Source organism: Siphateles boraxobius, unplaced genomic scaffold (genome assembly GCF_051911475.1).
Source record: "Siphateles boraxobius isolate OS27281-9 unplaced genomic scaffold, OSU_SipBor_1 13, whole genome shotgun sequence".
Lineage (NCBI taxonomy): Eukaryota > Metazoa > Chordata > Actinopteri > Cypriniformes > Leuciscidae > Siphateles > Siphateles boraxobius.
This window is the reverse complement of record NW_027508733.1, coordinates 21586724-21658263: the sequence shown is the minus strand read 5'-3', so window position 1 is coordinate 21658263 and position 71540 is coordinate 21586724. Positions and strand designations below refer to the sequence as shown.

The 71540-nt window shown below is 37.9% G+C and overlaps 7 protein-coding genes across 9 annotated transcripts in view; 3 read left to right on the top strand and 4 right to left on the bottom strand.

Annotated features, from left to right (window-relative positions):
* The window catches only part of LOC143736071 (uncharacterized), a 795401-nt gene extending 795000 nt beyond the window's left edge, over nt 1-401 (bottom strand). The window contains exon 1 of the mRNA XM_077226635.1: nt 1-401. This exon is cut by the window's left edge and continues 5760 nt beyond it. The gene's annotated coding sequence lies outside the window, so the exon portion shown is untranslated.
* Nucleotides 1-939, bottom strand: part of LOC143736073 (uncharacterized) — an 8265-nt gene extending 7326 nt beyond the window's left edge. The window contains exons 1-2 of the mRNA XM_077226637.1: nt 829-939; nt 537-572 (exon numbers count right to left, since the gene is read on the bottom strand). Of these exons, the coding sequence (XP_077082752.1) occupies nt 537-572; nt 829-910 (118 nt within the window). The 5' untranslated portion in view covers nt 911-939. The remainder of the gene's footprint in view (nt 1-536; nt 573-828) is intronic.
* Nucleotides 940-1398: 459 nt separating this feature from the next.
* Nucleotides 1399-5981, top strand: oaz1a (ornithine decarboxylase antizyme 1a). Its single transcript, XM_077226494.1, is given in 6 exon segments — nt 1399-1583; nt 3313-3358; nt 3360-3446; nt 4918-5093; nt 5183-5268; nt 5354-5981. Coding segments are annotated over 6 exon segments (645 nt in total). The 5' UTR covers nt 1399-1464; the 3' UTR covers nt 5485-5981.
* A 65-nt stretch (nt 5982-6046) lies between these two features.
* On the bottom strand, nt 6047-9664 carry LOC143736014 (inactive tyrosine-protein kinase PRAG1). Of its 2 annotated transcripts, none has more exons than XM_077226492.1 (4): nt 9393-9664; nt 9069-9220; nt 8149-8657; nt 6047-7731 (listed from the first exon to the last, which is right to left on the bottom strand). In XM_077226492.1, the coding sequence occupies exons 1-4, from the start codon at nt 9470-9472 to the stop codon at nt 6667-6669; spliced, it is 1806 nt and encodes a 601-aa protein (XP_077082607.1). In that variant the 5' UTR covers nt 9473-9664; the 3' UTR covers nt 6047-6666. The 2 variants fall into 2 exon arrangements, with proteins under 2 accessions (XP_077082607.1, XP_077082608.1); XM_077226493.1 differs by having other exon boundaries at nt 9069-9217; nt 9393-9603.
* Nucleotides 9665-17245: 7581 nt separating this feature from the next.
* org (oogenesis-related gene) lies at nt 17246-19382 on the top strand. Its single transcript, XM_077226491.1, has 6 exons — nt 17246-17435; nt 17552-17632; nt 18439-18670; nt 18750-18904; nt 18985-19089; nt 19179-19382. The coding sequence occupies exons 1-6, from the start codon at nt 17382-17384 to the stop codon at nt 19197-19199; spliced, it is 648 nt and encodes a 215-aa protein (XP_077082606.1). The 5' UTR covers nt 17246-17381; the 3' UTR covers nt 19200-19382.
* A 22261-nt stretch (nt 19383-41643) lies between these two features.
* lingo3a (leucine rich repeat and Ig domain containing 3a) lies at nt 41644-64538 on the top strand. 2 transcript variants are annotated; one of them, XM_077226488.1, is made up of 3 exons: nt 41644-42088; nt 43268-43292; nt 60928-64538. In XM_077226488.1, the coding sequence occupies exon 3, from the start codon at nt 60959-60961 to the stop codon at nt 62774-62776; it is 1818 nt and encodes a 605-aa protein (XP_077082603.1). In that variant the 5' UTR covers nt 41644-42088; nt 43268-43292; nt 60928-60958; the 3' UTR covers nt 62777-64538. The 2 variants fall into 2 exon arrangements, with proteins under 2 accessions (XP_077082603.1, XP_077082602.1); XM_077226487.1 differs by lacking the exon at nt 43268-43292.
* A 2172-nt stretch (nt 64539-66710) lies between these two features.
* Nucleotides 66711-69020, bottom strand: nfil3-4 (nuclear factor, interleukin 3 regulated, member 4). The gene has a single exon (XM_077226490.1). The coding sequence runs from the start codon at nt 68920-68922 to the stop codon at nt 68137-68139; it is 786 nt and encodes a 261-aa protein (XP_077082605.1). The 5' UTR covers nt 68923-69020; the 3' UTR covers nt 66711-68136.
* Between the last annotated feature and the right edge of the window lie 2520 nt (nt 69021-71540).

Below are 71540 nucleotides of genomic sequence, written 5' to 3'. Positions count from 1 at the left end.
CGCCGGATAGCCACAGGAGAGACGGCGTCAGGAGAAACACGGTTGAGATGTGTAGTCTGCTGAACTGTAGCTCGCTCAGGCTGAAGGCTTGTTCGACGGCGAAGGCTCAATAAATGGTCAGAGACGTGAAGTTTGTCGCTGAAGGAGTAAAATCTGCTATAATGGCGAATTCGGGGACTATTATAGACTGAGGTCACGCCCCCTTGGCGGGCCCTGACGTGTATGACGCAGAGTGATCTCATTGGTTGCACGTCAGAGGCGCCTGCGCCATTGGATGTGCAGTTGCCGCAGCGCAGCCTATGAGCGAGCCAGACGCTCATGTTCTAGCTGTGCAGCTGCAAATGCGCTTTACATAAAGGCTTCAGTAAATCGAGGAAAAGGAGTTTCCCCACTGCGTATAGCTACGCAATACGAAGTGACCGTTCGAAAGGGAACTCAGAAATGAAGTGTGATACTCTTAATACAGCGAATAAGACTGACATTCAAAAATCAAAATCAAATCGTGCATATTATGTTTTTAAAATCCCGATACATACTTGCTCTGATGATCCTTTCTGGATGTTTCTGTGGACCTGAAGATTAGAAAGTTTGAAGATCACAAAACGTCCATTAAGTTTTACATATCTTACACTTACATTTAAACTATTTAAACTTCTGTTATTGACACAAATTCCTAAAAACGTAAGTCTAGCAAAACATCAGGAAGATCGCTAGCAGCTGAAGAAATATAGGCCTACAAAACTATGACTGAGTGCAAATAAGTCTAAAAACAAACAATCAAAACAACAGCATTAGATATAGCTCGTAGTTAAACGCGCAGTTCTTACCAGGCAAAGTATGACTGCATGCAAAAACTGAGGTGTCTCAAGTTCTCCCGAGCCCTGATGGACAGGCACAGCTGAGACTTCATTATAAAATACAAGCATGTGATTTTGCATGGCCTATTTGCAATCTTGAATTGAATGTTGGTATTATTTGTGCTCATACATAAAAACACAAACGACCTCAAGAAACAATTTAATTGAGATTTTTCCATAAACATTATACATATTTTAGTTAATAATTAATTCGGTTATATATTAATTATAATGAATCTTAGTTATAGTGCATCTTGCACTGCTAGTAATGTTGAGTGCGTAACAATGAGAATTGTGCTTAATTATTGACAGATTATGTAACTCCGTTAGAAAGCCTGTAAATTAGCCTACATTCTATCCTATTCCAGTTTTACATACTGCACAAATGTGAGTTCATAAATCAGACATTAAGCCTATTATCGCGAATGTGACTACATTCTATTTGAATGTTTATTTCCAGTCGGGGCTTTTTTTGTTTGTTAGAACGCATGACGTAACGCATACGCCACGCCCATTCGTGTTCCGAGTATAAATACTGCGGGCCTACAACCTTAACACATTCAGTCGGAGCACGGACAGAGAAGAGTCGGGCCTTGACGTTGGCCGGATGGTTAAATCCAACCTCCAGACGATTCTGAATAGCCACTGTTTTGTCAGAGAAAAAGAGAGTAATATATCCAAGATGCCAGTGATCGAAATGACCCGTAATAAACCCGAGAATGAAAGGTAATGTGGTACTTTAATGTAGCTCGCTTGTTTGAGGCCTTGTTTTAGCTGTACAGCCTAGCGAGCTTTAAATTATATGACGAAATACACTGTAATGTTGTACTCCTTATTGTTTGTTTTTTGCTAGCAGAATGAGATTTAAGTCTATCCATCTGTCAAAACTATTTTCAGTAAAGTAAAAGAAAAAAGAATGATTGTTAAATGTCACGTGAGAAAGCCTCGCATTTCAGGTGGGATTTGGTCAGTCACTGGCTAGAATGATTGACAGGCCCGTTGCCAGGTAACAGATTTTCGCGTTCGTAGAACATTCGAGAAACGTCCAAATCACCCATTCAAACAGTGGTTATTTCCAATGTCTGATTAAATGCCTTTAGCTGTAACGTTAGATTCTGTCTCAGTTTGGCTTTCGAGCCAATCATAGATATCTTAAACCTCATTATCTAAAATCATAACATTTTATTTATGATTTCTTTTTATAGACACCAGTTTACGCATTTATTCAGGTGTTGCTCAGCTCAACATGTGATTGACTGGTTACGTTGAGTGTTCGAGAGGTGACTAACGTTGCAATGCTAACGTTAGCTAGCAATCAGGGAAATTGCTTTTGTGTCACTGCTAAGCGGATGTTGCTAACGTTAATCTTTAAACGTCGCCTCGCCCATCTCCCCTTGTTTGTTCGTTAATCTATCATGCCCAGGTTGCTGAACTGAATGGAGAACCATGATGTTTTTAAATGATTAAGTAATTCAGAAAACTTAATACCATTTTAAGTTTTCCTCTTAATCTAGTATTAAAAGTTTAATATGAAAATCTGTTTTGTGTAAATTTATGTATTTTATAAAAAAAGAGCAGGTATCAAGGAAAATGTGCCTTAATCCATTGGAAAATTATATTCTGCATTGTTATTTTTAGATGTTGGCATGTCTTAACTTGCAGGGCTGCATATATAGGGTTTTTGTTACCGGTTACTACATTTTGTATCCTTTTTGGTTGGACCATATTATCCATTTGTCTTAAATGCAGCAACGCTTCACAAATCCCAGGTCTTAAAGTAACCCCGTTTACTCAGTCTAAATGTCGGTGTTCATTCACCTGCTACAGGCTGTTGTGTAACCACCGCTCATCCCATCCCACACGACCCAGCATCTGTAACGGGCTTGGTTTGTCCCATGTGAGTGGAGAGTAAGGTGATCTGGCTTTATTAGGCAGTTTTCAGTGGGAAACTCAAAAGACAAGAGACAAAAGGCCCTCACATGTGGTACTGAATTGAAATGAGGTTGCTCTGGTTTCACAGATGCATCCATTCAGTTTTGGTCTGGTTATTAAAGATTTGCATTCACGCAAAACTGCAGCACATTCTTGGAATAAACCAAGCGATATCGTCTGCTGGTGCGCTGTGGATGCTAATATAGTTACATCTATAGCCTAGTGGGAAAGAATGAATAAAACTTTTTTTTCATTCAAGCTACCCCAATTTATAAAAAGGCATCATGCTGCTGCTTCCTCACCTAGTCAGACAGCTACGGTCTCTCTGCATTTATAAAAAAACATTTATACATTTTTATCAATGTTGAAACATACCCAGTGTATTGAACCTTTGGAATTGCCCTCATGCTCTACCAGTTGAGCTACTGGAACTTACTAGTCTATCGTTCATTAATTTTTACCCATTATATGCTGATGTCATCCTGTCTGTTAACAAGTATGTTGTTGTGTTTCCTGGTTACAGTTCCCATCGCTGCAGTAACCCGCGTCCGGGGCCTCTGTGGTGTTCCTGATGTCCCTCACCCACCCCTGAAGATCCCAGGTGGGCGAGGGAATGATCAGCGGGATCACAGTCTTTCAGCTAAGCTATTCTATTCTGTGAGTGCACAGGTTTGGGTCACATGAAAGCGAATGTGTGAATAAAATAAAATTGGAAATAAGTAATGTATACATTTTAGTTTTCAGACTCTAATTCTATACATTACTTAAGGCCTGTTCACATCAATAATGATTACTATAACGATGAAGATGTAGTTCTAAAGTATTTTAAATATAAACAGTTCACGCTACAACTATAACTGCATAGAGAAATAATATTATTGTAATTATCCATGAACAGTAAAAACAATTACAACCAATCAGAATCCATTCTGCTTGAGTATTTAAAGTGGCAGAAGACAACTGCAGAAAGTGCTAGGGCTGTGGCGTTAATGAACTAACTACGTGGGGTGGGGGGTTGTTTTGAAATAAAAAATAAATAAATAAAATAAACAAGGCTCAAACATCCATTTAGTAACAGACGTGTTTGAGCAATTTTTTCAAAGAAACCGACAGTTTACCTGTAAAGCATTGAAATGAATATTAGTAAATAATGGTAACGGTAAAATATAATAAAGTTAAATGTTTTAAAAAAAAAAAACATATAGCCTAACGCTCTGTGCTTTAAGAGGGATGCGGGACATGAGCAGGAAAGAGACAGTCATTCTCTTTTCTGATATCATTGTTTTGTACCTTTTGTAAAAGGTCTGAAGAGCAAATTTTATCTTCTACAAGGTGGAACTGTTAGAAAGAATTTGACGTGCAAATAAAAATGTAGGCTATCTGTCCTACTGTGTTTTTCTACTTTACCACAGTAAAAAATGCGACTATAATAGACCTAATTAAAAGCGAACCAAGGAAGAAACATTTATAATCCCCTTCGAAAATGGTTGAGACGTGAAGATTTGGGAAAAGAAACCAGATTCCATGTCCAGTGGAATCTCGAAAGGAATATTGTTAAATTCGCTGATAATCGGGTGACCAGATCGCAAACCAGAATACAAAGCCGACAAAGTTTAAATTTATGGTCTCAATCACAACTCCCATTCGTCATGAACCCAAATGTTTTCATGGCTGCGATTGTAACATTTCTTTTGTAAACCAAGCTTTGGACTTGTTATTCATGTTAAACCGCATTCACATATAAAAAATTTTTTGTCCCACCACCAGTGCTTCTCAGCTACCGGTGATGCGGTTGTCAAATCTTTATATCATCTGCTGGTTTGGACGCTTATAGTTATCTTTATAGTTATTGTTCTTGGTGTGAATTGGCCTTGAGTCTTTAGAATGCATTCTGCTTAAAGATAGTGTTAGCATGTATGCGGTTATCTCACTGTGCAAGGGTCGTATCTTATCTACAAATATGAATCTCATAACTTATGGAAAATGAGGTTGGACATTCCACCTCACCTGACTTGTCATGTTAATGATTTGAATGTCATCCATTGCTACAGTTTGTTAAATGACTGTACAGCAGTAATTGCCCATGAGTGCATGCATGCATATAACTGTATTTGTGTCCTCTTTGTAGGATGCTCAGTTACTGGTTCTCGAGGAAGCCCCCACGTTGAACAGCCGTGTACGGTTTTTGCTTTTTGAGCGCCGCTGCTCTGTGAGCAAGCACTTAGTTTGGAGGGGGGCACTGAAAGGGGCAAACCTTTACATCGAAATCCCCACTGGTGTCCTCCCGGAAGGGAGCAAAGATAGGTGAGTCAAATTAACGTTATCTTTGTTTTTTTTCTCTCCCCACTCAAAATTAATTTTGGCTCAAACTGGTTCTATTTCTTTGGCAACAGTTTTTCACTCTTGCTGGAGTTTGCAGAGGAGAAGTTACAGGTTGATCATGTTTTCATCTGCTTCCATAAGAACCGAGATGACAGAGGTAAGGATTATGGCTTTTATCTCCCTTCATGCTTTTTGTTTGAGTTATTTGGGCCTATTTTAACCCTTTCCGCTACCATCTCCAGCATCGCTGCTGCGGACATTCAGTTTCATGGGCTTTGAGATTGTGAGACCGGGTCATCCCCTCGTCCCAACCCGCCCCGACGCTTTATTCATGGCTTACAGCATAGAAAGAGACACGGATAGTGACGAATAAAGCTTATCAATCACATTTTGCTTCTAATAACTGTGCTGTATCTCACCCAACATGCTGTATCTCACCATTAAAAGAAACTGTATGAATATGTCAAATTGATTTTTCTTTTTTTCTTCCTCCTGTTAATTACTACATTGTATTTCTTGTAAGGGTTGTGCTGTATTTTCGGTCGTATTTGCACTAGTGTCTAAATGCATTTCTGCAGTGACCATTAGTTTAAGCGATTACCACGGGGCTTAACTTCCAGTGTAATTGGATTATTTGCTGATTCCCTTTCACCCATTCCCACACTGATCATTTTTAGAACATAATATTTATGGTTAAGATCTCAAGCAACAATGTATGTAGAATCATGTATTTTTTTTCATTGCTGATATTTGATTTCTTTACCAGTGCTTTCTTAATGTGTGCATGAAATTTGAGTTTAGTTATGACTTCAATAGGATTTGTCTGCATGTTTCCTACAGTGTGCAGAATAAAAAATGCTCACCCTACAACACCGACTTGGTTTTGCTACCTTTTTTCATTTCCACATGCATAATGTAAATTATTAGATCATGTATCACTGTGTTTTCAGAAACTTTATTTTCCTTCTAACCCCCAGTGTTTTGTAATGCTCATTTTTCCAGGTATTCTTAATAAGTAAACTCCACAAAATCAACCATCAATAAGCTGATTTTGTAATAGATTGTATATATTAGAGAGGCCTTTACTGTACATAGGATATAATCTGCCTCCTGTGATCGGTTTAATGTAACAAGTGTTTCACATGGTAGTTTTGTAGCCAGAAGTAAGTGAGAAATTATTGTAATGCATATGTACAAAGTGCCACATGACATTGGAGGGGTAAAATTAATTGTGGCCAAAATTAAGAATGTTGCGTAAAAGGGAACTAAATCAAGAGTGGCTTCAATTTAACAAAGTTTCAGAAAGAAATGGATATCTTGGCCATGAGTTAAGCGTTTGTTCTCATGTCATGTGTGGGCCTCTGAACAAATATGTTTTTTATTCATTTTATGATGGGAAGTATACAGCAGTACATGAATATGAATAACAAATATGCTACAAAGTTATATTATTAGGATTTTAAAACTGTTCATTTAGGTTATATAGCTAAATTAATCAACAGTTATATCTAAGTGTCTCTATCTGACAATTGTCATTAACATTTGAATTTTAATGTTAAGCAGGTTTAAAAAAGTCATGAAGGCCCATGCGTTCAGTAATGCTAAGCATAGTCTTGGGGTCAGTAAGGGATAGATATTGCAGGCAGAGATAATCTTCCCAGTCCAAGCCATATTGAGCCTGAAAGAGTCCCTTTTCAGCAAGCTTGAGGACTAAAAGAGATCGCTTAAGTAGCAGCCAATTAGAAAACACAGAGCTCTCCAGTTGGCTCTGCTGAAAAAGTCTCTTTCGTGGACCCCAAAGTAAGGCCTGGAGGACACCCACCACATCAGCCAATAGTAGCCCAGGTTTCTCAGATGTAAGCTGGGTGACCAGCCACAGCAATCCTGGAGTGTATGGAGTGTCTTGTGGCACCTTTGACACGGATGAGCAACCATCAGTGAGATGTAGGCAGTACCTCAGCAAAGTTCCCAACTGGAACTCTTGGGATGTTGCTTCTTGAAAAACTTTGTCCTCAAAATGGCTTTTCAGGACCAAACGAGGGGTGCCCCACTTCTCCCATGAAGTTTGACAAATCTCACTTTTGTGTATTAACTCTTCAGTCACCGTGATCCTGGGTGTACCTTTAGAAGTGTCTGTATTCATATCCCTTACCTTCTTCATTTTACTAGGGTATTCCCAAGTGTCAGCCCCCTTGCTCGTGATATGAGGCCACACTAAAGTCGCACTCTGTGGTTTCAGTTCCCTGTTAATTACTTTAAAATGTCCCAGCTGCTGTAGTCCTAGTACCAACTGGAGGACAAGAAGACAAAGCCTCCTCTCATAAACCTCAGGAAGGCTGGAGTGCAAAGAGTGTCCTTCCTCAACAAAGTCCTCCAGTGTTCCCAATGGAAAGTCTCTTACCACAGTCACACTAAAATCTTTCCTTAGAAGATCAGCTACTGTTTGCTGTTGGCACACCTCAGTGGTGTCCCCATGTGAAGGCTCTGAAGTTTTCTCAGCATGCTGCAAGGTGGAAGTTTGATCCGTAGCTGTGTTATGTGGGAAATGGACCACTCCTTGCTCAATGTTAGGATGCAGCATGGATATAGCACAATCTGATACCAAATCTTCTCTGTGAACCTGCCGAAACATTTAGGAGTCGTCTTCAAAATACTCATTTTCTTTTATACAGAAACATGCAACGTAGGATTCTCTACTCCTTTGCCCAAAAACTGTTGCATTGTGGCTAAATACTTGCCCTTAAAACTACATAGCACGCGTCAAACTGTTGGTGCTGTTTCTCAACACCTGGCATGATGAAGGAAGTGTGGTTTGAGGGTTTTGTACTGCAAGCTAGGGTTGCCTTATAAGGGTGCACATTCTGCTTGTGGTTCAGGGGCATGGCCTGGGAATCGTTAATGGCCTACTTAGATCTTTGGATTTAAAACCCTTGTGCACAAAATATACAACTGCGCATTGCTACAGTATCTAACTAGATCCCTTGTACATCTAATTTAGATTGGTCACCGTTTGTAATTACAGTGTTGATGTCCTTACCTTTGCCGAAAACAGCCTCCCAGGAATCTTCGAACAACGCACCAAGTAGAAAGCATCCCTCTCTGTCCACTGCTCGTCACACAATATAAAGTCATTAGGTTGAGAAGTCTTTGCCATCTCCATTTCCTGTTCATTTAGGAAGATGCTCGATTCAATGTTTTGCAATGTGTTCTTGAGAAACTGGAGATAACACTCTTGAATACCCATGGAAACTTGCTCATGGCTCTGGAAGCTTCTGAGGACTCTTTGAAGTTGCTCATCTGGTGTATCAAAGTTCACTCTGTGCAAGGACGGACCTTGATGTAGCTCCTCTTGTACCTCTTCCTCTTTTAGTGTAAGTGTGCCATGGAATGGTGCTATCATGTATAATGGATTTTCATAGAAGGTTCCTGTATGATCATGGTAAGATGGGTCCAGAGCCTCCGCTGGGAGGGATAGGGTTCTCTTCAGACTTTTTTTAGGTACTGGAGGAGGAGTTTGATCAGAGAAGAATCTTGCCTGGTGATTTTCTGAGCAACACAACAAGGTCAAAATTACTTCTAGCAGTAGAGCAAACACATGCATTCTCAGATGCGGTGCATGTCATGTGTTATGGAACAATGAAATGAATTTTGTGGAAACTCTCAGTTCCCACAGTGCCATGAGACAGACTCCCTCTGCGTGGTTTAGTTGTTTGTTTAGCGGCTTACTGTATTGGTTTCAGGTGTTACTTCCCTCAAAATACGTATGTAAAAGAAAAAAGTGTAAAAACAACAAAAACCATAACCAGAAATGAGGAAGGCTATGCATGTGAAACGTTACAGAATCAAGTTCTCATTTTACTAAGATCCTTATCATTGCTGCAAAACTAGCATTTTTGTATAAAACTTAACAAACACACCAGGTTCATCCAGACAATGCCAGACATCATAAGTGCTCACCATAGCGATGGTGTATTGGACAGTGGGCTGCATTACAGTAAGTAGGAGTGAACACTTCAGCAAATGGAGACACTGGTGTCTGTGGTCCAGACAAGAGTAGATCTCCCACCTTCAGATCTAGATCCTGGATGGAGCTTGAAGATGACTTGCTCCTAAAAATGCGCACATGCGAGTTAACAGAGATACAGAAACAACAGAACAAATTACTGGGCTAGACCTGCTTCATTTGTATTTCATTATACTAAGCATGGAGTAACTTTTGTGGTATGATGTTTCCTGTATTACAGCTAGCATGTGTCAAGTCATAACACTAGCATTTCTTACCTGCGCTGTTTGATGGGCAGTGCAGGTGGCGATGCCCCTCCTGACGCTCCCAGGAGAGTATAGTCTGTTGCTTGATCCATTGTAGTTTAGCGTGTGACAGTGAGAGCATCCGTGAATGTGCTTTACCCTCCTACAAATGTCAGTTCCTGTAGTTTTCTTCTAGTGCATTAGCACACACACAGTTATCTCACTCAGACATTGCCACAGCATATCTAGCATCTGAGGTTGGCAGCGGAAAAGCTGTGTGCGTTTTGTGCACATCTGTTCTCTGTACTTTCAAATAGGAAATTTTAAAATAAGGAACCAATTTTTGTAAGTTCTAGATAAGTACCTTTTACTGTCATGGCATGGGATGACATGTTTATTTGCATTGTGCTCATGCACTGAGCTTAGTTTGTGTCAAACATGAATCTAAGGATTACTTTTTTTTATCTTAGTGAGATTTTCTATAAATTGGAGGAATTTTTAAAATTTTGATATTTTAGTTGTGTTTTCTACATAACATTTAACTAAGCAACTTAAAGCACACCAGTTATAAACTCCTTGCAACAATGAAGTTGTTTGGAGACAAACACTGCAAGATACCAGTGATAGAGTGATCATCATACACTGTCATCTTTCAGTCACTAGAGGATGCTGTTGTACCTTTTTAAACAATAAGCAACCTCAAACAAGACTTGAGATCAGAAATCAGAAATTGTTATTTCCTTACTAAATAGTAGGTTAAAAACAGTGTGACAAAAGTATGACCGAATTCACAGTACTCATTAAAGAGTAGGCAAAAAGTGCCGGGATGACCTACTACTTTGAGTAAGATTCTTAAGTGTGCATACGATGACACTTTATTATCCGATAAGGCCACAGGAAAGGATTTGTGAATGGCAGTGAAGTGAGCAACAACTGTAGGTCACATGATAATGACAACATGACGAATGTAGGATGTCCAGATTACATTCATACTACACACACTCATATAGTATGTACTTTTTAAGCCGTCGCAAAGTCAGGAGAGTATGCGATTCTGGACGCAGCACTTGTGTGCCTGATTTTGGAATGGGCCTGATAAAGACTGGATTCAGTTCAGTTAAACTGAACTTCAGATGATTCAATTCAATTGGACTGCACCATTTACACAGCACTTTTAACAATGCCCAATATCCCAAAGTTGCTTTACTGAGTGGCAAAAGCAGGAGCGAAAACCTCCCCAAGTCTAAGTCTAATAAAAACTTAGTAGGAACCAAAACCCAACCCAGAAGGTAGAGCCAGATAAAAAAAGTTGTCAAGTTAAGTATCTATTGGAAAAAATGAACTTCTGAATTCTGAATAACAATAAGATTGTGGTTGGTCATATGCAATTGAATATTTTATACCCCTGCCCTGCTGGTAGGTGTTGTAACTACACCATCTGTATAAATGATCTTTTTCCATTCACAGCCATACAAAATTAGCCATGCATTCTGAAAACATTTTCTTTTTATCAAAATGACATATATATTGCTAGTATTTCCTTATATTATTATACTGTTTTTTTTAAGGGAATGGCTAATTAAACTTAAAAGTATAAAATGTATACATATTTTTTTCTGAAACAACTGCAAGCATTTCAGTTACATCAGTTTATTGCATGCATAAGAATAAGATGGCCTGAAAGTTTCTATGTTCAGGGGTGATATGTTTAAATTTCAAATTAAAAACAATGTATTAAACAGACCTTTAGGTGGCGCTGGATGGTTCAGCAAAAAAAAAAAAATGTATCAAACATGAAAAGCATTGTCAGACAGAATTTAAAGGCACAGTATGTAAGTTTCGCTGCTAGATGTGGCTTATTCAAAACAATAACAAAGGTGTAGTTTGATTGTGCCGTGAATGAGTGTTACCCCTTTTCCACCAAAAAAGAACTGGTTCCGAACTGGTGCTGGTTCAAAGTTGGTTCGGAGTTGGTTCAACTTGCGAACCTTCTCAGAACCGGTTTGTTTTTCCACTGACTAGAGCGCCCATGAATGACGTCGTTACGTCACTGTGTGCGTCGCTATACGTCTCAGCTAGAAACGCTTGCAAGTACAACATTACTTTGGGATTATCTCTAACTCGTGTAGGCTTTAAAAACAATTGAAATATGTAAGTCTTTTAATCTTTTCCTTTGATATGTAATCTTTTCTGATTAGTTATGTACCCCTGTCTCGTGTCTTTTTTTCTTTCCGTTTATTTGTTCTATATTGTGACTGTTTTCTTCTTTGCTTACATAATGTTTTCAATAAAAAAAATAGAAATAAATATAAGCTAGAAACCCTTGCGCCAACTTCAAGCATAACAATTACAATGGCGGACTACATCGTGTTTCTGCAAATGTTTCTCCTGGCTTTGCGATCCTATATTATGGTCAGAAAAGATGTATAGAACACATTTAAACCCGCCCCAGCCCCCGCCGTAAGCATGAGGTGGTAAAAGAACAGTTCTCTGGTTCTAGTCCAGCAAAGAGTTGGTGCCGGTTCTTTGGCTGTCGAAACACACCGGCTCCGAACCGGCTCTCAAAATGCTTTGGTGGAAAGGGGTATCTGGGATCTTGGAAGTTGTCGTCTTCACCTCCACAGTCGATGGAAAGCAATCCGACAGGACTCCGAGAGAAATCATGTTCATCTGTGAGCTAATGTATTAAAGTTTTATTAACATTACTGTGGTATAGAGCAAGGCGGGAGCAATCATGCTAAAAACAATAATGCTAAAATATGTTTGAGTGGGTTGAAAGTTATGTTAATGTTACTCTGTGCATTCGCTCGGTGGCTGTTATAAGACATTTGTTGCAATAGTGAAATGTAAACTTAAGTTCAATGTATTTTTTAAAAACAATTATTCATTCAACATATGTTATTTGTACACAACTGTTGCAGATCAGTCTACTCTACTCTTTCTGTCATAAAGAGTCAAATAGAATCCAGATGGATTTGCATGTTTAGATGTGCAAACTGAGTATTTCTTAGAAGTCCATCATGTCCATCCATGAATTGCAGATCAAAAGATGAATTGCAGTTCTAATTTAAGACATGAGTGCAGGGAAGAAGCTCTCATCAAAATATGAAATAAGGAAAGAGAGCGAGGGTGAGGAGGGGACAATAAGGATGCAAGCTCTGAAGAGACCCTGAAGTGGATCATCATTAAGCTCATATGCTGCTCTTAGTAAAGAGACTCTTCACATGCTGTGAGTCCTGGGGCTTCCTTATGCAGAGTTTGCCATAGATTTACGTCAGTAGCCTCATCATGTAGTCAGTAAACGCTCACAAAATGCAAGGAAACTGTCTCATGAACCCACTTGAAATAAATGGAATCTTATATGCCATACTCAAAGATGCCAAGTGGATTTTGAATACCATTTCCATATAACTAATTATTATTCCTTTTTGATAGTTCCATTAAACATGTTTTATTATGTTCTACATTGTAAAAAAAATGATTTGATCAGTAAGTTATGACAACATATTTTATTATGTTCTACATTTTAAAAAAACTGATTTGATCAGTAAGTTATGACAACATGTTTTTTTACATTGCTTTAACTCATCAAAATAAGTTAAGCAATTTTTTAAATCTTTTTTATAAGTTATACTTTTTTTTAAAAGTCAGTTTAATGTAATTTAAGTTGAAATTTAAACATCCATTTGAATGTACTTACAAATGTAAGGCTGAAACTTTTTTTTACAGTGTAAATGCAGTGGCTGGGAAAAGTATTTGGACTCTCAAGTCACACTTATATTGCATTAGACACAAAATATAAAATTATGCTATTTTTTTATTATAGCACTTTGTCTGTGCTCTTTATCCAGCTGGATTCAAAGTGATTTCGTTAGGCTAAGTTTGTCTTAATTTTGTATGATATATTTTCCATAAAATGTTTTGCTAAAAATGTGTGTTTGTGTTATATTTCTTTAAAAATAAATGTCAGTTGGATAGATTTTTTTAATGTAATTGGATTTTACAGGCTTTTTGAAGTCACTGTAGCCTATATGTCAGAAGACAGATGCTTTTGAAACCATTTGTATTTTCAAAAACTTTTATTTTCATCATAAGGTCATGGACAACATCTATCTGAACATGAGGAATTCATGCAGAAAATAAATAAATTCCCACACAACAACAAAACTTGTTCATTTACAATAGAAGGCGCTCGATTGTCATGTTATTGAGCATTGAGCAACACTGCTCTGGGTTTGTTCATTTGTGGTTTAAATTGAAGTCAAAAGACTTTCTTTCTTGTTTGCGAAGAATTCCCCAAAGGCTTCGCTTGCTTTTGCTGATCGGTGCTTGTTTTACTGGCTCACTGTTCTGAACCAGTTTCCTCTCGATCTCGATTCCTGTAACGCTGTGGCTTCTAAAGAAACGATGAGTGACAGAAGGCTGATGTGAAGGGGTGCTGGCATGTATCTGAATGGGGGATGTATCCAGCTTAGGGTGCCTATACGTATTGACCTCTTCATCGTGACCCCAACGTCTATGGCCCTGGGAGAAGAGCGCCTCTTCATTGGCCATTTGTGGGCTTTTGCTCAAAGTTACGAAGCCGTATGGGGTTGTGAACTTGGGAAGGTGAGGTAAGGAGAGAGCCGCTTGGCTAGCAGGGTCTGAGCAATGTTTGAGATCCGAGACAGTTTTTCTTACAGCAGATACGCTGAACCCAGAGGATGATGATGATGACGATGACACTGATGAAGAAAGAGAAAGCTTGGCATGATAGGATCCACTAATGTCGTCATAGCTCCCCCAGTCTACCTCTTCTTCGCCCTGTCCTTCTTTCTCATTCGCTCTGGATCTATAGCCATCCTCCAGGGCTAGTTTTGGAATGGTGAATTGTGGGATGCTGTCCGGGGTGACGACGATACTGCTTATGCTGTCTTTACTTCCGCGGTTTTCTAACCCCAGCGAACTTCCGAACGAGCAACTTCTCGCGGTGGCCCATTTGAGCGCGAGTTTTCCCCTGTGCGCGAAAGGGAATCCCGCGATTTCTGACTCGCTGTCGGCACTCGTGCAGTTTCCAGCACTGATTGTGCGCGTCATGTTCTTGTGCGTTGCTGGCATGCTGTGCTGTGTCTTGAAAATATTAAAATATATTGTTTATTACCAGTTTGTGGAAAGGTGTGACTGAAAGAGCAACCTCAGAGATTTATAGTCATCCAGACCCTTCAAATCGGCCCCCACTCTATTTGTTTTAGACGTGCGTAAATGTGACGAGGGAGGCGTGTGCGGAAACATGCCCAAATGTGGATCTCTCCCGCATTACGGGTCTGCTCCGTGACTGACGTTGACAGGAATGACCGAAACGAACCCCTCACGAACATGTAGTTTGTTACCATAGTTACTGCTATTGTTGTTAATAGTATTTAGCAGCTTGATAAACACAAATAAAATGGCATCAAGATTATGAAAACTCTTGGAAAAGAGATAGGCCTATATATTTCATTTATTTATCTAATAAAGCATATAGAGAATATAATTTATAACATATTATAGGCTAATATAATGCTAATATAGTTTAATTGCAATAATTAGCTATTATTCCATGGTACTGGAACAAATAATGATATATTTATCTGCAGTGGTGTAGTCGGGGCCATACGCATGTATACGCTGTATACTTACTCTTTGCCCGGGGCTGTTTGCGTATTACGACTTCTAATTATCAATATTTGCGTATACCCACTTCTTCCATAGTCCATAACTGTAATACTGACTTCCCATTTAACTGTGTGTCCAGTGCTGTTGTGTAAACTCGTGATTCTTTGTTGTAATTGGTGAAATAGGCCTAGTACTTGTATCCCACTGAGCAAATATACGTCAAAAAGATGTCATTTCGACATCTTTGTCTGTCAGTCAAGACGTCCCCTGAGGAGCCAGAATGAAAGTTTGTATTATGTCTTTTACTCTTTTTATGACGTCTTCTGAACTTCCAATATTGACGTCCAAGGGACCTCTGTACAAGGTTCAAAACTAGTTCATATGTGGTGTGGACATATTTTCAACGTCTTATAAGTTAGTCTCAGTTAGACATCATTTATACTGTTTCTGAACCAAATAAACACTCTCTGAATGCATTCAATTAAAACTCACCTTTATTTCTGTGTTTTCCATTTGTAGTTGAAAAGAAACTCTTTGTCTGAAAATCATGAAAACAAAAGAAACGTTACTCAAAACTACAGTGGATAACAATTAACTAATAACAAGCAACAATTTGGTTTAGTTGGGTCAGTGTTCACATAGAGCAGTGAGAATGTGGGAGGAGGGACTTATATTTTTATTTATAATTTAAGTGCAATTAACATTAAATGAATGCAGTAGTAAAGTGTTCAGGCCTACGTAAATAATATCTGCATAAAATCTTCAAAATTATGAAAATATCACATCATAGAGAGTCTAGTGTGGTGGACCTGGAACTGACTTCTGTCCAGGTTTTCACAACATCTCTTATGTTTCTCTGGCTGCATCCGAAAACTTTGGCAGCTTGCCTCGCTGCCTTATGACTCTGCAGGCGTTTGCCCATGAAAGTATACAAAATTGATTTCAAACAGCGTAACAGTTTAATGACCTACAGCAAAATAGAACGAGCTTTGGTAAGAATTAAACAAATAGTTAATTACTAAAGAAGTCATTTCTCACTAGAAATTACATCAGAAGTGGAAAACGTTGGTCAAAAACGTACATTTACACACAAATGACCAACTGCAACTTTCAGGCGCCATCTTTCTTTTTCTAGCTCAACTGTCACCGAATGTAGTGCACAGGATTGTGGGATATCAAAGGCAGTGAAGGATACATCTATGCTGCCTTCAAAAATCGATAAGATGAAGGTATCTCAGGAAGAGAAGCTAACATTGGATTCGGACGTGCCTTAATGCCTTCCTTCACAGTAAAAAAAAGTTTCTGCCTCAAATTTTTAGGTACTTGTTTGTTTAATTCATTTCATCTTAAATTACATTAAACTGATTTTGAAAGTTGAAAATTGCTTAAACTGGTCAAAATTGCTATTGATGAGTAAAAGCAATGTGAAAACATGTCATAAGTTTTTGATCATAATGTCTTATCTTCTCTCTCTCTATATATATATATATCAATATATATATATATATATATATACTTATATGATTGATTATATGATCAATCATATACAGTGTTGGAATGCGTCCTCCGAAGGCAGCATTTTTAAGCTCCAGCAAAGTCTTCTTAACTATAACTTTACATCAGATTAAGTTTAGAAAATATAAAATATATTATTGTGAAGTTGCGTGTTTTAGTGACCAATTTAAACAACTTAATAGAAATCAACATAAATTTACCCTTTAATTAGCAATAAAATTACAGACACAGAATAATATAAATCTAAAGTAAAATTAAACATTAGTTTGGCAAAACAACTAATTATAATGCCTACATTTTCCCATTGTGTATTGTATTTGTAGGCCTACTCCAAATACAAATAATACAATGGTATACACGTGTAAAAAAAAAAACATTTTAGGTTAAAATTTGTGTAAGGATATATTTTTAGGAATATTTTGCTGTTTATGATTCCTTGATCCACAATCATTGAGGCAATTTATTTAAAATATTTTACACTGGAATTAATTAATTTAAACGAAACGAGAAATGTACCTTATGTTTTGTATTTTTAATAATAACTTAAAAGTCTATATTATATTATAAAATCTTTGTTAATTAATTCTTTTTTTTCAAGGTAACATTTAGATTAAAAAAAAATGTGGCGATAGCATATTGCTTTTACTAAACAAACATACATGAGATAGTAATTGTGTGCTTTTTCGCGCAGTATTCTACACTACGCTATTTTCTAATTCGCACACAGTCAATATTTCCACGCATGCGGACACCCGCACAAACCGCAGTGGGCTGGATAAACGCACGTGTTTTAATTAGCACGTGCATGGTTGCTTGTAAATTGGCGGGGAATCGCTTTTAGACAGTCGGTGGATTAATTCAGAGAGCATCGAGATGACTAACCAGTGCAACTACACCGTTGAGCCAGAAAACACTGAGGGCCAAGAGGCAAGTTTACTCGATTACATTTCCCTCACTGAGACAAAACAGTTGTTTGTTTTGTTCAAACGAGGCGTTCGAGACAAATGAGTGTTTGTAAAAATTAAAACTTTTATTCCCAACAGAAGAAAGCTGTGTCGAAGAGAGGTGGAGTCGTTTCAGCCGTCCTCTGTCGGATTTCACAGTCTTGGCCAGTCAGTTTGACTGTAAGTGTAACTGTGGTAGATAAGTGTTTACAAGCTGCTGCACCCTGGTACTGAGTACCTGACTGGTCTAGTTAGTGGTCTGTTTACTCATTTCAAATGTCAGACTGGAAACAAACGATCTCAAACACGTTGGCACTCTATTTTCTTATACATTGTTTTATGTATTGCTGAAAAAACCCTAAAACTAGCTAAGATACTAAGTATCAGTGGACATTTCAGGTGTCTAGGCTGGGACACCATCTAAACCATTGAGCACCAGGTGTTAGCCAAGACCCACATAAAGCAACACAGACCAGTTTAAGCTGCGTTTACTTTAATTTCATTTAATTGGTTAACTTTATTTACTTGAATGGCTGAGTTATTACTAGCTGCATCCTGGCACTGAGTACCAGTGAGTAGTCAGTTTCCTCGTGACGTTTAAGGCTATAAAACAAACAACCATTTTAGATGCATGTTGATTTTATTTATTTATCAACACCGGTGCTAAACAAAAAAAACTAAAACCAGCCTAAACTGGTCTGCTGGTATTCGAGGAAACTTTTCAGGTGGCTGTGCTAGCTAAACCATTGAGCACCACACTGGCCCAGCATAAACCAGCTGAGACCAGAAAACCAGTTTAGGTTGGATTTATATATATAATTTTTAATTTGCTAATAATAAAAAAAAAAAATATATATATATATATATATAAATTAGTTGTAGTAAACAATTCTTTAAAAAAATTAATTAATGGTGTGGTTTTTGTTTTTAACTATTGCTCAGTTTTTAAATTCTGTAACTTGCTTTGATCCTGTATGCCGCTTAAGATGCGGGCTCTCCGTGGCTTCTGGTGGCTGTTTGGCTTCTCCACACCAGTGAAGGCCATCTCTCCAGCCGGTGAGGAAGAAGGCGGCGGCTCCCCTAAAGAAAGACCGTGCCGAACGGTCCGGAAGCGTCTCCACAGGGTCACACGGCTGCTGTTGACCATCCTGCCCCGGCGCATCCAGAGAGCTCTGGGTTATCCCGTCTGCACCAGCATTGGCTGTGCTGTGTCCCCGGGTAAGCTCATCCCTTTACTTCAGATGAAAAACCACTTTCAGATATGAAACTTGAAGTGCAGCTGGTGTTTCTGTTTTAGAGGTGCGTTGTTCCCCTACCAAGCCTTGTGGCAAAGGCTGCAAGAGAAAGCAGGATGACCTGGATGAGGAAGAGGAGGTAGATCAGCAGTCCTGGGTGGAGGCGCTCACTCAAGAACTGGCCGAGGAAGACCACGTAGTTGATCCAGATTATGAGGTTTGCTTTTTTCTTTTTCTCTTTTTTTTTTCCTTTTTTTTTCTGTCACTGCCAAATTTCAGGATACTAATCTCCTGCAGCCCAGTGGAGTTGAGACTGACAGTGAGGAATACCGATCACACAATGACACTGAGAGTGACTTGGAAATAGAGAAGGGTGTCGTGGTAATCAAAGACTTGGAGATGGTACAGTTCTCCTCACTTCTCACCACCTGTTTGCCGTTTTTAATTATTCTGAACGCTATATTCCAAGTCACCCGTGTTTCTTGTTTCAGGTAGTTCCTCCTGAGGCCTAATGATGGCAGTATGTACTAATACTAGTATGCAAATCAAGAATATTTCAACAGTTGCTGAATGTGTTCATTATGTTTGTTCTCTGGCTTTGTCTTTTTTTTTTTTTTGGCTTCCCAATTTGCAGTTTCAGTTAATTTTGTAAATTTGTGTGTTTTCAGTGTTAAATAAAAGTGTTTGTAATACTGCGTCTAATTTGGTTAAGTGTCCTACACAGTTGGCCAGTGGGTGGCAGATGCTCACTTAGTTTGACAGATACACCAACACGTTCTCTTATGAAAGTTGAAATAAAATATGGAATGGGTATGATAGAACTTTGTAGTTTTTTTTTTTTTTTTATGAATACTGAAAGCACTTACTTGAATTTTGTATACACTTGTTTTTCAGTGTGTGCATTTGTGGTCTTTTTAATTTGTGTATATACTCCATATGAAAATGCATTTAAAAATATTTACACAGGCAAAAAAACTATGTTGTGCCTTACTAAATAAGTGTAAAATATTTACACTCTCATTTATGCATACACTATGTATGTATATATAAAATGCTATTTTTATATACTCATGTTTCATGCCCAAAATTAATTAAAATATTAATTTATGTATGCACACATATATAATCTGTGCATACAGGTCCTTCTCAAAAAATTAGCATATTGTGATAAAGTTCATTATTTTCCATAATGTAATGATAAAAATTAAACTTTCATATATTTTAGATTCATTGCACACCAACTGAATTATTTCAGGTCTTTTATTGTTTTAATACTGATGATTTTGGCATACAGCTCATGAAAACCCAAAATTCCTGTCTAAAAAAATTAGCATATTTCATCCGACCAATAAAAGAAGTGTTTTTAAAACAAAAAAAGAGTCAACCTTTAAATAATTGTTCAGTTATGCACTCAATAGTCAATACTTGGTCGGGAATCCTTTTGCAGAAATGACTGCTTCAATGCGGCGTGGCATGGAGGCAATCAGCCTGTGGCACTGCTGAGGTGTTATGGAGGCCCAGGATGCTTCGATAGCGGCCTTAAGCTCATCCAGAGTGTTGGGTCTTGCGTCTCTCAACTTTCTCTTAACAATATCCCACAGATTCTCTATGGGGTTCAGGTCAGGAGAGTTGGCAGGCCAATTGAGCACAGTAATACCATGGTCAGTAAACCATTTACCAGTGGTTTTGGCACTGTGAGCAGGTGCCAGGTCGTGCTGAAAAATGAAATCTTCATCTCCATAAAGCTTTTCAGCAGATGGAAGCATGAAGTGCTCCAAAATCTCCTGATAGCTAGCTGCATTTACCCTGCCCTCGATAAAACACAGTGGACCAACACCAGCAGCTGACATGGCACCCCAGACCATCACTGACTGTGGGTACTTGACACTGGACTTCAGGCATTTTGGCATTTCCTTCTCCCCAGTCTTCCTCCAGACACTGGCACCTTGATTTCCGGATGACATGCAAAACTGAGCAACAGTCCAGTGCTGCTTCTCTGTAGCCCAGGTCAGGCGCTTCTGCCGCTGTTTCTGGTTCAAAAGTGGCTTGACCTGGGGAATGCGGCACCTGTAGCCCATTTCCTGCACACGCCTGTGCACGGTGGCTCTGGATGTTTCTACTCCAGACTCAGTCCACTGCTTCCGCAGGTCCCCCAAGGTCTGGAATCGGTCCTTCTCCACAATCTTCCTCAGGGTCCGGTCACCTCTTCTCGTTGTGCAGCGTTTTTTGCCACACTTTTTCCTTCGCACAGACTTCCCACTGAGGTGCCTTGATACAGCACTCTGGGAACAGCCTATTTGTTCAGAAATTTCTTTCTGTCTTACCCTCTTGCTTGAGGGTGTCAATGATGGCCTTCTGGACAGCAGTCAGGTCGGCAGTCTTACCCATTATTGCGGTTTTGAGTAATGAAACAGGCTGGGAGTTTTTAAAAGCCTCAGGAATCTTTTGCAGGTGTTTAGAATTAATTAGTTGATTCAGATGATTAGGTTAATAGCTCGTTTAGAGACCCTTTTCATGATATGCTAATTTTTTGAGATAGGAATTTTGGGTTTTCATGAGCTGTATGCCAAAATTATCAGTATTAAAACAATAAAAGACCTGAAATATTTCAGTTGGTGTGCAATGAATCTAAAATATATGAAAGTTTAATTTTTATCATTACATTATGGAAAATAATGAACTTTATCACAATATGCTAATTTTTTGAGAAGGACCTGTATAATATTTATAAGTTTTTATATATTCCATGAAGATAAAAATATGCAGAATGTGTATATATCAGTTATAGGCTATATAATGTGAAATATAGTATTTCATTTAATATTTAAAAATATGCACAGCCAGAATAGGGGCTGTCTGAATGGTTTGGACTTGGCATTTTTTTGATTTGCTTTAACAAAAAGAGCTAAAAAATTTTTCAAAGATAACCGGACACCATTTGTTGAATTGAATGTGCAATATGATGAAGGGATTTGCTCCAATCTGAAGCTTTTTTTCATGCAGTATTATTTTTCAACCTTTCAAGAATTTTTTGAAAGACACCTGCTTTCCCAGAAGAAAGCTATTTTGTGTATTGACCTGATAGGTTTAAAAAAAAAAGTATTTTGAAGGGTGCTGCTCATTTATGTTCGTCCTCATTTTCTTTCTGTACCTTCTCACGTCTCAGCTGCACTCCATTTCGGATGCGAAGGAAGAAAATGAGGATGAGGGAATCAAAGGAAATTTGTATATTGGAATATTTTTGATCACTCGAGTGTCACTTCAAAGCGTCATCAGCTGCGCTCAAGTGATCTGCCCTTATGTTGTAAAATGTTGGTTATTTAATAAATTAAAAACTAATAATAAAGCATGATGCCCTGTTGAAATATATGAGATTTATGGATTAAGTAGGTTGTGAAGATAAAGCATAAATTAAAATTGTGTCGTATGTGAAGGGGTAGGAGAATTCATATTGGCATCAGGTTTTTCGACGACGACAAAGACTTCCGCATAGGATACACCTGTGCATCCTGACTCATAGCTCCTCTGGAAGCTTCCTCACTCCTTCCTTACTCATCTCAGAACTGAAATGTCCTTCAAGATGGCTTTCCTTGATCAGTTTCCGGGTCACTGGCTAGAGGATGGAGGAGCGAAGGAAACGAGGAAGCATCAGTTTGAGTTTTGGGAAGCACCCATTGATTATTCCAGCCTCTACCTACGATTTATTAAAATTTCGTCATTGGTTAAGTTGGGAAAACAAACTTACAACCCCTTGAGGCTGATGTGAACGCGAGCGCTCGCTCCTGAAGGCACTAACACCTACACTGGTGCGCTTTTAGCCGAAGGTGAGCGCCTTTCTTGCTCCTCGAGAAGAGGGGGTGGATTGTTGCCAAGGACTCTTCACGGCCCTTTGCACAGCAAGAAGATCATTTTCAAGCTGCATATGGCAGAGGAAACGCACACCCTCCCCAAGTTCGCAAATGAGCACATTCAATTCAGTAGTGAGGTGGTGCGGAAGTGCGCACATATCCATGTGAAAGAACACAGCGAATCGGGCCAACCATCAAAACGGTTCTTTTTTTGTTGACCTAGCTAGGAGTTTTCCCCGTTGTTTTCTGACAGCTGTAAACAGGCGGTGAAGGAAAAACGTAATGCGATTGTTCTTGGAGGCTTTGAGAAGAACAGAGATTCTGAGGGGGTAAGAACGGGGAAAAGCCTTCACAAGTATACATCAGATCTATGGCCTGCTGGGATTTCTTAGCTGTCGGGCGTTTTTTTGAAGAGGAGACGGAAGAGTCTTGGGAGAATCGTGTTTTTAGTGTGCCTGAAATAGCGCTTGTGCACCAGGAGCTCTTCTTATCCCCCACTTCTCCTTTTTTCCTTTAATGTAGATGATGCTGTGTGTGAGTTCGAAACCAATGCGATACGGTCTTTTTGTGGGGTGCGATGCCTTATACTCGATTCACTTCCTTAAGCTATGCTTAGATGCTGACTTATTGACTGTGGATGCAATTTTATGGTGATATTGTGTCCCTTTCATGCCTTTGGTTTCCATTCTTGTCCTCGGGGTAACCTCAGGCGAGGCGTCGAGGTACATAGACGACCTGCTGCGTTTTGGCACACAAAACCACTTCCCTCTGCACATTCTGACACCGGCTCATTGTCACCTTTCTTGAATGACAACGGGTGTCGGCAAGAACACATTGTCTGACCTCAGCTAGATTAACTTGCACTCCCTTTGCTTGTAATGTGATTCCATTTATTTTATAAAGGGCTCTCAGTGCATTTTAATTGAATTAATTATATATACACAGTGTAAAAAGCTCAGTTAATTGTATTAATTGCAGTATTTGTTGAGAGAATCCTCCGAACGATTATACGTTATTGTGGCAGACAAAAACATGAAATAGACCGTTAGAAAAAGTGGCTTTAGAAGTTCAATATATTGTTAATTTTATTTCAATATCATTGAGCATTTCTGCTTACTGTACACAGCATTTGAGGTTGTCAGAGGCATATTTTGACTGTTCTCATACAGAATCCATCTATTATTATCATTTTTAAGTTTGCACCTTTTAAAGTAGAGGCACACCGTATATATTATCTTTATCAACCATTTGTATATATATTTAATATTTTAATTAATAAAATGGATTATTTTATATAAATATAATATGTTTATATATAACAGTATAAAATACATTTATGTATAATTTATAGTTGTAAATTATAATTTTAATGATTATATATACATAATAACAATATTATCTGTACATTTTATATATATATATATATATATATATATATATATATATATATATATATATATATATAAAATAATCTCACAAAATTACACATAATCTCACAAAAGGGAGTGCACCCCTCAAATTTCAGCAAACATTTTAGTATACCTTCTCAAGGGACAATACTATAGAAATGGATATATATGGATATATATAACTTGGATATATTTTAGAGTAGTCAATGTGCTGCTTATATAACAGTATATATTTACTGTCCTCTGAAAATAACTCAACATACAGCCATTATTCTCAAAATAGCTGGCAACAAAAGTGAGTACACCCTAAGTGAACATGTCAAAACTGTGTCAAAAGTGTCAATATGTTGTGTGAGCACCATTGTTATCTAGCACTGCCTTAATCCTCCTGGGGTTCACCAGATCTGCACAGGTTTTTTCTGGGATCTTCTTCCTCTGCTTATAATAACATCGCGGAGCTGCTGGATGTTAGACACACAGTGCTTCTCCACCTCCCGCTTGAGGACGCCCCACAGGTGCTCAATAGGGTTCAGGTCTGGAGACACACTTTGCCACTCCATCACCATGTTTGGGGTCGTTATCATGCAGTACGGTCCAGTTTCTGAAGGGAGGGCATCATGTTCTGCTTCATAATGTTGCAGTACATGCGTTTCCCTCAATGAAGCTCAGCTCCCCAGTACCAGCAGCACTCATGCAGCCCCAGACCATGATGCTACCACCACCATGCTTGACTGTAGGCAAGACACAATGTTCTCGGTACTCCTCACCAGGACATCGCCACACATGCTGGACACCATCTGAGCTAAACAAGTTCATCTTAGTCTCATCAGGCCACAGGACATGTTCCAGAAGTTCATGCTCTTGGACAGGTTGCTTTCAGCAAACTGTTTGCAGGCTTTCTTGTGAGCCAGCTTCAGAAGAGGCTTCCTTCTGGGACGTCGGCCATGCAAACCGACTTGTTGCAGTGTCCGGCGTATGGTCTGAGACTGACAAGCTGACCTTCCACTTCTGCGACCTCTAAAGCAATGCAGGCAGCACTCATGCGTCTGTTTTCTGAAGCCAGCTTCTGCACCTGACGCACAGCACGAGGACTCGACTTCTTTGATTGACCCTTGCGAGGCCTTTTCCAAGTGGAGCCCGTCTTGGAAAACCTCTGTCTGACCCTGGCTTTTACTGTAACTCAGTTATAGCCTACGCCAACTTTGTGGAGAGCAACAATTCTAATTCTCAAATCCTTAGAGAGTTCTTTGCCATGAGGTGCCATGTTGAACAGCCAGTGGTCAGTATGAGAGAACTGTACTCCAAGCACAAATTTGAACTGCTCTAATACAAGATGCAACAATTTGTATGTTCCTGTCAAGCAGACAAAAACATGAACATGATGAATAGGATATGTGGCTTTGCATGGTTAAACGACTTGAGGTTCCTCTGTCTTACTCTGTGCCATCCTGCAGAAAAAGTCTCAATGTTGTAGTTGCATGAGTTTGTACTGTATACAGTTTTCTTGGTATTTTATCAGATCAAATGTGTCTTTAGCTTAGCCATCCCTCGAACATTACAGCTGTTACTTTACATCCAGACAAGGGTTTCTCCAGTTAAACTGAGCACATTCACAATGGGCTTTCAAACTGCTGCATTGTTTAACATATCGAAGCAGAAGATTTTACTGCAGACGGCGCGGCTGTCACATCATTCTTCTTTAATCACTGCAGCGATGTCTAACCCCTGCTGTTTGATGATACCGTGGCACTTCGTTTTTCCAGCATCACTCTCACAGGCGTTTTTCCCTTCACATCCCAGAGGTAATTACCTTATATGAGCACCACAGAGAGTCCTCTGCAATTCTATCGCAAATTGTTCAATCGATTGGTTTGAGCTCAGGGACAGAAGATGCCGTGCCAGAGTTTTTAGTATTCAGACCGAAGAAATAATTAAAGTGAATCTCGCCGCTACCGTACTACATGAGAGGATCTTTCTGTTGAACAAAGATACTACACCACAAAGATACTTAGTGATGGACTAAACAGCTGCTTTGTGAGTGTTTGGCCTATATTTTGTGACTAAACAGTCTAATATGTTGCTATAATTAGGCTAATGAACTATATTACTTAATGAAAGACTTATTTGTTCCAATAATGAATGTATTTAATTCAACATCTGTGTCTTTCAGTGTTGCTCCAGCAATTGTTTTATAAATGTAAACCATAAGGCTGTACATTATAATGATTTTGCAATGTTTAAGGGCATTTAAAATCACTGTAATACATTTTCTCTCTCTCTTTATTTTTTTTTATTTTACTGTATTATACCGGAAAAAGAACATGTGCACCCCCCAAAATAATAGTAATTTTTCCAAGAGTATCTTTTGGCCTTTTTCTCCCTGTAGCGTTGGAATTTTTCAAAATAATCAATAATTAATTTCTGTCTCATCCCTCTGCTCCGTGTGCTTGTCCTAATCAGATCTGTCAATCTTCAAGCTTTATTAATCAAAACAGCACAAAGCTGTCACCTCGAATCAGTGTCCATTCACCACAAGTCATTTCTAATCAAATAAAACGGTTCTTAATATGTCCAATCTCTTTCACACAAAACCTTCAGTGTTTTAAAATGAGCAGGTCTAAAAGCTTGGTTGTCTTCAAGAATGTAAATCTTTTGAACTATTTATCTGTCAAAACATATACAGTTTACTCAGTGCTTTTTAAATTTTATTTATAAGAAACATCTCTGTAGCGCATTTTCCAAAACATTTAAAGATTTTGTGGACCGTTTTACACAAATGTATTGCCAATTTAGGTAACATTTTCCATTAAGTTAATCAGGCCGTTTTAACTTGGAAAAGTTGCAACTATACATTAAAAATGCAATAGTCTTCAGTCTGCTTGGTTCACTTTAGGCCACATTTTCTGGTTTTCAAGCCATGCAGCAGTGTCTGCACTGTCTGACTGTAGTATTATCTCACTTTATTAGAGCATAAAATTGCTTGCACATGCAAAGGCAGTTTCATAACCACGTAGAAAAGTTCAATTTGAAAAAGCATTTTAGCATCCCTCTCGTAATGCAACTGTCAAAGAAAAAATACAATCAACCACTTCAATCTAGAGTAGGAATTCCCAAATAAACCCTTAATGTTTTTTACTACCAGAACCCCTGATATAGTGTTCAAGTGAAAAATGTTCTCGCTGTTCCCGTCAAGGGACCGTAGCGTTCTCTGCCCAATTCCTTTCATGCTGACAGTGTTTTGACAAATTAATAAAGGCACCGTTGGCTCCCTAAATGACTTGCAGGAGGCCAACCCTTTTTGACAGAATCGCTGTGAATTCCTGCATATTTCTTAATTAGGAGTGTCTGTATCCCTTGTGGATGCAAAGTTGGAATTTGTTTTGGAAACTAATTACAGTTATATCTGAAACCACTCTGGACTGTTAACCCATGGGTAAGCACGTATAACAGGGTGAAATTTTTTAGTAAGACTGAAATAATCTGATTTGCATTTAGATGAGAAATTCTAGGTTTTTTGTTTAGATAAAAAGCATTATTAACATGGAATGCTTGATAGCCATCTATTTTCCCAGCCATTGACAGAATTCCATGTTTTCACTGTTATACCATAGGGGGCGCTATTATGCATCTACTGAAAGAGTACTGAATCTCTGGATCAAAACAGAGGCAAAGAAGAAGCGGAAACAAGCGATAGAAGCATTCCTTACCCAGATGTAAAATAACCATAATGCGATCATCAACATATAATTCAAAACTGCTTAACTGTACCGAATGGAATGTCGACCCAGGACGAGGTATTAAGACTGTGAAGCTTTGTGGGTGTTGATGGACTCAATCTCCATCTATTTTTTCTGGATGTTGTCTTTGACAAAAACGTGATTTTCTCAGCTTTTTGTTAAAAATTTTGCTATTTTAGATTAAACCTACCCATATTCAAGTTGATAAAAAAGAATGCATGAAGCTAGAATAAATGTTTTGAGTTTGTCTGTTTAAAAGCAGAGGCTCTGTTCTTTCTTATAATATATGTATATATAACATATGTTTATGTATGTATATGTATTCAGAATAAAGAAAGTAATGAAGGTTTGGAACAACATGAGGGTGATAAAAAAAAGACTTTGAACTGTCCCTTTAAACAATAGCTCACCGAGAAGTTTACTTTTGCATCCTTTTTGAAGCTTAAAAGCCTGGAAAAGAGCAGCCTTGACATTCTGCAAAAATTCTCCTTTTGTATTCCATGGACACAAGAAAGTCAATTTGGAGCAACGTAAATCAGTAAATATTAACATTCTCATTTTTGGATGAACTGTTCCTTAAAAAATAAACATAATAACCCTTTGTCTCTGCAGTCGGTTCGTTGTTTCCGCCAGTCACATTGTGTCCATGAATCATACCGTGTCCAGACTCCAGCGACCGTCTTATGTAAGTGCCGTGGGCTGGATCCTCCCAGCTGGATGGCGGAAGCAGTACATGAGCCTGAGGTAAAAAAAAGAAATAAAATAAAATAATTGTAGGCTGGAGGCTGGAGGCTTTAAAAAAAGCCTTGCTTATTTTTGTAACTTTATTATATATAGTGTTTACTTGAACGTTGGTCTGCAAGAGATGTAGTGTCAGTCTGAACAAAACTCTTTTAGAAAACATGTTACATGTCTAACCATGCATTTCAATCATTCTGAACATGCTCATGCCATTAAGCCACCCACGGCAGGCTCTTCTCTGTCTGAATCTGCATACAGCGTAGGAGGCTATTGTGTGGCCTCTCTTCAGTCCATGTAAATAGCCACATTAGACTCACCGCTGCCCTTTTCCATCTGCATAAAAATGAACAGCTGTATGGCAGATGCAGAATAGCTTTCAACGAGAAATGTGTTCGGCTCCACTGTCTTGTTTATGTTAATGAAATCAGAACATTTCGACTCTGAGTGACTCAGATGTGCTCGTTTTTTAAAGCTTTTATACAGCCCTTTTGCACAATGACCATGAATGAAACTCCAGTATGTGCAACTTAAATAATCCAATCCCATACAATGCATTTATATACTGTATGCTTATATTAGATTTAAAATGTTTCATTTTCCTGGGTATATGGTATTAAACAGCTCGTTTTTTGTGTCTGAGCTTTCAGGAGGCTAGTGCCTCAAGCCTGTGCTGATATGAGTATATGGAGAACAATAAATCCATTGCTATTCTTGGACAGACTGTGGTGTATCATTCTTTATATAAGCTGATATTACACTCCTCCACGGCAATTGTTCCCTCTGATTGCTTTCAGCGCTCACTGCAATTGTGTATCATCCTATCATTCAGTAAGTAAACATTGGGAGATGGCCTGTTGATGTTGCTGGATCATGAGGGACGGAGGCGAAGGAAATTGCTTAGGCCCTTTTTCAAAAACCTCCCGTCTCATTACATTCCTGCTGGGCTCCAACAGCCAAATAAATGTGTTGCTTATTGACTCAAGAATGGTGAATTTCACACTGCCTTTTTTTGTTGATGGATTTGTTTTTAAGATCCAATAACTCTCTGGCCTATGCCGCTTAGCATGTTTTTCACACATGGACTTTTGTAGTCCTTTCATAGTATGTGCTGAATTTGATAGATGCACATGTTTGATTCCTTATTAGCTTAGCCTGCTAGCTAGCAATAATAACAGTGGTGTCTGACATTACACACTATATACGATGCACTATGTACTTAACTGTCTAGTGTTTGAATTTTAAAAGGTTATTCTGTAATCCAGATTTGCCGGAGTCTGTGCACCTCCCTCTCTGCTATGTAATTAAAATTGCACATTCCATATAAACATTCCACGTTTTTATGGTTAATTAAGTGCATCATCTGGGTATTTAAAGTCCATTTTTGGAATATTCACTGTGACACACTACTCCCAATATTTTTTACCTCAAAATGCCATAGAATAAAACATATGTAAATTGGGGCACACATAGTCTAAAATGAAATAGTCTAAAATGAACACTTGAAGTGTTTAATTTGAGACTCTACCCTTCTAAAAATCATCCACAACATGGCAGAGTATGTGTTGTATAATATAAAATTAGGGATGCAAATAAACTCTTTTGATTAGCTAGAACAAGATTTTGCATCTGTTACGGGACGTAGTTGTAGAGAAATCACAAGGAGAAAGAGGAATTTATTTAAACTAAACTTAGGAGTCACAACACACGTCATAATATAGACGAGAACGGACAAGGAATAGGGAGAAACAGAGGGCTTAAATAACACAGGGAAACAAAGAAACATAATTGGGGAACAGGTGACACAGATGAGGATAATTAACTAGAAACAGGTGGTGCAGATGAACTAATGAAGGTTGATTTGGAGACAGATGAGTGGCGGGAAAACTGAGGAACAGGACTAAACCAAAACACTAAAAAGGGAAAACACAGAGTCAAACTGTCACAGCAATGTTTTTAGGTTTTTCAGGATTGGGTCTTGCACAACAGTGTTTCACAGTTTTCCTCCCTTTTTTTCAGAATCTGTCATCTCTTTAGCTCCTGTGGCTTTATGGGATTGTAGAGTGTCTGCTTGTTGCGCACTTGAGAATATCAGATGCGGTTGGCCCACCTGTGTGTTGTTTGTGTACTTTTTAAACATGCTTTGCTGCTTTTTCCATACTATGTTTTGCAGTTTATTAGGCAGCTGAGATGGTCCTCTTGTTAAGAAGTGCACTTGCAAGGTAAGTTAGGGTTTCATTTTGTACCACTGGTTTTCCCAGTGTTGCTGTTCAGCGCACCACATCCGCCTTATCCGCTTTTCACCAGATCGGCATTTATTTATTTATTTGTGACAGCCTAGAAATTGGGGTCATTGACCACAACAGGTATAGACTCCCGTCTACCTGGGCCTTTGCTGTTCACTCCGACTGCAAAATTAGGTTCTGTGTAAATGCAGTGGCAGGGTTTGACCCCGTTTGCAATCCCTAGGCCTCGTCTGAAAGTGCTTTTGCTTGTCACTCAAATTTTAAAAGGTTCAACAAAACCATTGACATCAGCGCTGACTCATTCCGTTGTGATACTGAAGGGAAAAAACGGAAAGAAATGGGGCCTCTTTCATAATGTTTACTTTTGCCAGGCAATTCCTCTCTGCCCTGATAGCATCAAGCTCCTCAGTAAATATTACAGTGTATTCGTTTGAACCGATGCGACACCACTCACGGTGCCACTGGGAACATGATTAAGAGATTAGTTTCCTTGTTAGATACTCTCTGAAGACAACAGCACAAAAGAAGCACAGTTAAGGTACACACTGTGCAATGCAGACTGCAATTTCCTCACACCCAAGTGACTCTTTTATGAGACCGCTGGATTTTGTGTTGTCACGTTGGACCGAGAGCATCGCAAAAGCTTGATTACAGAATATGAGCCAGTCGTGAAGCAGACAGACGGCCCCTTGCGGAAACACATGGCGCTTTTGGCCGATGGCACCTTGTTGCCTTAGTCTGGATGCTGTAATAGCGATGGCTTCATTTTTTCTGGCTACTCTCCCAGCGTTACTCTGGCATGTATCACGGGGCAGAATGCTTGGCTGTGTTCTGAATTGCTCATTACATTCCCAGAGGCGAACACAGGCCAACCCAAAGATACAAACAAAGACAGACGCAGTCGACAGCAGGGAGTCCCCCCCCCCACACACACACACAATGCACGGTGACTGCTCGCATTTCTCTTAAAGCTAGTATGCAGTCCTACGATTCACTTGCTGATATAGCCATTCATTCAGTGTGTTGGGAGTAGGACTGTGTAAAACTTGCTTATTTTTTAAATGTACTATTTAAGGAAGGAAGAGTTGTACAAATAGACTAGTTTTGGGTTCACTTGGTCCTACATCTAACAAATTGTTAGAGGCATTTAAATGTATCCACTCTTTGCATTCAAAACCAGCTAGACTTGGCATAGCAGGTTTCTTGAGACATGTTCAAAAGGGTTTTGGTAACAAGTTGTAGCAACTGATTCATTTTCATGAGAGGGTTTCATTGTGCTAATGTTTAAAGTGCAGCATGCTAATTAAACAATTATCAGTTGTGTTACCGAAGCTGCTAATGTATAATTTTCCCCGCCAGCTAAGCTAATGGCTTAGCCATACAAACCTAGCATAGTGCTAATTGGTTAATAGCTCTTTTGATTAGCTCAAACAAGATTGCTTGACTACTCATTTAACATAGCGACTTTGCTTTTAAAAGGGAATGACTCAGGAACTGTGCTTAACTACTAAAGCTCCACACACTGAAACACCATCATTAAAAGAAATATCTGTTATATTACTGAAGCTGCTAATGCTCAAACATTTGTGTTTTTAGTTGACTTTCCTGTAGCAAGGTAATGGCTTATCATAAAAACGTACTGTCGCATAGTGCAAAATAAAAATAGCTGTTTTGATTACCACACATATTTCATATCACAGTATCTATTTGATCAGTCTTATATATAATGGCTAGCTTTTCTAGGTCAACCAACCCCCCCCCCCCCCCCCCATGGGATCGATAAGTATTGGTCGCCTACTTCTTTAATAATAGTGACAGTGCTTTAAAGTTAAAGACTCAGAGACAACCTTCCAGATGACATATATATCCACAACTTTGTCCATGTACTCACTTAGTCTATAAATCAGCACTTATTTAGGTCATGTATTCATCCATATGAATAAAACGTGTTGCAAAAAGGCATCAAAGTGAGTCTCAGAATTAACCAGAAGTCCTGTCTCTGCAGTGGAACGGCTTGGGGTTTTTTGAGCTTGAACGAGAGGATATTAATTCATCTTGACTGCCGAGAGATGGCATGTCGTGTGCTCTGGAAACCCCAGGATGTGTAAGGCTTTAATGATGTGCTGTTAAAAGAAACCAAAGAAAGTTGAGTCCCAGCATCATGCTGAATGTTAGCTGTGGTACCAAATAATCATAGGGCAATGTCAGCGAGGTTCTTTTCAGATGAAGACAACCTATAAGGCTATAATTAATGTAAATATGTGTTTATTTCATTAAAGTGTTCTTTGAAATATGGACAGAATGTTTGTGTTGTTCCTAACTTAATGATCAGGTGAATTCTGCTAGCTTCACCAGGTTGTAAAAATTCCTACTATTTCTATGCAGGTATTCCCATACTCATCAGCCATTGGTCGCATGAATGGACAGTCATGCCCCCAAATCCACGCCATTGGTTGAGCCAATAGTGTGGCTTCGAACAGGTCAGTATGGTACTTTTTGTTACACTTTTTAAGGGAACTAACCTACAGATGACTGACTTGATACAATTATGAGAACATATTTAAATGTCAAAAATACACTATAAAATAATACTAATACACTAAAAAATATACTAATAAACTTTCACTCAGCCTTGCTATGCATATGGATAAAAGCAGCTGTAGTTCCTGTTTCGGCTCCAAAACTGTAGCATTGGCAAATTTCTAATAATTCATATTTTGTAGGCTCTCAAAATTCCCAAGTTCCCAAGTACTACTCTTCCCTATAAATGTACCATTTCCCTGGATAGTCCTCTTGTAGCCCATAGCATGATGCAGTTAGTATGTACAGGACCAGATACTTGACTAATGAATATAAATGGCTGTGTTGTCTTAGATCTGTCCAGAGGAACAAAATGTGATGTCATACTTCACAAGAAGCTGGTTGTCTATTTATATTCATTAACTCTGGGGCTGGAGTTCTGTGTGTTTGAAAGTAGCGACTCAGAGCCTGCATTAACCTCCAAGGTAGCGTCGCTCTACTGTGCTTCATTCATTTTAAACAGATCATTGCATACACATTTTGCTACCATTGCTCTCTGAGCGCTTTCTTGTCTTCTGTTGTTTGGCTGCATCAGCGGTATCAGCGCAGGTGTGCGTGACTGATTCCCAACACTGCTTTTCTCTGCACCGTCAGCTTATTTCCCCTTCACAGCATTAGTAATATTGTGTATGATGTCTTTTTTGGAGTTATGTTACCACATGAGGACATGCTCTTGCATGAACCCGCCATTAAAGACCATCTCAATCTCTTCTGCTGTATAGAAGTTTTGCAAAGCAGAGTCCAGAATTGCAATGACTTGTAGCTTATTGGATTTAAAAAAAAAAAAAAAAAAGGATGACCATGGCTTCATTTCCACACTCATGAAATTCATGGGCTCAAGTCTCCTGGTCCTTGACCTCCTTTAGAATGATAAATCAGCATCTATAATTTCTCCAATCCGAATATTCAGGGGAGTATTTAAATATAAATATGTGTAGTTGCATAAATGGATGCTTTCCATTCCTTGTGCTCTCAGAAGGGAGGATGATGTTTGCTTTGTTTATGGTAAACAAGAACGCATCAGCCTTGCATATTGGATATGAAAGACATACACGTGGCTTTGTGGACATCATTGAACCCCTCAGCCAAGAGCCCTCTGTGAATATTAAATGAGGTAAATACAAATATTTTTGGACAAAAACAATGGATGCTTATCAGTCTGGGTGTCAGTCAGAATTAAATTTAGTGGTTTTAAATTCTAAAACAATCTTGTGGTAGAAAACAGGGATTTCTATGATTTAATCATAAATGTAATCATAAACACAACTTAATATCAATAACCAGTGTTTTGAAATTACATTTGTTACATTTCTTTCATTGTTTGTTTGGCATGAATTCTGGAAATGGCATTGGTTGTTCTCCCTCATTGGGATGCCCTCTGGCTTTCTCACCCCCCCCCCCCCCCCCCCCCCCCTTCCCTCCCCCCTCTCTGTAGGGACCCATTTGGACCCGGTGAGACTTCAGCTATGCTCTGCATGACTTCAATCACGACTGCCTCTGGAGGCGGCTGCAGCTTGGTCTGGTCTGTCTCATGCAAATCACACACACACACACTCACACACGCACACACACACACACACAAAAGTTGCAAATTAGGTACTACAGTGGCAATGTCATTTACTGCTAAAAGAGAAGAATCTAAGTTCAGCGTGGTCAACCTGAGGCATTAAAATGACTGAGTGACATCGAAAATTTGACTCACTTCTGCCTCTCTGCTTCATGGTGATTTCATGGCAGCATGTCACTTTGGATTATTGTGTAACGCATCTCTGCCTAAATATTGCATGTTAAAACATGAAATGCTAAACAACTCCCTTTAGTAGTGGTGTGGACCACAGGAACTGGCTAGTTAGCCTCCAACTAGTGACTTTACTACATTTTTCAGTGTAGCAAGACAGTTGTTTACGAGACAGTGTAGCTCTTCCAGTAACAAACTACCTGCTAGCAAGCCGAGTCCTAAATATTTATTTGCAGTTCTACTGTAAATTTAATTAAGCTTAATATAGGCCTAACTTAGTAATTGCAATTGAAATTTATTGTTTCACAATTCCTTATGGTAGTAGCAAACAGGTTAGTTAGCCTTCCAACCTTACTGGAAACTAAAAAATTTGCAAAAATACTTGGCAAAACAATGGCATGCCAGTTCACATAGCTCTTCTAGTAACAAAATATATATATATTTTTGTTGCATAACTTCCTGTGGTACTAGCAAACTGGCTAGTTGGCCTCCAACTAGTTAAATCAGGTTTAGCAAGTAGCTAACTAGAAATAGGCAGTGATTTACCAATTTAATGACATTTTTCGGTAGCCTGCAAAATGGTAGTCCATAGCCTCATACGCGTGATTTTTTTTCCCCCAAATCACTTCAGTGGAAATCCCGCCCTGCAGCCGTTTTTTAAAGTTTTCATTGGTCATGTCAATCACTGTACTGATTGCCTACACCAAACACTGATCCTTAAACCTACCCGTCACTGTAACCTAAACCAATGAAATCGGCTGCAGGGCGGGATTTCCGCTGAAGTGGTTTGGGGGGAAAAATCACGCGCCTCATACAGTAACAAGCAGAGGTTTCAAGTCCAGGTTCAGAAAGTAAAATTCCTCCTCAGTTTTTTGTTCCAATCACCTGGATTTGCTAATTAGCATCGTTTTTAAGCCAGGAGATAGAACTATATAGTGAAATCAGCTGGCTGAGTTAATGGGTGGAATAAACATATGGCAGGACTTTTACTTTCTGACCCCTGGAATTGACACCTCTGGTGACAACTCTTTACCTCATCTTTTTTTTAAAGGGGTGGTAAAACACATTTTTTTCAAAGGCTTGATTGTGTTTGTGGGGTGCACTGCTTCGTTTTTAAAAAAAATCATTATTTTTCATATATTTTACCTTTATTCTACACTGCTCTGTCCCTCCTTGTAAAAACGGTCTGATGGTTTCTGGGTTCTATGAAGCCAGTCCCTCAAAACTACGCAATGGGCTCAGATTGGTTAGCTGGCACAGTTTTGAACCTTTACCGATAGTTTGTGCTTTGGTGTATTATAAACAATGGCGTCAATAAAACCATACCAATTTGAGCCCGAATCGGACCCAGAGAATGTAAGTGAAGATGATCGAGCAGGACCTGTTCAAGAACGGCTGTTAAATGACGTTTCAGAAAGGTTTGGTTTTTGTTGTTGTTGTCTCATTACTTTTTAGATATGCTGTTATTTAATTGTACTAATTATTATTAAGCTTCATAAACAAGAATTTCATATAATCGTTCTAACAAATTATACTACAGTCCTCAAAGAGATTTTTTTTGAGTAAAGACTGCGGATCTATAGTGATCGTTTCTGACTGTACCGTTACTTTTGTATTTTTAGAACGATTGTAGCCAAATATCTGTCGCAAGAACTATTAACCCAAAACGAACAATAAACATAGGCTTTACTACAGTAGCCAAATCAAACACAGAACCATGTTTAGCATGTCTGTAGATAAACAAGCATGTAGATAAACAAAACATAAAAGTTCCAATCAAAGAATAATTTACACTAATTCCAAGTTCGCTGTTGAGATAAAAAAAAAGTTTGTAACGTTAGGTGTTTGTCGGATAATGTTAAGTATGAATGAGCATCTAACAAACTAGTCTGCAGAGCCAAACAGTGTTGTCATTTGTTTACTTCCTTGCTACAACGTACAATTAACAATACGAACTATTACAGGAAAACACATCGACGAAAAATAAATCATACTTACAGGTTGTGGCCCATCTTTCAGGACAAGCTTTAAAGCCGTTGTGCGAATCCTGCATTGAACTCGCGAAGATTGTGGAAGCTTTCCGCCGTAAAATGTGCAGCACACAGAGCGAGATTTGGGTAATAATTGACCATTGATCCCTAACTGCCCCGACCCTAGGAAGGCTGAACAAAGTGGACCTGCAATCCGGATGAAAATAACAGCGTTTCGACGGCATTGCGGCAACAACAGCCTACTATACCACAACAACTCTTCTCCAAAGCAATGTAAAATGGCCTTGCCCCCCATATTTAGTATTCTCGGAGGAGGGGTTTAGTGGGGTTAGTGATGTCAGCAACCCTGGAGGAATGTTGTGTAGTCCCTACTGGCCATTTGCTGTAGTCCTTAGAAATTGATTTCTTTAAAAGCAAATATCTTCCTTTGCTTTGATCTTTGAACGTTGTAACTTTGCAGATGTTGTTTATGCTCAAACAGCAACATTACACACTAGCTAGAAAAATGAAATCGTGTTTTACCACCCCTTTAAACAGATACTTACTGGATAACTTCTGACTGGAACTACATTATCTCTTTAAAATTAAGGTTAATTAACACATAGTTAGCTCCCTAGTGACTCAGATTACCCAACACAATGGCCACCATATGCAACAAGCCATCTAGCATTGCACACAATTAGCATCCTGACAGGCTGGAAAACGTGCTAATGTTACTCAGCTTCGCAATGTTTTGTGGGCACCTTGAAAGCATTTTAAAAGTGTTTGCACCCGGCGGGAAAACACATGCGTCAAGGTGACCTCCTTCAAGTGCCATGGGAAGACCCTTGCCTTCGCCACATCCAGTGTCCCTATCATAAGTTTATATTGCTTGCGGGCTGTTCTGTATGTTCTCAGTAATGCATATGGTCTCACCGGACGAAGCTCAAACACCTTCAGGTGGCCTTTTGCCGCTTCCACCAGGGTTTGTTGCTTCAAATAAAGTGTGACGCACTCAAGCACTTCCAGATCTCGGAAAGGTCAGTCAGTCTTTTTTTTTTCCTTGAGAAAGAAGACAAAGGATGTTTTTCTTTTGCTGCCCTAGAATTCCCCTGTCTCTTCACCGTTCTCTAACCATTTTTCAGAGCTGCCACTCAAACAAAGCCATCTTAAAGGTTTAAAGCTCAAGCAGAGTTGTGTGAGGGTGTTGAAGTGCGTTTCAAACACCCACATCTAAGGCTGGCTGAGGCCATTAGGAGCAGAGACAGTATTGCAATGTTTGTATTGTTATCTTGGTGGTTTTTAGAGAAGGTGCCAAGTTCTGGATTCAACATTCCAAGGTGTCTCAATGCAGCATTCTGGATAGACTCTGATTATGATTTAGTTATGTAGTCTTGGGTCAGTAAGGTGTTTTGGAAAATGTTTTTGAAAGAAATTACTTATGCTAACCAGGGGTCTCATTTATAAAACTGTGCGTAGGACCCTTACTAAAAGTGTACGTGTGCCCGAAAGCCCAAAATGGCGTATGCAAAAAAATATTCAGACTTATTAAACAGTGCATACGCCAGAACCTGCGCAGAATTCACTTTATAAATCCCAGTTAGCGGAAGATTGTGCGCACATGCATTTCCTCCCCGAAATAGCCATATATGGAGCTTACTACGCCTAGTTTTACTATCCTCATCTGCATATCATTTGCATATGATTATTCATCCATGTGATAACATGTTTAACGGTACAAGACATTAGGAAAATATGAAATACGGATGCGCCATCAAATTAGATTAATACAAAAAATTTGGAAGCCTATCCTTGCCTTTTTTTTTATAAGTAAATCAAATAGTGTAAAATACATTTCAGAGGAAGTTTTTCTCAATCTTTTCCACTGACCAAATAGTATTTTTAATTGATTTATATTTTTGATGGAAACAGACCTTGTTGTGCATTATTTGCACGAAACTATTTTCTCAGGCAATCTGCTATTATCATAAGCAATTATCTCTGTAGTTAAAACATTAAAACACAGCATGCCAGAGGAAAAGGGTTCAAAAGCATTACATCCACAACAAATATTTCTATTTATTGAATATAATTTTTTTTGTAACTTCTCAGTAATGATTTCATGTAGTTTAAGTGTTTAACTCCATTAATGAGAATGGCATATTTAATCTAAATGTTTATGTCAGAAGTAAAACATAGTTTAAATCATTCTTTTGTTCAAACTGTTATTGTGAACATGCACTATATTTATGATTAGGACTCATAATGAAGTATTGCGGTTTTACTTCATCTGTCGTTAGATGGGCTATATATGTGTCAGTTTCACCAAACGGCCCAACATTTAAGAAGGGATGGATATTTGCTTCAAGTGATTGGCTTGGTGAGTGAAATTATATTTGTATTATCTTTCTGTATATGTATAATGTTCTTTAGATTTTCTGTCTAAAAATGACCAAAAAGATATTTAGCTCCAGCTCACCATCGATGTCGCCAAACTGCTTCATCTCCAAAACGTTCATACGCATGGGTCAGAGTTTGCGTACAGGTGCGTAAATTTCCCCGTCAAGTTTGTTTTTATAAATCACAACTTGTGCGTCGGAAGTGGCGTACGCCTCTTTCAGGGCCTGTTTTGTGCGTATGCAACGGTTATAATTTAGGCCCCTGGTCTCCATTTATTTGATCAAAAATACAATAAAAACTGCATATAGTTGAAATAGAAATATTTTGTAACTTTATAACACTTAGTCAGTTTAATGCATCCTTGCTAAATAAAAGTATTAATTTATAAAAAAAAAAAAAAAAAAGTACTGACAATTTTTTTTAGGGTGGCACCAATATGAAAATTTTTGCTGATACCTATAATTCTTTGAATTTGAAAGCCAAAAACTGATATATTGAGAGAGAAAATTAAATTCATATAATTTTTGAGAGCCTGATTACAAAAATAAGTCTCATTTTAAGTGTTCTCTCTATAATTTTATGTAGCCTACATGACAGACTTCAACAGATTTTTTCCCCCGAAGTGATTTCAATCATATTTCAAGCAATTCAAAACCATCATGGTGAACAGTGCACGTCTGGTGTCTCATCTGAAGGAAATAATCCATTATTTATCGGCCAAATTTTCTTAACAGGCCGATAACGATAACATTAAAAAAGAACATATATCGGCCGATACCAATATGGCGGCCGATATATCGTGCATCCCTGAAACTTTTAAATAGTTGTGTAGAACTTTTAAAATAAACTATCCTAAAATTAATTAAGTTGGATTATTTAAAAGTTGTTAGTTTTTACATTTTAAAAATATGGCAGAAGCATGCATGGGTGCACATATCCGTTGTTAAAAAAAACATACTCCTGCTTTTGGTGTACTATTTTCAGAATGCTATTATTTTGAATGCACTAATTGTTATCTCTTATTCTATTTAGGACAGCTAGGAAGAGAACAGGGATGAAGGGCCTCTCATAGTTATATTCCAGTGCATGCCTAGCTCCTTTACCAATAAAAATATTTTGAGCAGCTGCAGTGGTGTGAGTTTTAGCCCAGTGGCGAAAATGTCTTTAGCTGGGAAGCTACTTGTAGCTAGCTGCTGTGAGCGCCCATATCCAACATATAAAAATGCCTCGGTAGATCCTAATGATGACATAATAAAGCCAAAATGATGAGATTAAAAGGTTGTCTTTAAGAGATAAAAGTCATAATTATGAGTCCAAATTGAGATAAACATAAAAAAAATGATACTACATCATAATTTGATTAAGTCACAATTATGGTAGTCATAACTTTAAAAAAACTTTTCTTGTCTAATAATTATATGTAGTATCTCAACTTCGACGTATTTCATAATTGACAACCTCTTAAGAATGGGTTTTTATCGAATAATTATGACAAGTTGAAATTGTCAAAGTAATAATTACGACAGTCATAACTATAACTAAAAAACTTGTCATAATTATGACTGTCTCGATTTTGACTTGTCAGAAATTATGAGAAGTCAATTATGACAGATCAATAAGTCATTTATGACTTATTTTTTAGTATTAGTTATGACTGGCATAATTATGACCTATGATGTTTAAATTCTCAATTTTGACTTTCATAATTTGGACTCATCTCAAAATGATATTGTTGTATTTCATAATTTTGAAAATTTAAAGAAAACAATTTGTTACCAAAGCATGATTTCATTTTTTTTTTTAAATGTATATGTTATATAGTCTTCCATAAGCTACTCCTTAACAATGAAAAAATACTATCTCTCTATTCACTAACCTCCTGCTGAGGGGTCTCCGGAGGTAAACGGATGAAAAAAACTGAAAACTGTATGCAAGACAAAAGATAAAAGGATTGCGCATTAAGAGGGTCACATGTCTGCTAAAATGATACGATTCCAGCTGCTGGTCTTTGCTTGAGTATTCAACCTCGTGGACATGGAGAGCTTTGGGCGAGGGACTGAGTTGTGAAGTCAAGGGTGAGTATGAAAAAATTACAAACCCAACAAGCCAGTACAGAAGAGTCAATTCACCGTGTACTTTTCGCAAGAGCCACTGAGTCCTTTAGGAATCACCCAGCGGGACGCCAAGTGGATCTGTTTCTATTGAATTGCTCTTGATTGTTTTCAGTTAGTCTGCACTTTCGAGACGGTCCCTTAGCGATCAGTTTGCTGGCAGTGTGAGTTTTGAAGCCATACAGCCGTAGTGGAGAGTAGAAAGAGGCAGGCTCTCTCACATATCACCGTTTCACAGAGTACGACTCATCCTGCCTGATACACTCACACACACACACACACACACACACACTCTCTCTTTTCCCTCACACACTTGTGCAGAAAGCCACACATTATTCCCTCCTGTCACTGGAGCAATGTGTACGGAGAACCTCATGACTACCGGCTGGCAACAGTAGAAGACAAAAGAACGATCCAGTGGAGAGAAGAGGAACGATCCGGTTGGGATCTTGGAATCTGATGCTGCAGTCAGGAGCATCTGCAAGCTTAATTGTGCGACTCAACCCGAGCAGCTGTGCACAGCCCACACACCGAAGCTGAGAGGGACAGCCGAGACCGAGGATAGACGCGTACGCCGAGCTGACAGGGCTGGCTGATGTGGACCTACAACCTGTCAAGTTCTGGGTGAGCACTTTCATCTTCTCCATGAAAGGGGCCGTTTAGTGTGGCAAATTGGCAGTGTCCCACCTGTTATTAGGGCTTAAATATAGGGGGCTGTTTGGGGAAGTCTGACCTGTAACTTGTCATCTTTGCCGTTGGGTTGACAAGGACCCGGCGGATACCGTATTTTTCATTAAAATCAGTTGCTATTGCTTCGGGAGCTTCAAAACCATTTATGTCTAATGAAACAATTCAGCCTGCGCCCAGCTTAATTACCTGTGTGGTGTTCGTGAATACAAATAACAAGCCTCATCATTTAAATACGCCTGCTCTGTCTTTGGACGTCCTCTTCAAGGTGGTTTTAAAGGGGTAGTTCATCCAAAAAATGACATTTACCCACACTCTTGATGCAGTCTTTCGTGGAACGGTTTCACAGAAGACGTCTTAAGAGTTGGTATGTAGCACTTATAGTGACCACTAACTGTATGTCCAAAAAAGACAGAAAACCCCACAAGAGCTGATTCACACAGAATGTGTTTTTGCATTTAAAAACGAGAGTCACAGAGCAGTGAAATGAGAAGAAAAAACCCTGCAATACAGCTGGATTCCTATATTTTTTTAAAGGTTGATCTAAGTTTAACTTGAGCATTAAGGTTATAGTGGCCATATCTGCCACAAGACGATAAAAACACCTCAAGGGTTGATTCAAAGATGCCTGAGACGCAGGGCAGTGAAAAAAAAAGAAAAAAAAGAAGTCTCTGCATTTTTTTAAAAGTTGAACTAAATGAACTTGAGCACGACACGTGAGCGCAATGCTCAAAGATCCATCATTGATCGCTGCATGGTGAAATGCAAAAATACATTCTTTGATAGCTTTATGTGAGGAACAGACGGAAATTGAATTTGTTATTCACTAAAAACTACGAACGTTGTTAAGATTAAGAAATAGCACACCAAGGCATCGTGCAAGATTTGTCATCATTGACGGCAAACCTTACTGGTTCTCATGTGTCGCAACCAAAAATCCCACGAATATCAGTGAATAGTCTCATAAATTTGCATCGGTTCCTCATATAAACCTTTCGTATGACTTTAAAATACTCAAAATGTAGTTCATGTGTCAAGTGAACAATTTTGTGTCTCATGGTTAGTATAAACACTCATATAGAAAGATGCATGAATTTTTGTGTGAAAATTTTCCAGCATACGAATTTGGAACAACTAGAGCGTAAGTAAATAATGACAATTTTCATTTTTGTGTGAGTTTTTCCATTATTACCTTTAATTATTTTGTACTACAAATGTAACATGAACTTGCATTATTACAAGTTGGTGTGTTCAAGTACTCTTGGGAAGGTCACATATACGAGTTAGGAAGTCATATACCAATACCGATAACTCTTTATATTTGAAAGCCGATAACCGATATATTGGCCGATAAATCTAAATCCAAATTTGTATATCACTTTTGAGAGCCTGATTACAAAAACAAAAGTCTCACTGTTTAAAAGCCACCTCCTAAGCACACAATTATAATGTTCTCATTATAATTTTATGTAGCCTATATTACAGACTTAACTGTATTTTCCTTTTTTGAAGTGATTCCAATCATATTTCAAGCAATTCGAAACCATCATGGTGAACAGAGCACATCTGAAGTGTTTTAGCTGACGGAAGTAATCCTTTATATATCAGCTTTACTATATCGGCCAAATTTTCTTATCGGGCTGATAATAATAGCATTAAAAAATTTACATATTTCGGGTGGCCGATATCATGTATATGATGTATACTTTCAAATCGCTCTCGTGGCACTTTGACCTTACGTTCAAATCCAGCAAGACTTTTTAAATGATAAATAAAGATTGCGCATCAGGTGCTTTATTCAATTTAGGAAGGTTCTGTAAACTGAATGGTTATATATTCTATTGTAATTGCACTATACTATCATATATTGGGGCGGATAAAGTAATAAATCCTACATTTCAACAACCATCAACTTTGCATCCATAGTGTCCTCCATTTTTTTTTCCTCACTGCATGTCCCCAACTGGGAAACTCTTGGCTTAAATAAAATCCCACTCGTAATTATGACATTGCGGTGCTGTTTATGTGCATGCAGCTAGTAAATGCCATCTTTACCACATGACTTGAAAGTACCAAGTGACTTTATTCTCACCTTGAGAACTCATCTGTTGGAATATCACTATTCAGTCATCATATTTCCATTATAGCGTCCCCGCTCAAAGCTTAAACATCAAAACCATATTGAACAAACTTTGATGGCAATAAAATGAGGGAGGTAATTTCATTTTGGCATCGCTGGTGTTGAGGGCATTATTGAACCTGGGTTATTCAGGCCCCTCTTACTGTAAGTGACAAGCTCTGTCTTTACTGGATCAGCAGCATAAGGTTTCATTGTTGCCTTTATGACAACAGATATGCAGAGCTCCTGATGAAAGCATGATGAGCAGAGAGGATTACTCTGCGTGTGGGCAGTGGAGGAGGAGGAAAAGACTTATGTTCGGATCAGTTCAGACAATAAAGATCAGGCTTGCAGCTGGGAAGGAATAATCAACTTCCTGTCCAAGTTGCAATCGTCTTTTCTTCTCTATTGTGACGTATATCCGATTGAAACGGCTTCTCGAACAAAACAAAAAAAAGTAGGGCGCCCTCACACCAGTAAACATGTCATAAGAGAAGAGATGTTACTGCAAAAAGTTATTTGGATTCAAAATTACGAGGGCACATGGGTTTAAAAAAAATAATGTGCGAGGATAAATCATTTAAAATAAATACTGCATTATTCCGTAATAAAGTAAGAGGGGTCCATTTTGATTTCATGGGGAGTTTAATACTGCACATACTCCGCATTCATGTTATTTTTCCAGTCCTTGTGTTCTCGATTGAGCCCTTATAAACTGCTGCTGAGTTTCTTTGGTATCACATTTAATGAGGTTGAGATCCCTCTGTATCATCGCAGGACTGGGCCTTCTTCAAGTCAGAGTACAGTAATTGGACACTTTAAAAAATCATGAAAAGGGGACAAAGCAGTTTTGAGCCAGTCGTTAATGTTTAATTCATTGCTTTGGAACAAGGCTTTATTTTGCATATCTGAGGCTCCCGATGGAGTACAACAAAACGAGATTTTACATGCAGCGCACATGAGTATGTTAAGGTTTGCATATAAATTTCTGTTCAAAGATCACTGAATGTGAGGCTTTTTAAACTCAGTCTCCTGATTAAAAGATTAGTTCACCATTTCCCACTCGGTAACTCATCCTCGTGTTGTTCCAAACATGCATGACTTTATTTTTTTCTGAGGAGCACAAAAGAAAATGTTTTGAAGAATGTTGTGGTTGCTCTTTTTCATGCAGTTGCAGTAAATGGGATTGATGCTTTCAAATATCAAAAAGGACACAAAGCACCATAAAAGTAGTACATTCCAAGTTTTCTGAATTATTTGATAGCTTTCAAGAACAAACCCATTTTAAGTTGCTATTAATTGATAATTCTCTCCAGTGAGCTGGTAACCGCTATATTGCAAATTTATTTTTATTGGAAAATAAGACAAAATATTCAAAGTAAAGGATTTTTCTTGCCGTGTACAACAGAATTATTGAGTGTATATTTTCATTATTTGTTTAATGTAATATTTTATTTCATTTGTTTTTTTTATTTTCATAATTTTTTATTTTCTCAATGTCTTAATATTTTCCCTCAAAATATTGATATCAAGCCCACAATTTTCACTTTATTACTACTTTCTCAATTTTAACCAGAGGTGGGAGTAAGTCACACATGTTCAAGTCACAAGTAAGTCTCATGTCCCTACCATCAAGTCTCAAGCAAGTCTAAGTCGCATGTACACGCAACCAAGTCAAGTCAATGGTTCACTTCAAGCAAATCAAGTCGAGTCCTGCTAAGGGTCAAGTCAAGTCCAAGTCAAGTTACAATACCAAACCGAAAAAAAGTTTATATTGGCCTCAACCTTATTTATTTTTGATTACCTTGGTTACCTTTCTTATGTTTATATCGTTATATTAATAATATGTGTATAATTTATTACAGCATGAATTAATGATTATCAAAATTTGGAATTATTATTATAATAACAAGTATATGAAAAATGTTGAAGATAAAACATTTGAAGGTAAATTCACAAGGGTGATGCATTAATTATATTGGTTTTATAGTAAATGTCATATGTTTAACTTTGCTTATATATTTTTGTTATGCAATATCACCCAGATATTAACATTCTTATTAATAGCCCATATTTGACCCCTTAAATTGATTTCCAGGGGCATTTTTTATGTTCTAACCATTTTTTTTTTCTTCTATCCATGCATTTACACTGCAATTACCGCACCATAAATAATGTTATGAGATTAATTATTTAAATATAATCATTTTAATATAGAAAAAATAAGATGCTAAAAAATAATAAATTATTTTAATTATGAAATTAAAACGGCAAATAGGGGGCGCCAAATCAACGTCTTAATGTACGAGTCATAGAAGCATCCATTCAACTGATTCCTTCAAAGCGGAATATTCAATCTAGAACTAAGCAACTAGGTCACTCAATCACAAAACCCCCGGATTTACTCTTTTTCTGTGGCTTGTTTGAAACTACTGTCATTGGAGAAATAGAGCAAAAATAGAGAATATTTACAATATTACGTCTAAAATGTCACACCACAATATTCATTCTTTGTTTACTGGACTGTTGTATAAAATCATTATCACATTTGCAATCGCGCCAATATTCTGGAAATATTTTTTAATATCATATATGTTATAAATATAAATAAATGACTCATAGGGACATTTTTTCCACATCTTGAATTTTGGTTGCATATTAATTCTGCTCACATTGCCCCCCAAGTTACCCCCTGATAACATCTACTCTTCCTGCGTCTGCGTGTCGTTCAGAGGCTGGCAGGGCCTCGAGGAGGCAATATAATGACCCCCATGTCAATGCATCCATCTAGGCAAGGCCGAAGTCAGAATAGACAGTGCTGATGGGACTTCAGAGGACCTGCCATGCATTTCTCATGTGACTTAAAATAGAAAGGACAGGCAAGCTTGAACATCTCAAGCTTGTTGCCAGGCATTGGTGAATTATTCAGCTATAATGGAGAACACATTGTGATCATAAAGCCACATGTGGCAGCAAATGCTTGCAACTGCAAATTCTCACTTTGTTCATGCGTCCGTCTGTTCATGCGTCCGTCGGTTTCTTTCTTTTAATGTTTAAATTTTCTTTATGTAACATTGGAATGTGGTAGACTGTTCGTTCGTTTGATTTTACTGAATTAATCTCCTAATTCTACATCTTTATTCTCATAATTTTGATCTTTTCTTTTAAATATTACTACTTTTCTCAAAATATTACTCCTTTATTCTCAAAATATTACTATTCTCAAAATATTACTAATAATTTTTGCTTTATTCTCAGCATATTACTATTTTATAAATTTGAGTTTTGTTCACAAAATATTATTATTCTCAATAATACTACTCATAGTTTTCACTTTTTCACTTTCCAATTTTTCTTGTTTACAAAATATTACAACTTTTCCTCAAAATATTACTCCTTTATTCTCAATTTTTACTTTTTCAAAGTATTGCTACTTTATTTTTTATAATTTTGACTATTCACAAAACATTACTATTTTCTCAAAATATTACTAGTTTATTTTCAAATATATTTATATTCTCCAAATATTACTCCTTAATTCTCATAATTTTCACTTTATTCTCCAAATATTGCCATTTTATTGCCATTTTGAATTTTGTTCACAAAATATTACTAATCACAAAATATTACTTTTTAAAAATTTTTTTACTTGTTTACAAAATACTGCTTTTTCAAAACATTGCTCCTTATTTTCATTATTTTGACTCTTCTTAAAATATAACTATTCTCAATTTGGCCTTTATTTAAACAATGTTGCTAATTTATTCTCAATTCAACTTTATTTCACAAAATATTACTAATTTATTCTCAGTGTTAATTTATTGTGTTTCTTTCTTTAAATGTTTAGATGTTTTCCTCTCACACTAGCTTGGCTTTATTGTTGTGTCAATCTTTGACTAGTGTTTTTGATGTGACTGTTTTCTGACTGTCATTGTGGAGTTTGTCGGAAAGGACATTTGTCAAGGACACAATCAGGTTCTTCACTGTCTGTCTTCGATCAGTGGTAATGTCAAATTGCAACACTGTCGAAGCTCAAAACTGTCACGCATGAAAGGAGGCAATATTGTAATTGGGTAATCCATCTTTTTTTGTCACATACACATAATTTCTCAGGTAAGGTCATCTGTAGAGTTTGCTGACTGCTTTACTGAAAGAGAAGATAAAAAAATGTATGTTAAATGTATGTTTAATTGGGAGATCTGTTTGATCAGGGAAATCCATTGTGTTAATCTATAAATTCAAAGAGAAAACAGGACATTATTTATTATTATAATCAGCTTTTCTGGAATATTAATATTATTTGCAATGTGTATTTGCAATATTACTATTAAAGCACGATTTCACCCCAAATTATCAATAGAATGTCTCATTACTGTATTACTGAAAATATAATAACATTACCCTTATATAGCAAAATATTTTTTTTTTTTGCCCTTAATCCTGCTTAAATTAAACCATGGTAACATTTTATGATGCAATTATAGTATTAAGAATAATTAATAATTTAAGATTAATTGTATTGTGTAATTGTAATAATTTATAGAAATATTGTTTTTTGCAACATAGAAGGTTACTGAGATGAGAAATTGAGCAGGACTTTTATATTCCCATGATATATACAATGGGAACGAAATGCCCAGGTATTGAGTTTCTCTTTTTTTAATTCTGTTATCCAATATTATATATATTTAATTGTATTTTATTCTAGGCCTAGCTACTGAAGGATTATTTCCTTTGCAGAAATATTAGTATTCACTGTCTCAGAGATGAGTGTACTCAAATATGGAGCTAATGTGAAGTTATACACTTAATTAGCTCTAAAAACTTGAATCAGAAATTAATAACTAGTACTATAATTGAAAATAAAATCAGTTTGGAACAAAAAAAATTTGCATTGTATTTAAGCAGAGTGTTTATTGTATCTTGTACACTCTTCACAACTACTTTTTGTATGTGATTTAATGTGTTGCATTGAAGATATATCTCAATGAATCAACAAATTATTATTATTTGACAAATGTTTGTAATTAGATAATGTCCTTACAAGAAGTGTCATACTTAGAAACAGTGAAAAAAGATCTGTAGTTCTTTTGAATTTGCAGAGCTTGCTGGAAAAAAGTACCGATTTTAGTATTTAGTAGAAAATATGGATTCTCTCAGTACTTTCTTCGTTCTTCATATCTCATTTCATCATCCTTCCTCTCTCTCCTCTTAAGCCTGTTCTCAAAGAGACCTTAGGATTGTCAGTCATTTGCAGTGGCTCAGCGTTAATTCCCCACGAACGCCGGGGCATTGACGGGGCTCCCACCCACTGGATTTATATGGTGCCAGCGAAAAGAGGAAGCTTGAGCTCTTGGCGGAGTAAAAAGGAGCACCCGGCAAGTTCCTGCTAAGTCAAATTCTCCCCCAATCCCCTCTTTCTTCCCATCTTTCCCCAAACCTGGTTCTGTCATGCCATATAATTGCCCTGAGAGTAGTTTCCCAAAAATATCATCACTGTTCTTGTGCTAAAATAAGGTAAAAACAAGGTGTTAAACTAAGGGGCCGTCATTTTCAACTAAAAATGGAAACTTTAGGCATTTTGGCAGTTCATTTACACGACAATGCCATTTTGGGGCCTGAAAATGCAAACTTTTGAAAACGGGTTTTAAAGTGCACGTTTTTGAAAACTATATTGTTGTCGCCTCAGTGTAACCCACAAAAACGTGAATTTGCGAAAACAGTGACATGTGTATTACATGTTCAGTCTATGGGTGCATAGTCTTTATTTACAAAGTAACATCGCCACCTACTGGCCTGGCAGCAGAATAAAGCATTTTTAGTCATTTTTGCAACGGGGTTCGTTTTGACAACGTTGTTGTCGTCCGCAAACTGAAAAGCCATAGAATTTGAGCTGACGTGTCTTTTGAACAGTTTCTTAGATCTCCGAGAGTCTGAAGTGGGTGTTGGTCAACAGAAGACATCAGGAAATAATATACACACTTCACAACTTATAACGCGTATGGATTTAAAGACATGAAGCTTTATTTCCAAGCTTTTATTCTGTCGCTTTTAATGTAATTTAGTGCAATTGAGTAATAGGGTATTGTAAGTATTGTAATATTATAATGAATATTTTTGTTAATAATCCCAGACATACGTTCATGCTTAATATGTCCTGTATAATCACATTTATACAGAAATCTATTTTGTGTTAGTTCAGTTACCTGTGTCGACAGTGTGCCGTAGATACGACCATCTTAACGATTTCGCTTATCCTGCCCCGAAATGTATATACCTACCTATATCCTGAAAACTTTTCACGTGTGACTGAAATGCTGAAAATCGGGTGACTTAAGGTCAATGAGGTAGGGAATAGTAAGATGGCCACTCGAACACTTCCGGTGGCTTCACCGCCTGCTGGCAGTTTAGAACGCAATGAGTAATCCAGTCATTTATATAGATCAGTGGTCAAATCCCAAAAAGCGCGAAAACGTTAGCGATGCAGCAGGTTTTACACGGGACATCCTCTGCTTCTGGTTAGCCTGCTGTCGTGTGGTCTCTTTCCTAGAGACAGTGTAAGTCTGCCAGCTGTCACCGCTACGCCACTGTTGTCTAGCCAGTGCAGAGATTAGAGCTGTTATTGGAAACCACAAAAGCAGGCGGTGTGCCACAGGATTAAGGAAGACGCTGAAGTAGGCCAGGCTCTCATCCAGAACAAAAATATGGGGGCCACTGTCCCAGAACATCGGCCGTGTAATAACGGTTAATCCTTCTTTTTTACACCGGCACATGCCTGTCATATTTCTGTCTAGGTTGGACATATTTTTGTCAGAACGGCAGCATAACACTAAGTATACTCCATGGCTTTCATTTAATTTAAGGTTATGTTCATAATTCTAGTTTTAGACACAGAGTGGGTGTTAAACAGCATTACTTTTGGATACTGCTGGTGTTTTTGCGTTTTCTTCATTGCTGGTAATCAGTCTTACAATGAGATCCGAGAAGCTTATTATCCAGCAAGCTCGAGGAAACCCATTCAAGGTTTGAATTACCTCCTCTCTTGCTTAATAAATTCAAGCACTTGTTTCTTAATGCCTATTTGTTGAAGGCTCTGCACAGCACACATTTCTCTAATGAAGCCTGTTTAAGAGAAAAATCGAATGTAATTGACATTTATTTTTCACAATTGTGACTTTTTTTTCCTCATAAATACCTAATTCTTGTAATTGCAACTTTATACTTCAGAACTGCATTTATTTTCTCGTAACTACCACTATCTCACAATGTGACTTTCTCACAATTGCAACTTTATTTCTTCTCTTAATTAGTTGCGACTTTATATTTCATAATTGTGACTTTTCTTGTAATTGGCACTATATTTTGACATTTTTTCTGTAGACGTACGTTTCAAACGTAGTTTGTCTCCAAACTTAACCTCAGGCTCATTATCCTGCAACAGCTGCTGGTGTCAAATGGTTGTCACTGTGTTCTCAAATTTATACTGGTCGACTGAATGCAGTGATAAATGTATGGAGTCATGTTCTAGTATGGACTGTAAATTTTCCATCAAAAGCTAAACTAGTCAAGAAGTTACAACCTCTCTTTTTAATTCACTAAAGTGAGCCAAGAGTGTGAGTGTTTGATTTGATCAGTGTGAATTTGCCAGGCTTCATCTTTGCCATTCAGTCGAGTTCGAACTTCTCAAGGCAGTTGAACTCTACTCTGACAGAGATTAGAGCAACCATTGATTTTGAGACACTTTAAAAGCAGTTTTTTCTTTGACACTCGTTTCAACAGCGAAACCTCAGTGCTTAACCCCTTAACCGTCACTTTCTGAGTGAAGATGTGAAAATGCACTATCCAAACTTAAATGGTTGTGATTCATGAATGCTTTGGAATACAGACCTAAGGTTGGTCTCTTTTTTAAAAAGGCACTCAGCAGAAGTGAAAGCTCTTAAAAAAATGAAATTGTAAAAAAGTATAGAAGTTTTAAGTTTACTGTAAATCAAATGATACGAAAGATACGAAACCTTGCGTCTCAGAGCTTTCAGACTATATGCGCTGTCAAGATTAGAAAAAAAACCCACATTTTTTTCAGCGGTAGGAGCCCGCTTTGAAATCAGATTAAAAGCACAGTTTCTATGGTAACGTAATATCTGATTTCAAAACGGATGAATTTTGAGTTAAGCTTTGAAATGATACCTAATTTATGATGATTACTAAAATATGTGCTAGGAAAAAAGGCAATAAAAAGAGCGCCAAATGTCCTGTTAGTGGGACAGTGACAGTTAAACTGCAATTTTATAGATGCCATTATACTCTCACTGACAGTTTATGGATTTCTAGCCTTTTTAGGTTTCCATCTTCCATACATGTCTATTCTAAAGCCTAGTGAGCTGCCTAAAGAGGCAGTATTTTAAGGCATCACAGGCATACTCTCGACATGAAGGTAGGCAACTTAATTATTCTGCTTTTTAAGATACCTTGTTTTAAGCTAATGCTAATGCATCGTGCTTAATTTCAGTAAAAAATAAGTTAGATGGTGGACAAGGAAATGTTGGTTATAAGTTGTATTTGATTCTGTAAAGAATTTTCTTATTAGAGTAGCATTCTGTTAGCTTAGCAACATGCTAACTGAGTCGCATTCTCCAGTGCTATTTTGTGAGTTGCTGTTTATGTAGTGGGCTCTGAATCAGTCACATATGAAGTTCCATAATGGTTAGGATGCTGACTATGTAGACAGCAAGGCAGCTTTCTAGTTTTTTAAATGGAGCCACTATGTCAGAGGTGAATTTGTGGGGTTTTGCCAAAGGCTTCTGATAATTGTGAGGAACGGAGTAAGTTACTGAGACAAAGACTGAACATCAGCTTTCACGCAGCAGGAGAATAACAAGCGGTTTTCATTGGTGCTTGAGAACTCCAGCTAATTGTGTCTAATTGCTCTTGCTGATTTGTAAGCTGCGAGAACATTGATTAAAGGCGAATTAAAAGTCATGCACAGGGTTTGCCAACAGCCGGAGGGTCTGATTGTCCTTGCAGCTGCTGCAACTTGCAGTAAAGTTTGGCAAATCTCAACCAAAGGTCACGCTTTTACTGAATGAACAGCTTGCTTATCTATTAGCCCATTAGCTCTGTGCTGCAATAAGATCCTGTGCAAGTAAGATGCGTAAATGTGTAAATGTGAATCTATTTGTAGCTATTTATAGCATTAATGCTAATCAGTCCTGATGTGTCCTGGCCTTCTTAAAAGGTTATCAAACAGGACTGAAGTTATTCTTCAAAAGAATCAGGGGAAGTAAAACTATTTATCTATCGAATTTTGTCAATTTTGTAAAATGTAATTTTTTTGTGTGTGACAGTGTTTCCAAAATCACATGCTATAAATCCAAATCCACTCTCATGGAAGGCATAGCTAACCTTGGCCAGGCAGTCTGAAGTGATTCGTTTTGACAGGGTTAGAATGCCAGCCAGTGAAGGGTGTCTTCTAATCCATTCAAGCCAAAGAGACGACCGCAGGACAGCATCCAACCTCCGCATTGTGACCTAGCTAGGCCATGGCCTTTTCTGAAACTGCCCAAAGACATTTCTCATGCAATGCAGGCTTCCCGCTTCTTCAGCTCTCGCGTCTTTCTAATTAAAAGCTTAGGCAACTTCAGTGTTATATTCGCCCCCTAATGGAATGCGTTGTAATTTTATTGCCCTGTGTTTACGAGTAATTGGCCCCAAGAGTCAATTGTGCCAATGAATTGGCAGTTAGGAAAAGTATCTCAAGAGGTTCATGGTGGAAGACATCATAATTAGATGCGTCCTTTCTTGCATGAGCATGGTTTTTACTTTTAACGCTTTCATTTGTTCTTGGCATTTTGTCCCTTGACTTTTAAAAAATCTAGACTTTTAAGAAGACTGCATGTATGATAATTAATCTCTGGGTAGTTTGGTAAGGATATCTCTTTTATTTATATATTTAATTAGTTAAGGGTGCCATAATTAAATAATTATATAGTTACTTTGGAATATGAGTCCATATTCCACTTAGTTTTATATGACTTTATTACATACTCACAAGTTGATGGTGTTTCATGCTAGCGGTCAAATTCATAACATCGAGTCATGGTAATAAATGCTTTAAGTTTATGACACCGCACTCGTGTGTAATCACAATCTGTATACCACTGGTGTAATCCTCTTAATTTATTTCCTCTGCTTTGAGCATCCCTAACACATCCAGTGACTGGGAGCACTCCTGTCAGTGCCGTGTCTCAATTTGGAAGGGCTTACAGAGAGGATGTTAATTTACGGGTACTGTTAGCTGTGCCCAAATGCCAGGGGTGTCATACATGGCTGACCTACTTTACTCCCTGTCCACATGCATGCTGACTATACATGGCTGACCTACTTTACTCCCTGTCCACATGCATGCTGACTGCAGTGCTGCTAGGACCTGGACTACCCAGTGGAACTCATTAGCCGATGCGTAACAAGGACAACCGAACTTGTGATATACAGAAGCGGAAGGTCATTTATATATGGTGGAAAATATTGTGAGGTGTACGTTTTGACATTTTGAAGATGATACCATAGGCACAAAAAATTTTATTTCTTCGATGCCTCAGGATTTGGTCTCTCTTGGACGTGTTGTGCTGAGTTAAATATGATGAGTCATGCCATAATGGAGTATGACATTCACCATCATTGTAATCTGAGCTACTTCACTGAACACACTCCAGTGACTTGTGAATGTTGAAAAACAAAAAATAAGATGTTAATAATTAGTAACAGTTCCAGTTACTATTTGAAACCAGAAATAGCTCAGGACGAGCCACAGAAAAATCAACCAGTAGTGATGTTTCATTCACCTCCCTGCAACGTTCTAGAAAGAATATTTTATGGTTATAAAAGAAAACTAGAAACTAATCTTTAGAGTAATACCCCCCCTATAAAAAAAATACTCCCTGCAATGTTCTGGGAAGGTTAGTTCTTATTTGGTTCCCAAAAAATAACCAAAAGTGAAGATATGTGATGTTCTGTGGTGTTTTGTTTTAACAAATGGGTTTCAGTGAATGATTTACTGAATTACTAATAATAAACAATCTTGCTTAATTCTTAAATGAATTTGTTTTTGAACAAATCAATGGTAAATAAGTCATTGACTTGTTCATAAAGACAAATCACTTGTCGCCACCATCTAAATTTGCGACGTAATTTTTAGAAAGAATTGCTAAATTCCCACCTGCTAATCCCTGTGCTGTTGGAGTAAATATCAACAATATTTGCTCATCGTACGGCTGATCAAATTCAAGGATCATAACTAAATATTTTACTTAAAAAATGCTAACATGCTTATGCGAAGTGTGAATGGCCTAACATTTTAATGAGTACCAAAATAAATATGCTTGCAGTTTGTGATAAAGGCTCATGTGATCATTGTTCAGTAAAGGCAAATGGATCTTTAATGACAAAATCATTAGATTGCATCTCAAAGTTGCACTTTAATACTGGTATATATTGAAGACTTTCCATTATAATGGTGTAAATGAGTCAGATGTGGCCTGAAGGCTGTGAGTCAGACAAAACTGTGAGGAGGATGGCAAGACTTGCGTCATTGGTTTCTCTCCAATTTTCACATAGCCTATGTGACTTTTTGGCCAACAGCCATTGTTTTCAACGCCATTATCAACATCCTGTGGAGAAACTGTGCCCTCCATATGTCGGTGGAAAGTGGCTGTAAATCGCGTTTGTTCATCTGGTAATGAAACCAAATGGCTCTTTTCTTAATCGAGAACTGTATATTCTCTCAAGGTCAAGACCTTTTGGCCTTCGTCACATATTTACGGAAACACATTCAGAATGTTTTGATTACTGAAAACAACACTATGAAGATGATGGTTGAGTTAATGGTTGTCCGTTTACGTTCTGGTGTCTTGATTCCCACATTTAGTCAGTACCTATCCAAATTATTATCTAGCTCCTAAATCTTAGCTGGAGTCAAGGATCAAGACATCTAACCCGACTTCAATGAGCAAAGATAAAACCAGCATTAAGCGCCTTGCCAAGCAGCTGTCAGTTTATTCAGGATTGTGAGCCAATAAAAGAGCGAATGTTCAAGTCATTACATCACTATTCTTGTTGGAGGAGGTCCATCAAGGAACCGTGGTCAATGTCTTTGTTCTGGTAGGTCATGTTCATAGACCATGATAATCTAAATAATTCATCCCATCAGGAAACTGAGCAATGCCAATCAATAGTAGCATTGTGGCCTTTCTATTCTCGCCTGTATTAAATATGCATGTTAAACAAGTCATGTTCCCAGCCTGCGGTGAACCATTGTCTTTCTTCCCTGAAACACAATTGATATTCTATCCCCTCAAGAGTTGTTTGTGATTGTTCTGCGCTGCTTCTACAATAGCATGTCATCGCTCATTAGCTTTTAGCTGATTAGCATGTCTGTTCATGAACCAGATCAGGTGAAGTTTCATGAATGCTTTTAACCTTCCTTTGTTAAAGGTGATATGATTTTATTCATGTTCAGTGCAGATATGTTTATTCAAACATACAGTGCAGATATTTATTTATTCAAGCATCAGCCAGTCCTATCGTGATTTCGGTTTTATTTACAACTAAGCTATTTGTAGTTTTAGAGTGTAAATTTGGTTTAAACATACTTTCCAAACATCAGCCTCACTGAGTTACGCTTTTTGGGTGGGACTGACTTTTTTCAGTGTCGTGATCGTTTTCCAGGGCGTGTTGAAAAATGACCCATAAAGTCTTGAACTTTCAACTGCGTTTAAATTTTCGATTACTCTCTGATCCGTATCTTTATAATTTACTAATACTCTTGCCTTTCCAAACCTCTATGGCTATTTCTTCTGTGGAACATAAAAGATCATTTGAATAATGTTTTTGTCGACACAATGGAAGTCAATGGGGTCCAAAATAACAACAACATTTGGACCTCATTGACTTTCATTGTATGAACAAAAAACCATTTTTCTAAATATCATCCTCTGTGTTCCACAGAAGAACGAAAGTTGTTCAGGTTTGGAATGACGAGTCAATTTGTGCTCAAAATTATTAAAGCCGTAATTGTTTGCTTTTCGCACTTTCAGCATTTCGCAGTCTCTGCTCCTTGTTTGTCATCTCCTTGAACTCGCAAACGTCTGCTGAATCCACTAACATCCCTGCTCTCAGTTGGCTTCTGTTCTCCAGCTAACAAACTGATGCCCTTGTCAGCTTTTGTTTGGCCAAGGGTACCATTGCCTCTTTGAAGTACGTCTTCCCCTTGAGACGGCCCCTCCAGGGAGTCCACATTCAACCTGAGCATCTGTCATTTGCCCCTTCCTCATCCTCGCTCCGCTTCATCCCGACTGACTGTCTCCTCACTGGCCACTGTAAGGTCTCCCCGAGCTGCAGATGATAGATGGGCTTGCGGAGCAGCGAGAGACACAATGAGGAGGATATGTACGGTTATGTAAAGAGATGTGTGGGCAGCATTTGAAATCGATGTGAGTTGAAGAGTGCCATCAGCAGCACTAAACTAGTGCAGATCCAGTGGTGATATATGGGAAAGCTGACGCCTCCACACACTTCCCTTCAGCTTACGGGCGGGCCACTCCATGAGTTCTCGTACCTGCCCTAGAGTTTTTTATCTCCTCCAGTGTGTGCGTTCATTATTCCTTTTTATGTGCTTTCTCTCTAATTAAGGTACTAGGTTGCCTTAATTGCTCCCGGTCCGCATCATCTGTTTAATTGTTTTTTTCCCCCCATCCCAGATTTACTTTTCTCTCTGATGTTTGTGCGATTTCAGCTTGCGCTTATGCTGCTATTTTTTCTTTCTCATCATTAAATCTAGTCTTGTTTATATCCTGAATTCGACAGGAACATCAAGCACCACCTAGTTACATGTTTTTCCCACTCAAAACAAGTACTCCTTCAACATTTTTGAATGTTTTTCATTTCCTTTTCACTTCGGCTCTAAATAGCATGGTTCCACAGAATGCGTTAATTTAAGGATTCTTATGGTTGCATAAAGAGACGAAAGACAAAAAAGTGCCCCAAAAGTACACTTACCTTAAGTAGACTTAAAATGGTAAATGAAACTGAGGTCATACTTAATTCATCATTGCATTTGATAACAAAATATCCAACTAGTGTTATTTTAGTATTATTTATTTACTATTATAATATTTTGTAGCTTTTATTTTATCAGTTTTCATTTTAATAGTTTCTTGTATAATATTTATATTTTATTTCAGCTTTGTCAATTAACGAAAAATCTATTATAATTTATTAAATATATATATAAAAAATATAATAGTTTTATTTTTATATTTTTAGTTAACAATAGCACTGTTAAGTGGCATTTATTTTCAAGAAATATAACACACTTTTCAACCAAAGCACTCCCCAAAAAATTTTGTTTGTTAGGTTTTAAATGACAAAAATTTGGGTATTTGTGGATGTCAAATGTGAAGACGGAACATGGTTATTGTGACTGACTACACACTTAAAATCACCAGTTGGTGAGATATTTAGCTTTTAATGCAATTTAGACATTTGTACGTGTGATTAGAATGTCCAATTACTTTTTTTTGGCATCTCTTTTAGATTTTGCAGCAGTGTTTTTCCTTTTTTTTAATATATATATATATATTTTAGAACATTGCCATTGTCTTGTATTGATATTTTATGTATTAACCGGCCTCTCAACAGCTGTTATGGGGAAAAACTAATTGCTTGATTTGCCCTTCACGTATCGACTAACAGCTGTTATGTAATTCTCAGGTGACATGCTACCTTGCTGAGGTGAACAACAGAGCAAACAGGTAGCAATGTCTCTCATTTACTCCTGACAATTTCAGGTCGAGGCCAGATCCATTTACATTCCATTGCAGATGAAGCTAAAATTGGAACTAAAATGTATTTCAAAATCATTAGAGATTCATTTTTACTCACTCTCATGTCATTCTAAACCTGCATAGCTGACTTCTGTGAAACAAAATATATTTTGAAAAAGTGTTTTTTACCATACAATGAAAGTCAATGGGGTCCAATGTTGGTTTTGGGCTCTATTAATGTTAATTTTATGGACAAGAAAAGTTCTTCAAAATATCATCTTTTGTTTTCTCCAGAAGAAAATAAAGTAATACAGGTTTGGAATGACATGAGAGTGAGAGTGAGAGATGTTGACCGAATGTACATTTTGGTGTAAAAGATTCATTTTGGTTTAAAATATCCTTTCAGGGGGCAATATCATTTTAAATGTATGTCCTAAAACTATGCAATGATATAGTTAGAGCACCTCTATTCCAGCAATCTGGAGTTATTGCAAGTCAGAATGGCATATAAATTCTTATGGGAGCACTTTCCTGAAGACAATTAAATTTAATAAGCTGTTGAAATATGGTTTGTTGACATTTCTGAGGGGGAGAGACGTTGGGGGTGGAAAGAAAAGTGGCAGGGTGTTAATCGTTGCCTATAATATTAGTATTCATGATTTTCTGACATAATGACCCATGACACCTGAGTCATAGTCAGGTGTAGTTTTCTATTCACCTCACTCACGTCACTGCTGATTGTTTGAAGCAGTTGTCTATGCTCATTGGACAGCTTCTTAATGTCAACTGATATGGGTTTGAACCAGGGGCTATACATGTGTTTTGGTTACCAGAGATGATGGGGGGATGGGAGTTGTGCAGGGGAACATCTTGAAATAACGCTGCTAAATTTTCAATAATATCCTGGTACTCAGAGATTGGACTAATAAACTTCTGAACCCAAGGTGAGTCTCATTATGTTAAGCGTTAGCACCAGTGTGGGCCTAAATGTTCAAGATTTGATTGAAAATGCATTGATTGGGATCTCATCAATTGACATTAAAATATTTATCTTTTATGTATTTTTTTTAAAATGCTAACTAACAGAAATCGGCATAATCATAGTGACTTTGAAGCCATTCCTAGCTCAAAGATTGTTGCAGTACATTTATTTTGTGGCTTATAAAGATGGAAAAATAAGTCATGATCTTAAAGAGGGGGTTAAGCCATCTGAGATTTTTGAATGTTCAAGTGTAAAGTGCTCATAACATACTTTTTCTCCTTTAATTTTTACCATGATGATTTTCACTGAGTATATCTATCAGGTTTCTGTTTCATATTGCATTTAAACTTAACCACTTGATGTTTCAGTGGCTTAATCTTACATTTTAAAGGCCTGTTCTCACCAAGACAAAGTTGGCCATAGAATTTGGTGCAATATCATCATCCAACTTGTCTGTTCAAAAAAATGTTAACACAATGTTAGATGGGGTGAATGAAAATGCAAATTCACTTCCTGAGAGTAGGTGGTTATAGAAAAGCAGAAATACCCCAGTTAGGTATAAAGTAATCCTTATTTGTGTTTTGTTTGGAGTGTAAATTCATTAAAATTGCAGTTTTACTGCTTGAAATGACACTAACTTTACTGCAAGAATTTGTCTAAAAATGTGTTGCATTTTTATGGCCTATGTTTTTTAAAACAATGTTAGAAATAGTTACACATGCTCGTACATAAATGTGTTGGTGAGTAATGGGTAGGCTTTTTTACGCTACCTGAGAAGTGGTTATAGTTGAGAGTTGCAAAAATCATGATTCATCAATACCTGTTTTTTTGTGTTCTTGTCTCTTGGTGTGAGGTGCAGTGATCCAGCCCCTGTAAGGTAGGGAAGGGGCATGGCGGGTTGTCCATGCCTGAGCTTACCGGGGCTGCTTGTGCTCCTAACCGCTGCATCCATAGCACATGGTCAGAGCTGCCCACAGCGCTGTGACTGCATCTCTCATCAGAGAGCTGTGATGTGCCAGAACAAGCGCCTGGGATCTATTCCTGGGGGCATCCCAGCTGACACACGGCTCCTGGATCTGAGCTGCAACAGTTTACGCTGGGTGGAATACAATGAATTGGCGACTCTCTCTAGACTTGAGGAGCTAGACTTGAGTGAGAATCTCATCAGCGTATTGGAGCCTAATGCCTTCTCCAGCTTGCTTAATCTTAGAGTGTTGCGTCTGCGAGCCAACCAACTTAAACTCGTGCCCATGGGTGCCTTTTCACGTCTCACCAACCTCACCACTCTGGACCTAAGTGGGAATAAACTGGTCATCCTGTTAGACTTCACCTTCCAGGACTTGAGGAACCTCCGCAATTTGGAAGTTGGTGATAATGACCTGGTGTACATTTCAAACAAGGCTTTCCTGGGATTGGTGGGACTCCGGGAGCTAACCATCGAGAGGTGCAATCTGACTTCTATAACTGGACAGTCTCTTTCCTACCTTCGAGGCTTGGTGACTCTTCGATTGCGCTACCTCAGTATCTCTTTGTTGGAAGAGCAGAACTTTCGCAAACTGGGTGGACTGCGGGCTCTTGAGATTGACCATTGGCCCTTCCTTGAGTACATATCTCCGCACAGCTTCCAAGGTCTCAACCTGTCTTGGCTCTCGATTACCAATACCAATATTTCCACCGTGCCTACGGGTGCTCTTCGCAACCTAATTCACTTGGCTAGCCTCAATCTGTCTTACAACCCCATCTCGGTTCTTGAGTCCTGGGCCTTGAGGGACCTTGTCCGCTTGAAAGAACTACACCTAGTTGGTACCAACTTGATATCAGTGCAGCCCTATGGTCTTGGAGGCCTGCAACAGATACGGTTGCTCAACTTGTCGAACAATGGGTTGGTGACCTTGGAGGAGGGATCCTTCCACTCGGTCAATACGCTGGAGACGTTACGTGTAGATGGGAACCCTTTGTCCTGTGACTGCCGCCTACTGTGGATCCTGCAGCGCCGTAAGACCCTCAACTTCAACGGAAAGTCGCCCGTTTGCGCCACACCCTTGGAAGTGCGAGGAAAAGCACTTAGTACCTTTTCGGACTCAGCGCTCTTTGACCATTTCACCTGTCAGCGGCCCAAAATTCATAACCGCAAGCTGCAACAGTTGACGGCACGTGAAGGCCAGGTAGTGTCGTTTGTATGTAGAGCAGATGGAGACCCATCCCCGGTCATCTTTTGGATTTCACCTCAGCGACGACGTATCACCACCAAGAGTACTGGGAGAATCATTGTCCTGCCTGAAGGTACGTTGGAGATCCGCTACGCCCAGGTAACAGACAGCGGCACTTACATCTGCATAGCAAGTAATGCTGGTGGCAACGACACCTACTTTGCCACCCTGACAGTCAGTGGATTGCCACTGGATGGTGCTCTAGCAGCTAATCGCACCTACTACGTGGGTGATCTTAATGACACTAACTTAAACGACACGCGTGTCTTCCTGAAGTTCACATTGGATCTCAAGACCATCCTGGTGTCCACAGCAATGGGTTGTATTATGTTTTTGGGTGTGGTTCTTTTCTGTTTCATTCTCTTGTTTGTGTGGAGCCGAGGACGAGGCCAACACAAGAACAATTTCTCAGTAGAGTATTCATTCAGAAAGGTAGATGGTCCTGCTGCCAGTGGGGGTCAAGGAGGAGCACGAAAGTTTAACATGAAGATGATATAAATTGGACAGTTTCAAGGGGTAAAGCGCAATTTATTGTTATTTCAAACTGGAATACATTTCTAATACCAGTCCTGCGTATAGCTATAGGTCCAGGTTTTAAGACACAGAGGCTTTTAATAGTAGTAATGTAGTTACTGAGAGGTACTTTCCATCAGCAGTTATTTATAATCTAACCTTACTTTTGGGGACTTGGGACATTTTACATAATTTTTAAGACATTTATGATGAATTGCATCTGTGTGGGGTTGGCTGTTATTAGAGACTTATTTTGAACTTTTTTCATGTGAGAAGGCCAAGCTTGTAGTGATGAATAATGACTATTTAAAAATTTAATTTCCTATTAAAATTAATTTCCTAATTAAAAGAAGGTTCAAGTGTGCTCTTAATATTTTGGAGGTTATTGTGGGATTTACTAATATTGTTAATGTAGAAATAATTATGATTATTAAATGGGTGCTTTCTGCTTGCCAACAAATTGCCAAGTCCCTCCAAAGAAGCAGAATTTAAAAAAAATAAATAAAAAAAATAAGGTACATTATTGCATTTTGCCTCAGCAATTCAATTTAAGTGCCCAATGGTCTATAGGCATGGGCATAAACATTTCACACTGCCAATGAAACAAGGATTTGTTGTTGGAATAGCTTCAAATCTCAACCTGTTAACCACTGGGTTGCTAGAAGACTGTTAAAAAAATTAAAACGGTTTAATTAAATCTCAGTTGATTTTATTTCCTCTGGATAATGAGCCCTGATAACGACTGCTTCTATATTACACTGCCACCTACTTCTGAGTCATACCCGCATAAAGTTAAACACGCACACACACATACAAAGGTACTGTAGTTACAAAATAAAAAGCACATTGTATTTATAAAGCATTACATATTTATCAGCTAAACACCAATAGCCTCAGTATCTACACTGGGTTGACGACATTTTGTATCTTATTGTATATATTGCTGTTTTGTGTGTACATTTTGGTGCCCTGTTTTCATTGTCAAATTAATGTGAAATACTATTATTCAATATAACATGTTCTTAAATTAATCAAAGATGATGTGTGAAACTCCTTAAAAAAAATCTGAGCATTTTATTACTGATGGTGACGATATACATTGTCTTTATGCCTCTTCTATGTAAAGTGTGTAAAAGGGAATGTCAATCTCATTAATTGTTTCATGTTAATTTGCATGAGTACAAAGTGGGAAACAATACAATCAAAGATAGCTTTTTCTGTACAAGTCACTGATCCTTTGATCCATCATGGAGTTCTTATGCTTATTGTCTGTTTATAAATGGTATTTTTGAGGTGTTGGACACTAAATGTTCCCTGCTAAAGTGCTGCTGCTTAAAATGAAACAGGAAGGCACTTTGCAAAGCTGTTCTGCTGCCCCCTAATGTTTAAAGTTTAAAGAACACATGGTATCAGGCGAAACCTTGTTGCCTTCTATTGGTCAACTTAAAATAATTAGATTAACAGATCTGTTTGAGCAGATCGAATACGCCCTGTCTTATTTTAATCAGCATTGTATGTACATTGCAAAACTGCCATAATTTGTCATCAACTACTTCAAAAGTAATTAATGCTTTTTTGATATTTTTTGTAAAAAAAAGTCATTTTACGGTTTTATTTTAATGTAAAATAAATTGGGGATGCACAACATTTTTATGTTCTAGATGTTTTTATTCTTAAATATGTTAAGAATATTGTTCTTATATTGTACTAATAACAAATATGCTGTTTATAAAAGCATGTATCTAAATCCCTGTGTTGGAATTTCTTCTTTTTCTGATTCTTCATGTCTATATCACAAGCAAGGCTATAAATCAATCCAGGGTCTTTTGACTAATTTATGTAATCTAATAAATATATCTCAAAGGACAGAGATGCTTTAGGTTCTCAACTTTTAAATATTTTTTCAGATGCGAAAAGGAGGTTCAAAATAAATATTTAGATAAAACTGAAATAGGCTAAACTAAAGTTTAATGCTTTCATTTTTAAAACCAGGACAATAAACCCCAATCAGAAGGGAATAGCCATGCAATTGGGCCGAATAAATTCAGTTTAACATTATTTGTCTTCAGGTTTACATCGGTAATAACCAGCTTACAAACCACCAGTCCTGATTCTCTAAAAAGTGTCTATTTTTGTCTAAAAAGTTTCAATAAGGACAGCAGCTTGTCAACATACTTCGATTCGGTCTTACAAACTTTGAATAAAATGACATGACAAGTGAGCAATTGTTGGTCATAAATAAGCATCTGGTATAGTCAGCTCATGTGTGCACAAGAAAATGTCAGTTATTTTCTTGTCATGACACTTTTCTACTGTACCATCTGCTGTCTAAAACAAAACACAAAACAAAGTTGTTCACTGCAGGATTTAAAAAGCACAGACATGAAGGCAAATAATATATATATATATATATATATATATATATATATATATAAATATAAACATTCAAAACATAAGTAAAATGTTTTAAGTAGGGTATGACCTTTTGACTTTTAAATAAATTTAAGTACAAAATTACAAGTATCACACTGGTTGTAATTCTCACACGACAACCCTAAAAAAATCGAAATAGTAAATAAATGTGATCGTAATACAAAAGAGAGGGATCTGATGTCTTGATGATGTCGTAGATTTAGTTGTGTGTGGCTAGGAATTTTGTACTTGACAGTCTATGAATAAATTGAAAAAAGAGAAGTGTCATGTTTCACTTTCACACCAAAGATGCAAGATCTGTCAATGCAATATTAATATGCATTTAGCCATTATAGAGATTAGCACTCTGTACAAAAACAGATAATGCCGGTCTCTGTGTTTTCCATTGTGGTTCAGTTTTTTATATTAATTGAGTGTCCTGCATATTTGTATTGTGCGATTGATGGATTTGTTATGGAATCACTAAATCATCATTATGCCTACAAAATGTCTAGTAGTTATGTCTGGAATATTCATATGCAATACATTTGCACATTTTACTGACCTATGATGCCATTGCACAGAGAGTGTGCTTGGGTGACTCAAATTGAAAGGGGATAAAATATGACAATGTCACTGTTTTTTATGTCTTTGATGAATGATAGACAGATGATAGAGTAGATCTGGTCAAAATCAAAAACTAAAAAGCTGTCCCATTTAATTTGTTAAGATTAGCGAGTCTAGCTTAGCTTAATGCTAGCACCATTTAGGTATGCTACTATTGGGTCAAAGATCTGTCTAAAATAGATTTTCAACAATAAAAAAATTCACAAAAACAACTAGATCTTGTACTCTTGCTACACTGAGTTAATTTTCACTAGAGGATGTGGTTTACAAATGTGAAAGACAAAGACAATATACTTTTAACTTCCTATTTCTTCATTGTACTTTTCTCCCTTCATCTCTCAGGTGGTTACAGCCGAAAAAAAGAACAAATGAAGAACTTTTAACTGTGAAGACAGAGCGTATGAGAGTATGCTAATCCAGTTTTAAAAACCACTTCGGTTCATTAAAAAAAAGTCGTAGTTATGTAAGATTACTTTGTGTCAGGCTTGTTATGCAAGTCACTGAATCACTAGCTTGCTTTAGGGTTAACTAGCAGACTGCTGCTCGCTCTCCTCACCTTGCAGTTTGCGGCGTATATTCTGTAGACATCATGATTGATCATTAAAGGTGACTCATTAGTGCTGAGAAACCCCCTCTCCACCTTTCCAACCCTTACATGCCACTGAAACTTAGTTTGCACCCCCCCCCTTTCACACTCATAAACCGCAGCAGCCCCTGTGGAGTCCTTCAGCCTGTAACCAGAAGCAAGCTACACAACTCGCACAGAGGACAAAAATCAAGAGAAAGTCATTCTCACTGTGTATTATGATCATTTATTCTCTGTTCAGTGGCGTGACTGACATCTGCTATGATGCTTATAATAAATAAATGGTCAAAAAGCTGAGATTTTCATTTGCACTTTATTTTGAAAAAGGGGAAAAAACGGAAGATCGTACAGCATAATGCAATGTGAAAAATGTTGTATAAAATATAAATGAATCTTTGTAAAAATGTGTTCAAAATATTTTAACTATACCTCACTTTAGCGTACAACACTAGCACGGGTTCAATGATAAATGATTATACTGATAAACAGGATATAAACTGTATTCTGGATCCCAACTTGTATATTTGGCTGTTGTAATCCGTTAAGATTGTGAAAAAGATCAATGACCTAATGTTAAAGGCAAATCTTTTATTTTTACTGTACATCTTTCTATATACTTTCAATATTTCACTATTGAGTCGTGAACCTAAAATTACATGCAAGCAAAAGTGTTCTACATTCATAAACTGTACTCATATGTACAGCTGTACTCAACTGTATTCATATACTGTTCATTTTATTTTCATAAAATGAAAATGAGCTGGTCAGTCAATGCCACAAGGTTTTAGATATCCTCCTTGTTAATTAGCATCACAGCTAATGGTTTGTCATCCACTGTCGTTGCTAACATTGCTAATGAAAAAACTGAAACTGAATTTTTTTTGCAATATGGTATAATTTATGGTATAATAAATGATATGTGGGGTATTTTGAACTGAAACTTTACAGACACATTTTGCATGGGGACAACTGTATATTTCATTTTGTAAAAAGGGGCATAATAAGTCCCCTTTAAACTTAAAAAAGAACTCATAATATGTTAAAAAAATATATATATGTTTAACAAAAATACAGGCTACATATTGTGTTATGACAGCTTTAAATTTGAGTAGCAAGCAAACAATTGTTTTGGGCACAGTCACAGATGACCAATTTGTTTTTCTGTTTAAGGGCCTCAAAAATGAACATTACAAAATTTCTGTAGCTCAAACAGTAATAGAATGCACAAGCAATGCAAAGTTCATGGGTGCGATTCCCAGTGAATGCATGAAATGATCAAATGCATATTTTGAATGCATTGTAAGTCACTTAAAAAATCTGCCAAGTGCGAAAATGTCCCTTTGACGTCAGAACTGTAGGATCAAAAGGACTCCTGTTTGAGTCTGACCTAGGTCAAATCCTGATCCTATTCTCCTTCTCTTCTCTACTTTCATGTCTATACTAAAGGTAAAAAAGAGGTTGAACATTTCAAGCACCAAAAAAGAAAAAAAAATTGTGTCATTATCCCAATTAAAGTTAGCCTCTTTCCACCTCAATGATGGAAATATTGACTCTTCAAAATACATTTTTGAAACTATATCTGAATGTGTGACCTTTTGATCAAAGAAGTATTTTTCTTATCAAATGGTTTACAAACTTACTGGAATATAGCCAAGTTTGTTTACCACAAATGTGTAGGATGATTCATAACTGCTGAGCCATTTTAGCCTAGAGTTTGATTTCAATCTGACATGTATGCTGGAATAGGAGATGCGGATTTAGCTCTATTGTCTTTGCGCTGTGAGTTTTGAGACTTCAGTCTTAGTTTATGAGGAAGGGCAGTGCTAGAATCCGCCGGCACTTGCTGCTCACCCTCGTCGTCCGACAAGGTCCTCTGACTCCCTGGTTGGAGCAGAGGCCGTCCTCCCCAAGGTGCTGTTGCTGGGGCGAGGTGCGGTGGAAAGAGTAAAGGTGTAGCTGTAGGGGAATGGAGGGTGGGGAAGTCTAGGAAGTATGGGTGATTTCTTCGTATGGCCATAGGCTGCGTGGGAAGGAATGCCGACCCGGGGTGGGTACCCAGACAGACGGGTGCTTGTTGTTTCCCAGATAGATTGGAAGCCTCACTGTCTTGCCTTCTACCCCAGTAGAGATCTTTGTCTGGGCAAGAAACCAGAGGTTGCGGGGCGTATGAGCAAAGATGAGAGAGAGCTCTTTGAGACGAGGAGTAGGTGGCTCCAGTGTTGAGCAAACCGTACCGAAGCTTTAGAGCCAGCAGCTCAGATCGTAGACGAGCATTTTCCTCGCTCAATGAAACCAAACGATTCTCCAATACGTAGTCATTGACCCTTCTTTTCTCTCGCGAGCGCTTCGCCGCTTCGTTGTTCTTGCGACGTTTCTCCCAGTAAGTTGCGTCTTTCCTGTCCTCGGGTATGAACTCCCGTTTGCGACGCAATCCCAAACCTCTCAAGGAGATCTCTTCGGCCTCTCCATCAGTTTCCCATCTCATCCGTGAGAATGCGGACTCCATTTTCACAGGTTAGGACTTTTCTGATTGGTTTCACGCAAGATGCACCTGCTCTCTCTCTGTGTGTGGTGTTTGAATTTAGTCAGATGTTAGTCCCACTTCTCAGTCATGCTGTCAACAGGAGGTTTACCTATAATGAAAGATCAGAGTTATTTCCTTTGCAGGTGGTCTTGTTGGTTCATTTGTGTGTCAGATTACAGTCATCGCATATTAGTGTCATCGCAAAGCAATTTCTGTTGAAATTCTTGGCTTTTACGTACTAGAGACCAGTTTGGTTACAGATGCCACACAGCTGAACCTAAAACTGTGTAATGTTCCTGTCATTGGGGCTGTAGATGAGGTAATAAGACAAAAAAATCCCCTTGTGGTGACTGTGTTGTTATTGTTGTAGTTGTGCTAGTCGTCTTGCTAACTTAAAATTCAAGTATTAACAATTGTTGCAGAATACGGTTAGAAAAATCAATGTCTTTGTCAAGGACTTTGTTTCAGCTCTCTATCTATTAGCAATTTACAATACCATTGAAAGTTCCAAAATGCTTGCGCAATGCTAATAGCGACAGCCTGAAAATGAAGTGACTATGAAGTGTTGGGGGGGGTATGGGGGTGTGCAGCATCCAGGACATGAGTGTGACCACTGGGGTGATTCAGACATGGTGGGAACCTGAGACTTCACACTGGGGGTTCAAAGAACTGGGGGTTCAACCCCCGCACAGTCTGATGGGCCACAATTTTGTGGGTAACCCATGGAAGAATTAATTATTGTGAGAAACAGAGAGATCTAGTGAGACTAAACGCCATGCTCGCAACTATACAGACCTACTTCCCCTCTGATGTCATTAACACATTGTATTGTCTCTGTGCTGACACTTATTACTGGCATTTTTAGCTTCCTTTCCAGACAAAAGGTCAGATAAAACATTATTTCCTTCCACTTAATCATATGGGTCACCTATTAGTTTTCCAAATCCCACTTGTAGTCTAAATATCATTGCAATAGATAACACAAGACCTTTTTCGTGCTTTGTGGATTTATTAAGTCACAAATCTCAATCTTGGATGATTGTATTATTAGTTTTTCTATAATTTATTATTGTTATTATATTATATTGTTATTATATTTCGAAACAGAACCCCCAAAATGTGAACTTTAATTAGTGAATTGATTATTTAATAATTTCAGACCTAAAACATTTAGGTCAATTATAAACATCATAAAATTGAGATGCTATTGTAGTTTTTATTAATATTTTGAATTAGTTTTTTTTTATATTTTCCATTAATTTATTTTCATTCTTATTAGATTTATGTATAGCTTTGTCTATATAGCTTTATTAATTTTTATTTCATTTTTAGTTATTTTAGTACACCCAAGTTAAACTACATGAAAATGAGAAATGTTGCCTTTGCAAGTATTTTTTTAAATATTTTATTTCAGCTTTTTACAGTTTTATGTATTGAGTTAACTATATTAACCCTGCTATATGTAATGCAAAATTCACACCTTTTTAAAAGTAGCCTAACTGTTTAAATAATTTTTGATGCACAGAATGCATATCATTAAAATCTCAACATGAGAGTATGCGCAGTCTTGCGCATCTTGCGTTTTCTACAGCTTACCCCACGCTCACTGTGGTTTCTTTTTTCTCTCCTCAGATCCTTTTTCCAAGTTTACATAGTGTGTGAGTTTTCATGTAGGCTAACCACATCCTGTTCATCCCTTTCTTTCATCTGCTCTGCCTTTTCATGAGCTTGGAATCTGGGCTCAGAGCGTGACAGCGAGGTGCGTGTACGCTTACCACAGAGTAAAACAAACAGACTGCTAGGCCAAGCCACGAGCCAATGAAACATTGTGTGTTTGTTGAACGCAGTGGAAGGGATGAATTGTGGATGCTCGCTCAAACCACAGCTATGAGACCGAGCCTGAAATGTGGTGCTACGCTGACCACTATTAGCGTGTGTGCTTGTGCATAGTAATTTAACTTCACTCTAATCAGCTCATCAGATTTGAAAACGATAGAGTAGATTTGCATGTCCAGAAGGAAATACCAGTCCTCCAAGAAAAAAAAAAAGGAATAGTGCTTTTATAAGTTTGGTTTTAAGTTTTGATGGAGAACCAGAACCACTTTGTCATTGTCATCACATTCATGCATGTTATGTTTTTGGTGTTTTTTTGGCAGTGTACAACAATGCCAGAAACACATTGCACGATTTTCAAAGTCGTCGGATCGCTGTTCTTGTCATACTACGTGACTGTCTGGGGTTTCATTTAGTTGCTGTTGTGCGCACATTACATGACGAATCGGCGACAGGGGTTCACTAGACAACTTTTTACATCGAAGAACTGCCGACAACTAATTACGGCTGTGTCTGAAATCGCCCCCTATACCCTTAAATAGGGCACTATTTGAGGGGACAGCCATTTGTAATGGTGTCCAAAACCACAGTGGACTATATCGAATGCACTTATTCAATCATTTAATGCACTGCAATAGTGAGTGTACAACCGATGTTCGCTCAACAGCAAGAGAATACCCATAATGCACTTTGATGGTCATGGTGAATGAATTCCAGAGTCTGACCAGAAAATGGCGCTTACATGAGTAATACCCCCTTGTGTACAA

What these genes read in the sequence shown, in the direction of transcription:
- LOC143736014 (XM_077226492.1), bottom strand. Translation starts at nt 9,472, where the DNA reads ATGGATCAAGCAACAGACTATACTCTCCTGGGAGCGTCAGGAGGGGCA. An exon ending in CTGCCCATCAAACAGCGCAG is followed by an intron (nt 9,221 to 9,392) that starts GTAAGAAATGCT and finishes GCGCATTTTTAG; the next exon opens with GAGCAAGTCATCTTCAAGCT. An exon ending in TCCAATACACCATCGCTATG is followed by an intron (nt 8,658 to 9,068) that starts GTGAGCACTTAT and finishes TGTGTTGCTCAG; the next exon opens with AAAATCACCAGGCAAGATTC.
- org (XM_077226491.1), top strand. Translation starts at nt 17,382, where the DNA reads ATGACTAACCAGTGCAACTACACCGTTGAGCCAGAAAACACTGAGGGC. An exon ending in CTTGGCCAGTCAGTTTGACT is followed by an intron (nt 17,633 to 18,438) that starts GTAAGTGTAACT and finishes ATGCCGCTTAAG; the next exon opens with ATGCGGGCTCTCCGTGGCTT. An exon ending in TAGTTGATCCAGATTATGAG is followed by an intron (nt 18,905 to 18,984) that starts GTTTGCTTTTTT and finishes AATCTCCTGCAG; the next exon opens with CCCAGTGGAGTTGAGACTGA.
- lingo3a (XM_077226487.1), top strand. Translation starts at nt 60,959, where the DNA reads ATGGCGGGTTGTCCATGCCTGAGCTTACCGGGGCTGCTTGTGCTCCTA.
- nfil3-4 (XM_077226490.1), bottom strand. Translation starts at nt 68,922, where the DNA reads ATGGAGTCCGCATTCTCACGGATGAGATGGGAAACTGATGGAGAGGCC.